Here is a 71,536-nt window from a genome sequence, read left to right on the forward strand (position 1 = left end):
TCACCCTCATAATGCTCAATTTCCCCTGTTTTCCCCTTTGGTCAACCTGATTATTTCTGTCTTTGTAGAAAGCTGACTCTCAGAGCAGCCATCTCACTGCCATGGGCTGTCACAGGGGCTGGGGACGAGGCCCCGAGAGGCCACTAGCCTGGGTTGGTGGGGACGGGAGGCTCAGGTGGCAGTAGGGAGGGCTCCGCGGCCTGGGCCGCCCGCCACCCCTGCACCCTACTTCCAGCTCTGGGGACCAGCTCCGGGAGCTCCCACTGCCCTAAGAACTGACTTCTTGGGATCTGTCACCCACTCTCGGAGAAAGCCTTTTGATCAAGATCAAAATGGATTTTTCTGAAAAAATGAACTGGAAACTCGCTGGAAAAGGATGGGGGTGGGAGGAAGCCAAGGGATATTCTGGTACTTGGGGGATTTTTCTCATGAAAAGTTTGGTGGGTTAAAAAGGCTTGTGAGGGCTACAGGCAGAGTGTGCTTGGAACCTGCGTGACACGGGTCGAGGCAGGAGCACGCGGAGAAGAGCGGGACACCCAGCGAGGTTCGGTCTCCTGCTTCTGTGTGTGCCACGTGCAGACAAATTCACCCGTTTGCTGACGGATTCGCCTTGAATTGGGTGTCATTTTAAGGATAAAAAGCATCCTGGTGTCTTGGGCCTGGAGCTCAGGCTTCTGGCCTGGAGCCACCTCTCCCCAGCACTTCCTGGCCCCCACCCTGGCCATGCTCAGAGGCAGCAGGGCCATTCTGTGGGGCTGGTACCCTGGCTTCTCTCTGGCTCAGGAAATCAGGAGCCTGTGCATCTGGCCAAGCTCTACTTTTCAGGCCCGTGCAGCAAAGCCAGACTAGCCTGCCAGGCCCCACGAGCCAGAGCTGGGTGCCCATCACCTCTCCACCCTTCTCCATCAAGGCTATGACTTCGGAGCAAGAAAGGGCTTCCAAGGGCATCCCAGAACATCATGACCTAGGGAAAAAGAAGGAGCTGATGTGTGCAGTTCAGGGAAAAGCTGGGACTGCGACCCAGAACTTTTCTCCCGGGCATGGGCACAGGAGACACCGACAGCTGGCATGGCACGTGTCTGTCTGGAGTAAAAGAAATGCTAAAGCCCAAGGAAGAGCCCTTGGGTGGGGCTTGGAATAACAGTGCCAGCAGCGGGGTGGCCAATAGATGCCTGTGTCCCTTTTCCCTGACTCTCTCCATGACTCGCCAGTCCTTACCAGGGCCCTTCTCTGGCTCCCAGAGCTCACGTTGACACCTCAAGGGAGAGGCCGGAAACACCACGAAATTAAACCCCTGGAGCAGCCCTCCAGGACCGACTTGGGGATTTGGTGTATACATACCCCAGCTCCCTCGCAATTCATGTCAGCTAACTCTAGGGTGCATCTCCTACATGAGGAGGAGGGAACCCAGGGAACCCAGAGGTAGCTGCCTTGCTGCTGTACCTTTGGTGGTGTCTACCTTTGGCACCTCATGTCCCCTCTCCCCTGCCTTAACCTTATGTTCAAGTTCTTGGCACAGGGTCCTCTTCTGAGGGGATCCCAAAACTAAGACAGTCACCCTATCTGAAGGCTTCCTGTGTGTCAGGCTCTTTGTATGCATCTCTCCTCTCAAATGAGCCTCAAAACAAGTGCTTTTATTACTCCATTGCCAATGATGTGACCAGAGGATGGAAAATCAAGTCCTTGTTCAGGGTCACAGAGCCAACTAGAGTCAGGGACTCCCAAATCTGTGTATCCAACCATTTCACTGAACATTTTAAGTCCAGAGTCATAGCACTTGAAGGTGGTGGACCCCATTGCCGGGGGGGAGGGCGTGGCATCTGAGCTCAGCAACTGGACTGCTCAAGGCAGTACCCAGGGGTCAACCCACAGCGGGCATGCGCGGCCGCCCTCCACACCCAGATGCGGGGATGACTACCAGAGCACCTGCATTTCCTTAGGAACTCTCTTCCTACTACTTTCTACAAAAGCCTTTGACCAAGTTTAAAATAGATTTCTCCTTATGAATTGGCCGTCTGAGGAATTCTCCTCCAGTGGTTAATTCAATCTTAATAGAAGCTGATTTTTTTCTCCCAGAAGAAAAAGGAACAATACATCTTTAGAACGGGTTTATAAGTGTCATGATTTTTCTACTAATTTACGCTGCATTCTCTGCTTTAAAATGTGAAATTACCTCATTGTGTCTCTGAATATCCTCCGTGCTTGGACCCGAAATTAAGCTCGCTGTAGAGAAGCCTAAATGACCACAATTTGCTGTGTGAAATGCCCTGATTGCAAGTGCAATCCCCAGCAATCCCGCGCCCCTGCACAGCCCGGCTCACTCTCGCTGATTGGCCTGCCCCAGCGGCTTTGCCAGTACACCTGGCGCTACCTGCCACGTAGGAGAGGGGCCGGGACGGAGTCACGCACCAGCCAGATCACCCATCACCCGAGAGCAGACGCTGCCCCCCACCCAGCCACCTCCCAGGAACCAGAGAGCATAGGGTCCTGGCTCGGCCCCCAAAACTTGAGTTGGGTAAATAGGGTGGGCCTGCAATAAACACAGCCCTTTGGATCACCAGGTACTTCTGTAGAACCGACACCGTACAGCCAGGATGAGCTTGTCAAACCTTCGATGACATCATGATTGCCCCCCACTCTTCCTGGGTCGCTGTGTGATCGCCAGCTCCTAGCCTTCTCATGAGGAGATTGCCACTAGGGGGGCCAGTCCTCTGAGGGACCCACCCCTGGGCACTGTGGGGTCAGTGCCCTGCAAGGTCAATCCAAGCAGTACCACTTACTGTCTATGTGACTTGGGTAAGTCATGTCCCTTCCTTGTGTCTCAGTTGTCCTCACCTGGAACACGGAGGAACAGAGTTGTCGACAGGACCGATGGAACTCAGTTAACAAACCGTCTGGTGGTGCTGGGTGCTCCGTGAATATTCACGGGTCTGTATTCCAGACCACACACTCAGCTGTGCAGCAATTTTAACTTTATTTTTCTATAATGCACCCGATTATCTACCTCAAGTGGGCTTGAATTACCGTGTAAAATTTTTTTTGACTTATCATTTGGGAGAAAAACAAATTGACCCCTGGGGGGACCTGAATTTGAACCTTCGCACCCACTTTGTCCCGAATGTCCAGAGTAGAGACCCCCCTACTCCCTGTTTCATGTTTCCAGGTGGGGATTCCAGGCCCCTCATCCAGAGACTTAGAGGACCCTAAACTCAGCATCAGACCTCTGCTTGGGCTCCTACACTTGCAAGGAAAGTAGCCCTTCCTTCTCCCCACTCTTTCCGAAGGACAAGCAGCATTTCCTGGACTCCTGAGCCTTTCTAATCATTTTGGTTTCAGGGACAAAGAGAGCCAGTGGCGTCAGCCCCAAGGCAGGTGTCCCTGTCCTCGCTGCTACCCAAGGCTGAATCCTAGTACTATAGACTCAGAGAACATCAGAGCGAGAGAGGCTTTCGCTAAGGTGTTCGTTTTCTAGAACCGTTATAGCAAAGTATCACAAACTAAGTGGCTCACACAGCTATACGCCAATAAATTAGGCAATCTAGAAGAAATGGACGCATTCCTGGAAAGCCACAAACTACCAAAACTGGAACAGGAAGAAATAGAAAACCTGAACAGGCCAATAACCAGGGAGGAAATTGAAGCAGTCATCAAAAACCTCCCAAGACATAAGAGTCCAGGGCCAGATGGCTTCCCAGGGGAATTTTATCAAACGTTTAAAGAAGAAACCATACCTATTCTCCTAAAGCTGTTTGGAAAGATAGAAAGAGATGGAGTACTTCCAAATTCATTCTATGAGGCCAGCATCACCTTAATTCCAAAACCAGACAAAGACCTCACCAAAAAGGAGAATTACAGACCAATATCCCTGATGAACATGGATGCAAAAATTCTCAACAAGATACTGGCCAATAGGATCCAACAGTACATTAAAAAAATTATTCACCATGACCAAGTAGGATTTATCCCTGGGACACAAGGCTGGTTCAACACCCGTAAAACAATCAATGTGATTCATCATATCAGCAAGAGAAAAACCAAGAACCATATGATCCTCTCATTGGATGCAGAGAAAGCATTTGACAACAGAAATTTGTTGTCACAGTTCTAGAGTCTGAAGTCCAAGATTTCCAGCTCTGTTGGTGCCTTCTGAGGGCCGTTGAGGAAGGATCTGGTCCATGCCCCTCTCCTGGCTTCTGGTGGTCTGCTGGCAATATTTGGTGCTCCTTTGATACCGCACCCCAATCTCTGCCTTCGTCATCACATGGTGTCCTCCCTGTGTGCATGTCTGTGTCCAAAGTTCTCCTTATTATAAGGACACCAGGACACCAGGTGACCAGGACAACACATGAGGACTCACTCTGATGACCTTATTTTAACTTGATTCCCTCTATAAAGTCGCTACTTCCAAATGAGATCATGTTCTGAAATACTGGTAGGTCTAGGATGTCAATATGCAAATTTAGGGGAACATAATTCAACCTATGACAGCCAGCCACCCCTCCCACACACACACCTTATTTCATAAATGTGGATGCTGACAGCCAAGAGGAAAGGATTGGCCAAGCAGAGTCAGCGGCTGGGTGTCAGGGATGACGTTCCAACTCCAGACTCTATCTCTCACCCATTGACAGCATCAGCCCAGGGGAGGTTTGAGAGGCACAAAGGAAAAGACCTGGCCATGACCCAATAGGACTGACAGTGACAACATCTCCAACGGGTCCCATCCAGACCCAGAAGCTGGGCCCACACATCCCAGCTCCAAGCTACTTGTTCCTAATGGTCAATCAGGCTGCACCAAAGAGCTTTTTAGGAAACATCATTCATCCTTTTCCAATGCCAGCAATGGGACTGGCTCACACATGAGGAACACAAACCCTAAATGCAGCATTAAAATGATTTTAATGCTCACCATCGAGCGCCAAAGCCTGTGCCCCCGTCTCCACAGCAGCCCATCTTGACATGGGAGTTGGGATCCTGAAAGGCAATTTTGTTAATGCTACTGGGAGGAGCTTGAAGGTCTGGAAACTCATCCATCATCTTAACGCGCTTTGGGATGGACTGGGAAGATAAAGCTTTCATCTCCTCTGCCAGGCGGAGCCTCTTCAATTAGGCAGGGAGGGATGCAGGAGAGGGCGGGAGTAAGGCCGGTGCCCTGAGCGGGGAGGGAAGGGAAGGAAGGAGATGCAAATCCCTCCCAGGAGGAGAGCCTGGATATTAGGACAGTGGCCCAGCCCCTCCATTCTGTAAAAGAAGGAAGCACAATATGGAAAACAAGGGTGGGGTCTGGCCCAGCTCTGCCTTCAGAATAGAGGAGACAAGAAATGGTGACAGTGGGGAAAAGTGTCTGTCTTCAAAGCACCCAGAGGTCACCGGCACCCTTTCCCCACTGGAAGTTGATGGGGAGGAAAGCCCCTGGCCCCTGCCCTTGTCCCTCAGAGTTGTCCCTAGTGCCAGGGAAGAGCTCTAGAGGGACAGCTCAGAGTCTCTGCCAAGGGGATACCTTGCTGCTTGGACCCTGGATTGGGGGCCAGTGGATGAAGGCACCAGGGTTCAGCGGCTTCCAAGGACCCCTGGCCCCTCTGTGGTTCTTTCTCAGCACACAGACCTGCAGGAGAAGCCTTGATCCTCACAGTTCCTATACATGCAGGAAGTCAGTCCGGACTCCCAGAGCACCTGCCCCCAAATCTGTTCCCCTTACCCGCCCCTATAGAGTCAGCAGGACTGAGCAAACACCTTCTTTCTCTCCTTCTCTCTACAACCCTTCTTGCTCCTCTTGAGGGGTAGCCCTCCCCTCCAGGACATGGACAAGGGGAGGACAGGGCTGTGCCACAAAGAGAGGCCACCAGAATCAGCAGCTACCAGGGGTAGGCTGCAGGTGGGCCAGGGGGACATCCCCGGAGGATGGGTTAAACAAAAAGCAAAGTTTGCCTGACCTGCCACTTATGTCTTCATCCTGACACATTGTCACCTGCCACGGCTTGACTCCCCCAGAGTCGATTGATTATTGATCAAGCTGCCAATAAGTCAACTAGGGATTTACCAAGCAGTATCCACTAGGAGTTTAATGGACCTCGCCCTCTGCCAGTCAGCCAAGAAACATTTATTGAAACTCTCCAGCAATCCTAATAACAAAAATAAAAAATAATCATAATGGCAGAGACGATTTACTGAGCACTTACTACGTGGTCTAAATGCTTTGCATAAAAATTAAATAAATAAATAAATAAATAAATAAATAAATAAATAAATAAATGCTTTGCATGTTCTAATTCATGGCCTTTCTGGCCAGCCCCATCCCCCAGCTCTCCCTGCTTCCTGTTTTAAGCTCCAGTCATACCTACCGGCCTGCATCTTGTTTCATATCTCATGCTGCTCCTCTGTGGCTGACCACCCTCTCCACATCCTATGGATGTCAGGTCAAGGGCATCTCCCCAGGACGCCCAAAGGAGCCCCAGCCCAAGCCCAAGCCCATGGTTCCTCCTACACATTCCCAAATGCACCCACCTGAGGAGGCAAAAGGAGTTTTGGCATCTGTGTGGCTTCGCCCATGACAGACATCACTAACGGATCACGACACCATTGACCCCGGGCTCAGTGGGAAGTGCCCGCCACGAGGGCACAGTGTTGGTGATTAAAGAGTGTGGATCATGGATGTGCAGAGCTCAGCCTAATATCTGGCTCCTAGTAGCACATTCAACACTGTTGCATTATCATGGCCCCAACCCCGAAGGCCCAGCCCTGCCCCGTGGTCCACGCCTGTCACCTTCTCGGGGTGTGGGGGGGGTGGGGAGGAACTAACAGGTATAGGACAGAACAAGAAGACAGGGACCATTTCTAGAGAAGAATGTGAGCTGGTAAATGCAGGGGAACAAATGGACCATACATCCTGGCGGCCACTGTGCGGGGTCAGAGCAAGACGTGGGTGTGGGAGGGTAGGAGAGGCACCCCCCCACCGGGCAGCGTGCAGTTGAGTATTTCTGTTCCCAGAACCTCGGCAATGTTGCCACCGCTCACAGATCTTTACCCCCTACCCAGCACGGTGCCAGGTGCTTCTGTGCCCGACCCTCCCTTTCCTCAACCACTCTCCAGGGAATTGATGTTATGAGCCCCCATCACACCAGTGGGGAAACTGAGGCCCCAAAAGAGTCATTTGTCAAACATGGCACTGAGATTCAACTCTGGGGACTTTCAGGGGCACCCGGGTGGCTCGGTGGTTGAGTGTCTGCCTTCGGCTCAGGGCGTGATCCTGAGGTCCTGGGATGGAGTCCCACATCAGGGATTTTATTAAATGAATAAAATTTTAAAAAAAATAAAACATATGGGGATTTCTGGAGTCCAAAGCCTCTCCTCTTCCCCACAGCACACCCTGCCTTTCTGATCCCTGAGCGCTAGTCTTTGAAATACAAACTGGATGGTGCTGGGGGGTGAGGGGGGATGAAAACGCAGGCCCTACAGTTGCCCAAGGACGTATGGAGATAAGAAACGAAATGGTTCTAAAAAAGGAACAAATGAATAAATGCAGACGAAGTCGCACCTGCCTGTCCAACGTCCCATTTCTTTTCCGGTCAAGCTGATGTCACCCTCCCTGCCCCCATGCGGGCCCGCCTGCCCGAATCACCTAGAAAGCCAGAGGGAGGGCAGGAGGCGCGCTAATCTCAGGATCCACCCCGTCTAGGTGACCGGGACTCTCCTCTTTTCTGAAGACAGAGGCAGTTCCCTTGTGTTCTATGTAAATGAGCTGTTTGTGAATGTGCATCCGTAATGGGGGAGCTGTCAGGTGGGGCTGGGGATTGGCTGGGATGGAGGAGGACAATAGATTCGGGGCTCCGGGGTCAGGCCTGCGGGGAGGGGACCGGGGCGCGCAGAAGGCCAGGGGGGGAGAAGGAGCCAGACGCTGGGTGGACCTGAGCCCGGTCGGCAGAGGGGATAAGGAGGCCCAAGCCAGAGCCTTGCTGAGACCTGGAGCCTCAGGCACAGAGGTGACAGGGAGCAGGGAGCCTGTGGTGACAGCTGGGGGGGTGGGGGTGGGATACGCCAGGGTGAGGAGGAGAGGCCCCGGGCTCTGGGGCAGCTGGGGCACCCCCTGGGTGCCAGGAAAAGACCTCAGGGCAGCCTCAGAGCAGCTTCATTGGAGATTGGCAGGGAAGACTCTCCCCACGGAGGGCTGTGTGCTAACCAGGGTGCTGCACGGGCCCCGTGGCAGCAAGTGGCCTGCTTGGGTCCCACGAGGCACCTTAAGGTTTAGCACAGCTCCAGATGCACAGAGGAATGCTCAATAAATGGCAGCACTGATATTTAAGGCTTTAATTGCAAATAAAAATAAAATCTACTCCTGTTAAGCAGAAAGGAGGGATGTATTATAAGGTCCTGGGGGTGTCTCCAGACCCCAAGGTGAGATAGACTCAGCACCCGCCTCTCTCCATTCTCTATAGGGCTCCTGGAGCCCCCTCTCTGCGCACCGGCTCCTCCAGCTTGTTTGGTGCTTGGTGGAAGGTGTCCCCCCACCCCACACCCCGCCCCAGCCCATGAATTCCTGCCCCTTGTAGGACCTCACCAGCTCTCAAGCCCAATTTCAAATTATCTGGAGAGGAAAGCTGATAGGGCCACCTGGGATCTGGGGTTTCTTATGGTCTATCAGTCATGGTTGGGGGACGGAGATCACATAGCCGTCGTTGGCTTACTTATTCATTCAATCAACAAAGGATTTATGGTGTACCCGCCCTGTGCCAAGCTCCATGGCAGGTATGGGGGGCAACAGAAAAAGCCTTGCCCTCATGGGGTGTAGCCTCTAGTTCAGAGAAGACAGACCAGAACCAGCCCACTAAATGTGTAAGACGTCAGGACAACCCAGGGTGAAGGGAAAGGGCACTGGGGTGAGGTCAGAGAACAAAGTCCTCTTTCCTAGAAGGTGGTCGGACACTTCACAGTCCAAGTGACATCTGTTGAGAGACACAAGGTGGGGATCGAGGAGACAGGATGTCAGGTAGGTGAGGGAAGCAGAGAAAAAGCATTGACCAAGGAGGGAGGGCTTGGTGGGCTTGAGGACAAACAGGGAGCCCAGGGCTGCTGCAGCAAATAAGCCACTCGGGGAGTAGAAGAAGTGGGTGGAGGTCAGGTTGGTAGGTTCTGGGACTACTGGGAGGTGGGGAGTGGTGCTGGTTCTGAGCCGGGGAACGGCATGACCTGATTTTGTCTCTCAGGGTGCCTCAGACCTCCTGTGAGTGGCCTCAGATCCTCTTGGCCTGGCCGTCTTTAGCGTCCTTGACTTCTGGCTTTGCCCCAAAGGCCACCGCATGGCTTGCTTCTCCCGGTGGGCAGTGCCCCAGTGCATCCCCAGGGACGGGCAGTTCTGCAGCCAGAGGGGTCCTCCGGGGCCTCTGGTCCCACAGAGCATGATGAGGCTTGGCGCAGCACCCAATGTATATGGTGGTGCTCAATACACGGTAGGGCTCCAGGATCCTCTGGGTCCTCCTGCCACTTCTGCGTCCAGAGGAGAACCACACCAAAAGGCATGGCTTCTAATTTCCTCAGGGTCACTGAAGGGGTGGGTGACACCATCCAGCAGTGCAAGAGACCTGCCTTCCCATGGGGCAATCTCTGAGGTGGGCGGAAGCCCAAGAAGTTCCCTCTCTCAGCTCAGACATGAGCAGTACATTTGGAGAGCATGTGCAGTCCTGCACACACCGGGGTGACCTGGCCACCGAGGTGTGCAGGGCTCACTCCTGCACTTCTTTGTGTCGCTCTGCCTCTCTCCTGGCCTTACCCTCCCCTTCCTTCACCCTTGCTACCCTGGGACTGCACTTGCCATTAGTGGGGTCAGAAAAGCTTTCATCTTGGGCTCTGTTTCCTGGGCCCCAGAGCTCAGGCAGTTGGTACCAGGTGTGGTCCTAGAAAGCAGACCTTCAAGTGGGGTTGAGCAGTTGGACCGCCTGTCCATCGAAGACAGCGGGGACCCAAGTGCTAATGTGAAGTAGAGTGGAGAACTCTGGTAGGCCGGGCTTCTCAAATACCTGCGGTTACAGGGAAGGTGAGGCACTGGGTGGCTTTGGGGCTTGATCAGTCTGGAGGAAATGACAATCATCGGGGTTGTGGTGAGGGTGGCTTGAAAGCCTTGCAAAAAATACAATGGCAGACCCAGGGAAGCTATGTGACAACTTAAGGTATGCTTTGAAAGCCACAGGGTCCCATGGCATCCTCAAAGGACACTCCTCTCCCGCTGCCACCAGGATGGAAACTGGACCCAGGATTTGATCGAGTAGCTTTGATTGGTCATTAAGAAGGACACATGCCAAAGCAGAGTTTTGCAGATGTCCTTAAAGTCTGTGACAGATAAAGAGGAGGACTGTGACGTACGGGATGAGGATATGGGATGAGGATATTCGTGGAGACAAGCCTAAAAGCCTAGAACCTCAAACTCCCCCTGCACCTTCTGTGCCAAAGCAGCAGCCCCCTCCCCACCCCACCACCTTTTGCCAGCGGAGGGCAGCCTCCTCTCACCTCGGACCACGTGGTGACACCACCCAAAGCGCAGGGAGCTCCAGAGGTAAGATGGTGTTCAAAAAGAAGGCTGAGAATCCAAGATCTATAAAGAACTTACCAAACTCAACACTCAAGAAACAATCCAGTCATGAAATGGGCAGAGTCGTGAACAGACATTTCTCCAAAGAAGACCTCCATATGGCCAACAAGCACGTGAGAAAATGCTCCACATCACCCAACGTCAGGGGAATGCACATCAAAACCAGAATGAGATCCTACCTCACACCCGCGAGAATGGCGGAAATGAACAAGACAGGAAACGACAAATGTTGGAGAGGATGTGAAGAAAGGGGGACCCTCTTGCACTGTTGGTGGGAATGTGAACTGGTGCAGCCACTCTGGAAAAAGGTGTAGAGTTAAAAGAGTTAAAAGAGTCAAAGAGTTAAAAATAGAACTACCGTACGACCCAGCCATTGCACTGCTGGGGATTTACCCCAAAGATACTGATGTAGTGAAACGCCGGGGCACCTGCACCCCAATGTTCACAGTAGCAATGTCCACAAGAGCCAACCTGTGGGAGGAGCCACGATGTTCTTCAACAGATGATGGATAAAGAAGATGCGGTCTATGTGTACAGTGGGATATGGCTCAGCCATCAGAAGAGACAAATACCCCCCATTTGCTTCGACGTGGATGGAATTGGAAGGTATCATGCTGAGTGAAGTAAGTCAGTTGGAGAAGGACAAACATCATATGGTTTCATTCATTCAGGGAATATAAGAAATAGTGAAAGGGACCATGAGGGAAGGAGGGAAAGTGAGTGGGGAAGAATCAGACAGGAAGACAAACCATGAGAGACTCCTGACCCTGGGAAACCAACAAAGGGTTGTGGAAGAGGAAGTGGGTGGGGGGGGCGGGGGGACTGGGTGACGGGCACTAAGGAGGGCACATGATGGGATGAACACTGGGTGTTATTCTCTATGTTGGCAAATTGAATTTAAATAAAAAAAATTTTTTTTAAAAAAGGAGGCTAAAAAAAGGAGGCTGAGATTTCACTGAGATTTTTGGAGGGGAACACAATGTTATTAAAATCAGTACTAAAAATAAAAAATAAATAAATAAAAAATAAAAGTCAGTACTAAGATATGACCATGAGGCTGAAAGAGATAAGATGGAGAAAGGGGGTGAGGGATGTGAGAAGAAAGGCTGTTAGTAGGATCCTCTCTATGGAGTTTGAAACCGCCAAGAACTGTGATTGGGCTGTGTTGGAGAAAAGTAGGTCAGAATTTTTAAATCTACAAGGATGGGAGTGGGGGTGACCAGGGGCCCACTGGTGGCCGCCACAAGGAGGACTATCAGAGGCAGATGGTTTGGTGGCATGGAGATTAGATGATACGGGCTAATTGGGGATTTTTGTGGTGACTAATATAAAAAAAACATGGGGAAAGGATAAAAGGATCATGTCGATGAGTCTGGGTAGTTCCCGGGCAGATGATGTGGTGAAGGTGGGATGTAGGGGAAGGAAGGGAAGAGGACCGTCAGGAACATGGGGCCCTGGGGTCTCTTCTTTACTCTCGTCAAATACACACTGACCTGGATGCTGGGGCCCAAGCCTAAGAATAAGAAGGAAGAGGAGACAGATCCTAAAGGAAGTTGGGTGGTTAGTACCTGGTGGGACCTGGGTTCAAATCCTCACTCTGCCTTAGCTGGGTGATCCGGACAAGTCCCCAAACATCTCTGAGCCTGTTTCCTCATCTATGACGTGGACATGCAATACTTCCCTCGTGGGGTTGTTGTGAGGATTCTTTGAAATGGGACAGGCGGAGAGCTGAACACACAGTCTCAGAATGAGGTGGGTTTTTTTTTAAGATTTGATTTATCTATTCACAAGAGACACACACAGAGAGAGAGAGAGGCAGAGACACAGGCAGAGGGAGAAGCAGGCTCCACGCAGGTAGCCCAACGTGTGACTCGATCCCAGGACCCCGGGGTCACGCCCTGAGCCGAGGGCAGATGTCCTCTTTCTATATATATATATTCTATGAAAAGAAATTGCTAGGATGTCCCAACACATGTGACCCTTTCTGGGCCTTTACTCAGGAAAGGAGGAATGATGGGGCCACTGAGCCTGAGACCTCTCCAAAGGACCCTGAACGCTGGGTACCTGGCTGACCCTGCGAGGGAAGACACTTCCCCATCCCATGGGCCCCCAACTATCCACTTATTCATTCATTCAACACCTATTCACTGTGTGCTCCCTGGAATAAAGCCTTATATTCTAATGAGAAGAGGAAACAAATAAGCAAAATAAATCAGTAGAGTACGGGAGGTCAGATGTTATTAAACTCTCTGGGGACAGAAAAATGGAGAAGGGGGAGAGAGTGCTATCTTAAATGGGGTAGTTAGGGAATGCCTCATTGAGGAGGTGACAAATATTTGAGCAAAGTCATAAAGGAGATAAAGAGGGCAGCCATTCAGCTCTACGGAGGAGGAATATCTCAGACAGAAGTACAAGGTAGGAGTTCCCCGTTGCTGCTGTAAAAAAGAAGAAGAAGAAAAAAAAAAAAAAAGCCACAAACACAGTGGCTTTAAACAACAGAAATTCATTCTCTTGTAGGTCTGGAGACCAGAAGTCTGACATGGGTCTTTCAGAGCTAAAATCAAGGTGTCAAAAGACAGGTTCCTTCTGGCAGCTCCAGCATTTTCTCTTCCAGCTCCTGGTAGCTGCCAGCAGGCCTTGGCGTCCCTTGGCTCGTGGCCACATCGTTGCAGGCTCTGCTTCCATCACCAAGCGCCCTCTCCTCTCCTCTAGTGAAATCTCCCTCTACTCCTGTCTTTTTTTTTTTTAATTTTTATTTATTTATGATAGTCACACAAAGAGAGAGAGAGAGAGAAGCAGAGATACAGGCAGAGGGAGAAGCAGGCTCCATGCACCGGGACCCCGACGTGGGACTCGATCCCAGGTCTCCAGGATCGCGCCCTGGGCCAAAGGCAGGCGCCGAACCGCTGCGCCACCCAGGGATCCCTACTTCCGTCTTTTTTTAAAAAGGTTTTATTTATCTATTTACTTATTTGAGAGAGAAAGAGAGCATGGGGGTGGGGAGAGCAGAGGGAGGAGCAGACTCCCAGCTCCATCCCAAGACTCCAGGATCACGACCTGAGCTGAAGGCAGACGCTTAAGCCACTGAGCCACTCAGGTGCCCCTTCTACGTCCCTCTTGTAAGAACACATGTGACGACACTGGACCCACTTGGGATGATCCAGGATAATCTCTCTGTTTCGACTGAATCATATCAGCAAAGTCCCGTCTGCTGTGTAAGGGGACATTCACAGGCTCCATGGATGTCCTTTAAGGGACCGTTATCCAGCTTCTCACAAACAGCAAGTGCCAAGGCCCCGAGGCAGGAGCAAGTGTGGCTAGGACAGAGAGAATTCAGGGGAAGACAGCAGGTGATGAGGTCAGAGGTGTAGCACAGGACAAAATAATCAGAATAATCAGTAAATCAGAATAATTAGAGCCTTGATATGTGTCAGAGTCAACACTAGCTGCTCCAGAATCTCAAAGGTTACCAGAAGTAAGATGTCCCTCTTCTCAGGTCCCAGCCTGACGTAGACTCAACTCATCTTTCTAGTGATTTCAGATCCTCCAAGACTCGGAGTGCTCAGAATAAGGTCTTCTACATCCTGCTGGCGATGGGAGGAGAGAAACAGTGGAAATCTTCTGGAGAGCTGAGGCCCCCAAGACAAGCAGTGGCAGATGTCGCTTCTTCCCATTCTCCAGTGGTCACACTAGTCCTAGGGCCCACATTTTCACACAGACAGTAAGAAACCGTGGCCTTCTTGGTGCCCAGGGAGAGAATGAAAGTTCTGGTAAACACACAGCCTTTGCTCACGCACTCTTGGGCGTTTTAAGAATTTTGACTTTGACTTAAGGGGATAGGAACCCTTAGAAAATGTTAAGTGGCATGGTCCAACTGTAATTTCTTTTTAAGATTTATTTATTCATTTTAGAGAGGGGAAGAGCGGGGTGGGGAGGGAGAGAGAAACCCAAGCAGACTCTGCCCTGAGTGCGGAGCCGATGAGGGGTTCGGTCTCACGACCCTGAGATCACCACATGAGCTGAAGCCAAGAGTCGGACACTCCATGGCCTAAGCCACCCCAAGCTCCCCTAACTGAAATTTTTTTTTTAAAACACACACTCACAAACATTAAATAAATAAATCATATAAATTAAAAATTTAAAAAATAAAAACACACACTCACAAGAGATGTTCCATGTCCTGATTGTAGTGGCGGTGAACTTTAAATTTGTCAAAAACTCATTGGATTGTATGCTTCAGATTAGTGAGTTTTATTGTATGTAAATTATACCTGAGTTTTAAGAAAAGGATCATATGGACTGACTAGTATTTTGAGAATAAAGTATGGTGGGAGATGCAAGAATAAAATCCGCAAGACCGGCTGGCGGGCTACTGCAGTAGTCCTGGCCCAGGGAAGTAGCTGTGGAACGACAAGAAGTTGGGTTTGGGGAGTGGTTTTTAGGCAGAAACAACAGGATTTGTTGCCATAACAGATAAAGCAAAGGGGATTAAGAAGCAGGCTTTAGACTCAGGCTTCTTAGGGCCACATGGTAGCTTGGCTACCTGATGGTGATCTTGGACAAGTATCTTAATTATCTCTTAACCTTAGTCTCTCAGTCTGCAAAATGGGAGTAATAATCATAGAAATGACAACAGAGGTTTAATTGGCTAAAATGAGGATATTTGAAAATTCCTAAGCGTAGGGCCTGGCATAAAGGGAGCACTGGGTACATTTCAATAGAGACAGTAGCCACCCTGGATTGGGTGCTCACCAGGTAATAGATAATGCTTTATAGTCCTTATCGGGTAGTGCGATGGCCAAAGGGCTGGTCCCCATGTTTAGCTGGCATGGCTGGAATCTAGGGCCAGAGTTCCCAAAGCAGACCCCAGAGATTCAGACTCCGTGATGAGGGCATAATCCAGACCAGCCACCCAGCAATGAGAGTCAGAGCACTTCCTTATAGGACAAGTAAAATTTTACCAAAACTTTAAAAATATATATATATATTTTTTTTTAACAGATCCTATAGGAGACAGTGGGAATGTGTCACGTCAAGTACCAGGACAAGACCTTCTTTGTTTCTCAGCAATCCCTAGATTTTCCAGAAACAGCAGCAGTTAACATTCCCAGCACCTGCTATGTTCCAGGCCTGAAACAAGGGGCTTCACCAGCACGCAGGGCCTCACATGCCCTGTATGAGATTTGCCATTTTATTTTATTTTTTAAAGATTTTTTTAAATTTATTTTTTATGTTTTAAAATTTTTATTTATTTATTCATGAGAGAGAAAGAAGCAGAGACACAGAGGGAGAAGCAGGCTCCATGCAGGAAGCCCGATGTGGAACTTGATCCCAGGTCTCCAGGATCACACCCCAGGCCAAAGGCAGATGCTCAACCGCTGAGCCACCCAGGGATCCCAAGAGTTGCCATTTTATGAGGAATAGTAACTTATCCCAGGTGATGTAGTAAAAAGCAGGTGGTACAGTGGTTGGGGGCACAGACTCTGAAGTCGCATTGCCTGTGTTTACAGCCGGCTCCACCTCCTACCAGCTGCATGCAGCTGCAGGAGCTACTTAACCTCCCTGTGCCTCAGTAGCCTCATGTGTAAAATGGGAATAATAATAATAATATCAGTACCAACACTAAAAGATTGTTGTGAGCAGTGGAGGAATTGATATCTATAAAGAATTTGGAAAGGTGCCCAGCACACAGGAGGGACTAGGTACGAGTGAACTCGGTATTATTGAATATGGCCAGCCCTGGTGCCTGTGATCAGCCCAGCACACTGACAAAAGGAGCAAGAAGAGAATCATAAGGTTTGTAATTAGAAGAGTCTGAAACAGGGGTTGGCAAATCATGACCTGCACCGGCCCTCCACCTGCTTTAGTGGATAAAGTTTTATTGGAACACAGCCACACTCGTTCCTTTACATACTGTCTCTGGCTGGTTTTGCTCCTCATAGTACAGGTGAGTGGATGGCACAGAGACCATCTGGCCTGCGAAGCCTAAAGTCATTCCTTTCTGATCCTTCCTAGAAAACATTTGCTGACCCACCCAGAAGATAGCTAGTCTAATTCCTTATCTTTGAAATCTTGGAGGTGATGGACCACCTCCAGGAATGGGGCGTTCTCTTCCTCCTGAGGCAGCCCAGGCATTTTTCAGATAACTCGAATGCTTGGAAGGTTCTTCCTCAAGTTGCTGTAGCCGATCTCCCTATAACTTAAAATCATAGAGCATTACAAGGTCCAGTCTCTCACAGGGAGAGCAGAGGCTCGCCCAGAGTACCCAGGACCAGGCAGTAGAGCCAGGATTTCAGCTCACTTCTTCGCGTGTTTTGTCTCTCCTGTTACACTAGAGATTCCTCACATCAGAGCTGAGTCTGGAAACCAGTCTGAGTCACTAAAAGAAAAAAAAAAAATCAAATTACCCTGATTCCCAAGACAGAGAGGTATGCAATATATTTGTGGAAAACTTTCACCCTCCAAACTATTTTACTTTTATAGTTTCCGCGGTCATAGGAGTAAAACGTCTATTGGTAAAACTAACCTCTCAAGAATGACTCATTTAAACAAAGAAAAGAAAAATGGGGATGCCTGGGTGGCTCAGCGATCCAGCATCTGCCCCAGGTCATGATCCCGGGGTCCTGGGATCGAGTCCCACGTCGGGCTCCCTGCGTGGAGCCTGCTTCTCCCTCTGCCTGTGTCTCTGCCTCTCTCTGTGTGTCTCTCATGAATAAATGAATAAATAAAATCTTTTAAAAAACAAATTTAAAAAATTTTAAAAACAAAATAAAATACATTTTCTAAAAAGGTAGAGAGGACAGATAAATGGAGTGATTAAGAGCTAAGGCTGAAGGGTCAGACGGACATGGCTTTCAACCCTGGCTCCATCACACAATAAGCAGGAGCCTGTGGGTAATTATCTTGCGTTGTCATCAGTACTTGGGGACCGCAGAGTGCCCATCTCACAGGATTAACGCCAGTTACGGAATTTATTTTTTTTCTTTTTAAAAAAATTGAATTTTTCAAATATTTTCAAATATTTTGAAAAATATTTGAATTCAGTTTGCCAACATAAAGTATAACACCCAGTGCTCAGCCCACCAGGTGCCCTCCTTAGCCGGTTAAAGAATTGAGCGCAGTCCGGATGCTACGCATCTGCTCAGTATTTGCTGTTAGGATGACCGAAGATGTACTCTCCAGCCCTCTCTCCCCTTCTTTCCCTTCTGCTTTTCTTCCCGTCCCCAAGTTGGCATAAAAATTATTTTCCGTTTCCTCGCCTCCAATTAGATATTGATTAGAGTATCTGATTGAGAATGAGCACTTAATAAAAGTAAATAAGTTCTGACATTTTATTTTTACTCTTGAATAAAAATGCTCACCATCCTCCTGAAAATGAGCCGTCACATTTTATTTAACAGCAGAAAAGATTTGTACATTTGGCCCTGCAGGAGCTGAGGAATCTATTTTCATTATAACAAACATTGATTTTGCATTAAAAAGTCTCATTATTTGAGATAATGACTGCTGGGCTCCTTAGTTATTCTTTTGGTTCCTAAATCATTAAAAGTCTAACATTTAAAGAGCAAGTGGGTCCACAGTGGCTCCCAAATTATCACCGAGGAGTTGTTCCCTCTGTGCCCAAGTCACGACGGACAAGATTCGAGCGCGGGCGGAGAGATGCTGGCCCGCACGTGGCCAACCCAGTTCCACGATGCCAAACTCCAAATCCGACAGGCTTTCTTTTTTTTTTTCTGTAAACAGAAAAATCTGTTTACAAAATAAAAAGAGAAACGAGGAAGAAGAAGAAAAGAAAAAAAAAAAAAAAACAGTCCTCTGGTTTCCATGTTCACATTCAACGGGTTCTTCTTCGAACAAATCTTAATTCTAAAGGAGCTGGAGAGAAGGGAGAGTGGCTTGTCCCCGGGAGTGGGAGCTGGGTGGCACTTGGGGTGGCCACGCTGGTGGCAGAGGTACGTGAGAGGCCTACCTTCCACCAGCCGCAGGATAAATTATTGACTCCAGGACTATTCCCTAGCGGATGCTTTTCTGCAGTTTCACTCCCTGAGTCTGGGCATCTTCTGCTGCCTGAGACCCGGCCGGACAACTCATTGGCAACCCACGTGTGTCATAACTGAGTTTTGCAGAATTTCAACCACATGCACCGATTTGGATAATGTATTCTTTCAGAAGCCAGGGCTGAGATTTAAACAAAGCATAATCCTGCCTGCATATCAATTTCCCCAGGACTGTGAGGAGGGAAAGGAAAAAACCCAGAGCCACGATGCTTTCGGCAGCAGCATTTCCATTTGGGGCTTAGCAGTGGGGACGGGCCGAGCAGCATTCACAGTCTCCAGGTTCATTAACAGCAGCACAAGGAAGGAAGGAGGGGGAAGGGGGGGGCGAATCATAAAATATGAAAGGACTTCCCTGGAAATTGGCATCAATGTGATTTATTCAATCCAGACCCAAGCTCAACTATTTGAAAATAATTGAATAGTTGATACCCACTGCCACTTGCAAGTGATAGGAACATGGGCTGGGGGGCTGGGGGGCGGCCAAGGGGAGGTCCCGGGCAGATTTTGAGAGGTCCCACACTTCAGCCCTCCCCAGCCTTCTGGAAGAGGAGGAACTCTCCCCAGACCCCGCCCTTAACCACCAGTGACTTCTTCTGGAATGTTCCTTCTCATTCCATTCCCATCCCCCCTGCTCCCACAGATGCAGATTTCTGTGGAGTCACGGCCACTGACTGATACCCTACCAATCGTGTACGGCGTTGTGCTGTAAACATTTTCTTTTTGTAGAAATTATTGGGTTTTTACAAATTATATAAGCAATGCATGCCCATGGTAAGAAAGGAGAACAATTCAGGAATACATGATGTAAAAACAGAACATTGTCCCCCACGCATAGACACCCATCATCCTCTGAGATTGACACTATTAACCCCTTGCAGCACGTCCTTCTAGCTATCTTTCTAGATCTACAAACACACGCACGCACACATATACATGTACACTTTAAGACTTCTTTACAAGATATATATATATCTATCCTGTTTTGCAACTCTTTCGCTTAACAATGTTGTGTCCATATTTCCACGTCAGTACATACAGAGACCCGCTTCTATCTTTTTCACAACTATATCCATCCCATTGCTTATTTTACTCATCCCTCCATTGCCAGGCAATTAGGGTATTCCCAATGTTTACTGTGAGTCGTGCTACAGTGCCATCGTACATATATATTCATACATCTGTGCAAATGTTCCTGCAGAATTGATTCGCGGAAGCTAGCGTGCGGGATCTTAGCATGTGACCTAGAATGTTCTCCATGTTGCTCCAGGCATCTCAATCAGCACTTTTAATATCTGTGCAACCACCTTTTTTTTTTTAAGATATTATTTATTTATTCAAGAGAGAGAGAGAGAGGCAGAGACACAGGCAGAGGGAGAAACAGGCTCCATGCGGGGAGCCCGACGTGGGACTCGATCCCGGGACTCCAGGATCACGCCCTGAGCCAAAGGCAGATGCTTAACCACTGAGCCACCCAGGCGTCCCGTGCGACAACCTTTCAAATCCAACTTAGCCAACTCACACAGCAGCAAAAAAAATAAATTAATTAAATAAAATAAAATAAATAATTAAAAAATTAAAAATTGGGCAGCTCCGGTGGTGCAGTGGTTTAGTGCCTCCTGTAGCCTGGAGACCCAGGATTGAGTCCCATGTCCAGCTTCCTGTATGGGGCCCATTTCTCCCTCTACCTGTTTCTCTGCCTCTCTCTCTCTCTGTGTGTGTCTCTATGAATAAATAAACAAAATCTTTAAAAATAAAAATAAAATAAAAAAATAAAAAATCTGTTTAAAGCTATCCTGTCTGCAACTGTCTTCACGCAGAGAAACGAAAAAAAACTTGGGGGAGGAAAAAAGGCCCCACCCCGGGGCACCATCTGGGAAGAGCTGGTAAAGCCAAGACAGAGCGGAAATGTGCGTGGGATTTAGAGTTGCCCGGAGGATCTGGGAGAGAAGGGACGGTATGGGGGGTTCACGGAGGAGAGGAATGCCAGCGGTACAGCAGCGGACTTAGGGTCCCCTCACTTACGGAGGGCCTGGTAGTCAGTGGTACGCAGGCCGAGGAGGTTCAACTACCAGCTGATTTGTTTTCTGATTTCCTGGGTGTAAGTATTCCTACATTGGTGTGAGCTGGGTCCGGGGCACCACTAAGCACCCCACAATTAGCCCATAAACTGATGGAAAAAGTCTGCGCCCCGATCCCCCAACAGCCTTGGGCCAATGGAACTCTGGGGATAGAAGCAAACGGGCAGAGTCCCGCACTATGAAGCCACCAGGTGAGGAGGGTGGCACCGGGTCCATGGGTGGCCTGGGAAACCACCTGCAGTAGACTGAAAGGAAGGTTGTGAAGCACCCCCCGCGGAAACCGTGGGAATCCTTCCGGGACTTGGCTGTGGGAAGGCGGGGAGTTCCCCGGGTTCGCTGTGCAGGAGTGACTCCAGGAGGCTGAGGGCGTGGCGCCTGCTGGTGCCTCCCTGGGGTGACACCCGCTGCCTCAGCTAACACCGTGTGAACGTCTTCGGCGGGTGTCCGAGGCTCTGCACACCGCTCCTCACTCTTGTCCACCGTTACCCCCCTCCTTGCCCCACAGCCTCCGTTCCACTGCCCCACGCTCCTTTCCCAGCCCCACGCACGCTGCACCCCTGATTCGTCCCTCCCACCCAGGCTCATCACAGCCATATCCATCCCTCAAGGCCCGATTCGCATGCTTGCCCCACTACAAGCCTTCACAGGAGGGATGTGTCTCCTCCTTCTTCCCCAGAGCCCCACAACCTTTTATGTAAACTGCTTCCATAGCACGAACCCCCTGGTCTCTCCGCAGGCTGGTGGGCTCCCCGGAAGAGGAGGCTAGGACTTAACCTTAACCATCTCCTGGTCCTCGGCACAGCACAGGGGTCCCCCAATGGGAGCCCTGGGTCACCACCTAAAAAGCCCAGCAGACACTCTGAGCCCTGCTCCAGCCTCTGACAATGTGACAGTCACCCACAAGGTAAAAAAAAGAATTGTCCCCATGGTGCGAGTGGAGAAACTAACCTTGCTCTGGTTCCCAGTGAAGCAAGGGCTCAGGTCTTCCGACTGCATGCCCGGCCACCCTTATACTCATTCACACTGCCAGGCGGAGAGGCCTCTGCAAGCTGATCTGTGCAGGTGCCTCCCCCTGGGGCCTCGGAGCCCCAGGATCTGCAGACTGGTTTCAAGGAGACCTCAGGTCCATGTGCACACAAAGATAGAAGGGAATCCATGCCTCTTTGCTGCTTTTCTTGTTTGCTTTTTGTTTTTTTGTTTGTATGTGCCTACGTGTGTGTTTGTGTTAGAAGAAGCGGTAGAGTCCATCCTCCAACAGGTGAAGACCTGAAACTCAGAGAGAGAGACAAGTACCGGGTCCAAGTCCCAGGGCAGGTGAGGCCTGTGTGCTGCGGCCGCCCAGCGAAGCGTGAACTACACTTCCCAGAATTCCTTTCCTCACGTGGTTCTGGGTGAGGAGCGGCCACCGGGGAAGGTAGGCCCTGCTACTCAGGTCCACTCAGGATGAGGCAGTGGCCCAGCTCACGCACTTGCTGTCTACCTTGTTGAACAACACCAGGCCCGTGTCAACTCCAGGCCCCACGGGGCTTCCCCCCTCGGGCTCCCTGACTCTGGGCCCGGCTGTGAGCAGCACCCTGGGAAGCAGGCCAGTTCTTCTGCAGATCACCCATGGCATCAGCCGGGAGGCTTGGGGGCAGCGGGACACCAGCCAGGTCCCAGGAAGAGGTGCATGTATATCTTAGCGTGTCGCCCCTGCGGGTCCCAAGCCACCCGTCCAGGTCTGACTCCGTCCTTGCTCTTCATGTGCCAGGCCCCCTGACCCGAGGCCTGGAGCGGACCCATGGGCACAGCCTGGGATCACGGCCCGCCGGCTCCCATGATCACAGAGGCCTCATCCCCAGCACGCAGCCCTCAATCGGCGCCTGGTGGGTCCCTCCTCTAGGGCTCCATATGATACCCTGAGCTCGCTGCAGGGCTGAGCACCCCAGGTCCTGGGCCCTGCTCCTGACTCCTTGCCACTCTCAGAAGCCAGAGAGACTGCCTGAGCCTCGGCCGCAGGCCCTGAGATCACTGCCTCCATCCACGCAGCCGGGAGACTTAGAGCTGTTCCCCCAGGCTGCTGGCTGAGGGAAAATCCTGAGTGTAACCCGTCCCCCAGACCATCAATATCATCACTGCCAGGCTCCAGGGACACGTACTCCTCCCTAGTGTCCTCACGGAGCCCTCAGAGGATACAGGGACAGACGTCTTGCCTTGGCCCCACATCCTCCCCCCAGCAGGCCTGGCCCTTTGAAGACTATTTATTTCTCCTAGTCCCCAGACCCATAACCTCAGAGCTGCCTCAGATGCCTCCTGTCCCCAAGGCTCTATTAATCAGACAGTAAAGATGTCACACTACCGACTTGGGCCATTGCCCAAGCAAGCCCTGGGCCGGCCCTGCCTCCCGCACGCTGAGCTGGGACTTATTACCGCTCACCATGTCCAGGACTCCCGCCATCTGTGTCAGGACAGGATTTCTGCTCGCTGTGGCACCAAACAAGGGACTTAAGGATCACTCACCCTGTCCTAGCCTCTTCAGCCCCTTCCTTCCTCTAGAAGGTCCCAGGTAGCCCAGGGGACTCTCCTTTCTGGGCAGCTAATTTTGAGAGAGAAAAGTCATAATGAGGGCAGCTGGGTGGCTCAGTGGGTTAAGCATCAGACTTCGGCTCTGGTCATGATCCCAGGGTCCTGGGATGGAGCCCCGCATCGGGCTCCCTGCTCAGCGGGGAGTCTGCTTCTCCCTCTACCCCTCCCCTGCTCATGCACCAGCGCGCACACGCGCTCTCTCTCTCTCAATAAAGTGATGGAGACGGACAGACCTGGATTCAAGGGTCTCCACTGCCACTCGCTGGCCGTGTGACCTAGGGAAAGTCACGTAACTTCTCTGAGCCTTAGGTGCCTGGCCCATAAAATCAGGATAGCAACCTCGTGGAATCGTGAGGATTAAATGAGGTGCCGTACGGAAGGCACGTAGTCCTGACCGGCACATTACCATGTACTCCGTAGGTGTGAGTCATTATTATTACAACTATCACTATTGCTTTTACCCTCGCAGGTGCTAAACACTCCAGAAGGATGGGAACTGTGTCTGACTTGTTCTCTCCACCACCTGGAAGTGCCGAGCCCAACCAAGCACTCAACACCGATCGGTTGGACAAATGAAAAATAAATGCACGTGTGTTGGTTTGGCACAGGGGCCTGTCACGGACAAAGCGCCTCGGGCGACAGGACGCTTGGAGGCTCCGCCAGGTAAGGTTCTCCTAGAACCGCTTCCATCAAGTTTAGCCACCTGCGTCCTCTTTGAGGCATTTCTTGGACCGCCTGCTGGCTGCTGACCCACAGGCAGCCTGCCTCAGAACCTTCCCCGGGGGTAAGGACTTCCACGCAGGCCAGGGCACGGACCCTAACCCACAGTTAAGGCACTTGGGAGCCACCACCCAGCTCAACTTCACAGCGGAAAGCAGGCAGGGGCCAGGCCAACTAAAAAGCGGATCCTATTATGAGCTTCGACTTCACAGATGAGGAAACTGAGGCACAGAAGGAAGTGAGTAACCTGGGACGCCTGGGTGGCTCAGTAGTTGAGCGCCTGCCTTTGGCTCAGGGCGTGATCCTGGAGTCCCCGGATTGAGTCCCGTGTCGGGCTCCTTGCGTGGAGCCTGCTTCTCCCTCTGCCTCTCTGCCTCTCTATCTCTCATGAATGAATAAATAAATAAAACCAAAAAAAAAAAAAAAAAAAAAAGGAAGCGAGTAGCCTGCCCAACATCCCGTGGCCAGAAAATGCTGAAAAGAGAATTCAAAATTAAAACTCCCCTCGTGCCTCCCCTGTGCTCTGCAGGGCAGATGGTAACATCCGCACACTCCGATAAGGAGGCTGAGGCTCGCAGGGGGCTAATAACTTGCCCAGAGCCGCAGAGCCAGCTAGTATAGGAACTCACATCTCCTATGGGCGTCAGGTTCTAAAACGGGTGCATGGGGCACCCGGGTGGCTGAGCGTCTGCCTTTGGCTCAGGTCATGATCCTGGGATCCCGGGATCGAGTCCCGCATCGGGATCCCCGCAGGGAGCTTGCTTCTCCCTCTGCCTGTGTCTCTGCCTCTGTGTGTGTGTGTCTCTCCTGAATAAATAAATAAAATCTCTTTAAACTTTTTTTTAAAAAAACAGGTGCAAAGGCAAAGGCAGCGGACCTAAGCTGTCCTTGCGATCTCTTCGATTGTCCACATACCTTCCCTTTCGTACATCCTGGTACGTCCCAGCTACACGCGCTCAAGTGTGAGAAGTGATGAGCTAGACTGAAGGAGGGAGGACCAGGAGGAAAGTTTGTGTGAAGGTGCCGGGCCCTCAGACCATGCAGCTGTCCAGCCGGTTAGATGCACCTGCTGGCCGGGGGTCACCATTCAGTGGCACAGCAAAGAGCGCGGCCCAGGCCGGGAGGGCAGGAGCACCTGCCCTGCAAGGTGTGGCATCCCTCGTGGCTGGCAGGGAGGCCCCGGGCTCGAGGGCCAGGCCGGGCGTCAGGATTGATGTCACCCCCTCCCTGCCAGGCGTGTGCCCGCTGCTCCGGATGCGGGCAGGGAGGCGGCCGGGCGCTAATTTACACTTGTTTAACTACAGCTGCCGCCCTCCTGCCATGTGTCTCTCCACCATTTATTGCGCTTTCCAAAGCCCTGCCCAGCACTCAGGGGCATTTCCTGCCTGCGCTAATGGAAGAGAATAGACGCATTATATGTGAATAATGGATTATGATGATACAATTTGGGTCTCTTAGCTCTCACCGAGCCTAGGCTGGCCTTGCATTATTGATAACTTACACACACCTTCCCGAGCGTGTTTATGTAAATATTTAATAGGGAAAGCAAGTTAACCCCTTGGTTTCAGCCACTTCCAGAGCTTTGGCATTAAAGGCTATGAGGGCAGCTAGGGGACCTCCCCCCCCACCCCCGGCAGGAGGAGATGATGAGCCAGACCCCTTTTAGAAAAGCTGGAAAGTTCCCTAGGTGTTCCCTCGGTCACAAGAAGTCTGTGGCCTCAAGCATGGTTGGGCTTTGCAAGACCCGAGATAGAAGAGTAGGTCTGCTTCGCCCTGGAAGACCTGCTTGGGGTCAGGAAGACAAGTGGCACGACAGGGACGTAGCGGGGACAGGCTCAGGTTGCGGGAATGCAGCAGTGGGAGTCTCCCCACTGAACAAATAGGTCTGGTGCTTCCCGTTTCACGAGGCTGACTGCCGGTTTCTCACACAGCTTCACACTCCACTTCCTGTTGGGAGACAAGGCTTCAGGGCTTGCTGGGGCTTCAGCCTGGAGTCTGTGTCCACAGGCTGGACAGAGAGCTACTCAATCTTCCCATGCTCCGGCTGTCACCTCTGTAAAATGGGGAAGTAACGGACTTATCTCAAAGGTACTTGTTGGTTTTGCTGTAAGAATCCGATGAGACAGCGTATCTGAAGGGGCTTGTACAGCGCCCAGCCCACAGCAAGGCCCCGCTACTGCCTTATGGTTCTAGAGCAGCAATTTGTAGATGCATGTTTTTCATGTGGGTCTTAAAATAAACGCCACGGTGTACCTTAATTGGACAGTGTTTCTTAGTAAATAGTTGTGCCTCTTAAACTTTGTTTGAAGGGAATCGTTCTGGCTGCCTGTGGAGCACAGAACACAGGGCGGCAACTTCCGGAGCTTGGACACCTATTCGGACCTTGTTGGGAACATTGAGGCAAGACGAGAGGGCACCTTGCCTTAGGGTCGGAGCAGAGGAGGTGGAGAGAGGGGGTCGTTGGCTTCTCACCTGCACCTGGTGCACCTGCATAATGCACCTGCATAATGGGAGCAGCGGTGAACGGAGGCAGAGAGGGAAGCAGAGCCAATGAAGGAGGCAGAGGAACGACCTGTGGGCTAGCAGGAAAAGTCTTGTGTTGAAATGTCAGCGTATTGGAGTTGTCGCAAGCAATTATAATAAAATATCTACCATTAACTGAGCACGTACTCTGTGTTAGACTTGCACGTATGGTTTCTCCCTTGATACTGAGATTTAGGAAATCTCACCCCCCGTTTTGTGCAAGAAGAAACTGAGGACGGAAAAGTTTAAGCTGAACAGGACTTCATGGCTAGCGATGGCACAGCAGGAAAAATCCCAAGCTTTGGCTTACAACTATTGTTTATGGACCATCGACCAAGCTTAGGTGCATTTATAGACATTATTTTATTGAATATCCCTAACATCCATGTGCTGCAAAGTAGAGGTGATTTCCACTTATTTTACAGATGTGGAGACAGAGGCTTAGAGCCTCATTCAGTGACCTACGCAAAACTACCCACAGAAGAAATGGCTGCTGGGGATTTGGATCCTGATCTCCTGCCTTCCTCTAGACATTTGGGATCCCCCCTCCCCCAAGTCTGCATTTGGAAAACGGAAATGGGTTGAGGGGTTAACTTTGGCTTCTCAGCTTAGAGTCTTAGACTCTTTCCAGGGACCAGATGTCAGGCTGGTGCCACAGGGCCCTCTGCTGAGTCCTCGGCTGGGCGCAGGGAGGGAGGGGCCTTCGTTACCAGAACCCAGCCTGGGTGCTCCCAGGAAGTCTCCTTCCTCCCTGCCTGCCCAGCATCTGCCCTCTGCCAGCCCCTGCCTGGCTGCCAGATGTGCCAGCTGTGGCTCCTCTCCATGGAGAGCCTCCTTTATTAATTAACGTGGACGCCAAGGGGGCAACTTCTCAGGCCCAGCCTCGGAGCAGATCTTGGCACATTTTTCAGACTTTGTTTAATAATTTATCATCTTTTAATCATAAAAATAATTAGCACAAGAGTGATAATCTGCACTCTGCCGAGAGCAGACTAGAGGAGGAGTCTTCCGACCACGCCGGAGCCCAGAGAGCGGAGCCTCGGCAGAGGGGAGAGGGACAGGCTGGCTCAGAGCCCGTCGTCCACTCAAGAGCTGGCCTCTGAGCATCGGGGTGTCAAAGATGCCCCCTGGCTTCGGGAGGAACTCGGGGACCCATGTTGCTTTCCTGAGAATCGGAGGCTCCTGCTCCTGTCTGGCCTGCCTTCCTGGCTAACCTTCTGGGAAATGCCTTCCTTCTCCTCTCCGGTCTTCCTGGATTTTTCCATCTGTAAAATGGGAATTAGATCAGCTGATCCCTTTCGTTCAAGATGCTATGATCCAACAAGGCAGCAAACATAGAAGCCGTTAAAAGAGTAAGCTCGAGAGTCCATGAGAGCCGTGGAGCTCTCTCTGGTTCCCTCAGACACAGGTGTGCTGTCCCTCCTCCGCACCCATGGAGCTGCCCACGGAGCCCGGGAACGGGCACGAGCCGTGTGGTCCAGCCCAAATCCCTCCCCGTCTCTGAGTTTACCCAGGTGCAATGTGGTAGTTGGGTGGTGATCATCCACGTCCCACCGGCCTCCCGGGGCAGATCCATGCGAGGGTGGGACCGGATGACTGACCCCATTCGGCCCTGGGTTTAGCCCCCACTCCCCGCCCAGCCTGCTGGTCCTGGCAGCAGAACAAGGACACCCTCGTCCTTCGTGCCCAATCCCCCCGCAAGAGTGAATGAATAAACCAAGTGCTCTGCTCACCCCTGGGACCCATTCTGGGGGTTGTTCGACCCGTACTGGCTGACACATCCTTCCCCAGGGTGACAGCAGTCTGGTGGCTCTGGAAAAGACCATGGCCATGCACGAAGGCAGTGCTGCCTCTCCTTGTGGGACTCTACACATGCCGTTCAGCCTCCAAGCGCATCAGTGTGTTCATTTGCAAAACGGGCACCCTGTCCGGAGTTTGAGGCGCCCACAAGCAGATCCCGAGGCAGGAGTTCGAGAGCAAGCTATTTATTCCGGAAGAGATCCAGAAGCTCGAGCAGGGGGTCCAGGGATGATGCAGAGAAGGGGAGGTGGCCGTCAGAGATCGGTCAGCAAGCAGGGGACCCCTGGGAGCCACCAAGGGCTCGGTCCTGCTGGAGACTTCTCGGGTGTCAGCAAACTGGAGCCCGCCTGCTGTTTTCATAACTAGAACTTCTAGTTGAAGCCTTAGAGCCCGGCCCATTTGTTTACGTGTTGTCGGCAACTGCTTTTTGGCCACGACAGTTGACTAGTTGTCGCAGAGACCATGTGGCCCTCAAAACCCTAAATAATTACTCTCTGGTCCTTTGCAGAAAAGGTTTGCCAACCCCTGGGCCAGGACATAGTACAGAGCTTGCCTCATGGCTGCCTTCTTGAAGGAGAGGAAGGTGAGTTCTTTATCCACAGAGAGCAGCCCCTTGTGACTGCTCCTGGGATCCTCAAAAGCCACCCCGTCCCCGGTCCCGTCCGACACACGCACACAGTTCTGGGGCAGCACGTTCCTGCAGCCACAGGGACCCCTCCGGCAGAGCCCAGGCTGAGGGGCGACCAAGGCCAAGCACCTAGAGCGTCTGACCCCAACATCTCACTGAGCTGTGACCGGAACTAGGCTCAAGGACACTTGGAGTGCCAAGAACAGGGAACGTCCCCCGATATTAGGTGACTTTGATCATCACTACCAGTCCCCAACCAAAGCCTTTCCTGGCTCATCCCAAAAGGATCAGCCTTTTCCTGCTCCCTGGGCCTTTGCCCGCCTCTCTTGCTGGGGCGCTGCTAGTCTCTGAGCCCACGGGCACGCTGGTCCTGCGGGGAGAATTCTGACCGTCCGGTCAAAGCTCCACCTGCGCTGAGCCCTTGCCAGCTCTGACTCAGGAAACTGCCTTTGCTGCTTCTTCCCCGAGGTCCCCTGTGCCTCCCCCCTCCTCAGACTCCCCAGAGGCCAGGCCCTTGGACTCTATCTTCAGGTCTGGGTCTGGGATCAGCACTGGGTGGGGGATCAGGGCCTAGCCCGGATTCGGGTTCAGGATTCAGTCAAGCAAATCCTGGGGTCAGCGGCGTGGCCGCGCAGGGCCGAGGTCCGGGGGTCTGTGTCACCGTGGGGCCCAGCATAGCCATGTGGCTTGTCTCACAATCCAGCCCAGGCCTCGGTACCTGCCGCCCTGACTTAGCACCAGCACCCTGGCCACCTCCAGGGGCCACCAGCCCATCCCTCCCCACTGGGGCGCCTGCATTCCTGTTCATGTGTACACCCTCCTGCCCAGGCGGCGAGGATCCCCAGGTCCATCTGTCTGCTGAGCTGTCGTGGGAACCGAGCTCAGCAAATGGGCCCGAGCCTGTCTCCCTCCGGAGCCTGCCTCCAGACTGTTGGCGTTCACGGCTCTGCCTCGCAGCCTCCGAGCTGGGCGCACGCTGCCGAGTCCAAACGCCGTCCACTGCTCAGTTCCAGCCAGCCACCAAGCACTCCCCAGATGGGCAGGGACCGCACCATGCCTGCCTGCCTCCTGCCTCAGGCACTGCTCGCTCCCTGCCAGGGGCCCAAGGGAGGTGCCCACTCCCCAGACGCACAGCCCTGGGGGCCAGGCAGGGCCGGGGAAGGGCAGGGAACCCCCAGCTCCAGGGCCCTGAGCATCAACCAACCAGGGATCTCCTCCAGTTCCGACCCTGGCCTGCTGAGACCTGGCTTTTTCTCCCACCAGGTGCCCATTAGCCTTCATCCTCTGACCACGGACCTGCCCAGGGGACTTGGGGGACCCCAGGCGAGTCACGGTCGATATGCTTCCCCAGGGAATCTGAGAAGCTCCAGGAAACATGGAGTTGCAGAATTAATAGACCAGAGTTGGAATCTCAGCAGTGCCATCCCAAGATGTGCAAACTTAAAGAAGTTAGTCTGTGCCTCGGTTTCCTTGCTCATAAATGGGCATAATAACCCCTAGCTTATAGGCTGCATGAGGGTTAATAAAAAGTGTAAAGACCCTGGCATAGGAAAGGAGCCCATGGGGACACCTGCCTTATGGGCCCACGCAGCCCCCTGGCCTGTCCTAGCCAGAGCACCCCCTTCCTATGTTGAGCCAGTCCTTGTCTGGTGGGGCGCCCTTCCTAGCACCTGACCCCCATGGCCAGAGAGTGGGCACAAGCTGTCTCACAGGTAAAAGCAGAGAGAAGCCAAGAGAATGAGTAGAATGAGTGAATGGCAACCCTACTGACATCACAGAACCTCTGGCATCCCTGCGCCAGACCCCACCCTGAGCCAGCAAATGCCCTTTAGCTGAAGCTGCTGGACTTGGGCTTCTGTCCCTAGATACAAGGTTCAGAAATAGAGTAAGTGCATGTTGCGGTCAAGAGCCTTGACCTGAAGCCAAACTCCTGGGGTTCAAATCCCAGCTCGGTTGCATCTCAGTGGTACCTACACCTCAGGTTGCTCCCCTACCCTATGGCGCGTCCGTGTTCTCATCCCTAAAATGGGGATGATACAGGTACCCACCTCAGGGCTGGTGTGACAATTCAATTAGCCCACGGACGTAAAACACTTAGAACAATTCCTGGCACGTGGCAAACACCGTAAGTCCTTGCGAGGATGTCATTAATGCCCTGCCCTGCCCTTCTCTTCCCCAATCCGGAGGACAGAGTAAATACTCAACAAATATTGAGTCTCTACTCTGTGTTCTACTCTGCGACGCACTGAGGAATGCACCTGCTGTGCTCTGTCCCCGGGGGATCACGCCCAGTGAGGGCGGGTGGCCTGCTGCTCAGGCTCTAAGAACCCACCCGTCGCCCCTGAACCTGACATCCCCAGCTCTCACCCAGGACTCCAGAAAACACAGGTCTGTGAACGTGTCAAGGAGGTAACGCCAAGACCTAGGGGATAGGGCCGGTGGGCTGCGGGGATAAGTGGTAGAAGAATCTTGGGTGGACCCCAAAGACAGAAAATGACATTGTCACCAAGATGGAATCAGAAAGAGAGGAGGAAGGAGGGAAACTAATAAGAATCTTGAGTGCCTACGATCAAGCACCCCAACCGAGGCTGTGTCAAGAGAGGGGACTGATGGAGATGTGGCTGGGTGGACAGGAGACCGGGGTCAGGCAGCCAGGGCCTTTCTGGAGAGCCCAGACGTCCCAGCCTAAGCCATCCAGGAGGCAGCTGGGCTCAGCCCGGGGGATGCGGACAGATTGGGCTGGCGGGTTGAGGACACCCTGGAAGCGTCAGGGTCTGTGCACCCCGCCAACTCAGAACGGGCACCGGTCCCCACTTTTGGTTAATTCACCTTTGCCACGTGGCTTTGTGGTGATAACAGTCACTGACGGCTGACGTTTGAGGTGTAGGGAGAGGCCATAGGGCATGATGCTGAAGGGTGAGGGCTCTGCGCTCCGACCACCTGGCTTGACCTCAGGTCCACTAGGCAGGGGTGGGTTCCATCTTGAATAAAGCATTAGGCCTGTGTGCCTCAGTTTCCTCATCAGTAAAAGGAAAATGATGAAGTAATAGCTCCCACCCCCTGGAATGCAGAGAATTACTGGAGTTATTACGCGGAAAGTCCTGGGACGGCACCTGGCCCGTGGACAGCGCTCCACGAAGGTGTGTTACTGATGGTTGAGCGCTTGCTACAACCACTCAGCGCGTCATTTGCATCACGTACCTTAATCCTCACAATAACCTGGGAGGCAGGTGCTTTAATAGCCTCATTTTGCTAATGAGAGGACTGAGGCACAGTGCAAGCAATTTTGCCTGAATTCCCATGGCTCCTAAGGGGCTGAGCAGGAATTCTGGGAGGAATCCCACAGTTGAAACTCCCACTCAGGGGGGTCAAAAGCACTAATGGGACCACCCAGAGAACAAGGAATCAGACTGGGTGGATACAGGGCACCCATGGGGGGTGGGGTGGTGAGGTGCAGCTCTCATGCCCCATCTAGAGGGAGCGGCCCACTCAGCTCCCCTCAGGGACTCAAAGGCTAGAGTGGCAGCCTTGCCCCAAGTCCCCTGGCAACAAACCTGGAGCCAACCAACCTCAGGGAGACCAGAGAGGCCCACTTTCTGTGCCCAGGACCTGTGGCCAGGGTCACAGCGTGAGCCCCCGGGCCACCACTAGTCTTCGTGACACCTGACACCTCATAATGCTCCTTGCTCCTGCTCTGCTCTCCCACCCGGGCCCCAGACTGGTGGTGTTGACCAACCAGAGAAGCTTCTCCAGGCATCCTCCGCCTCCTGCCTGAAAGGAAACCAGGCTGTCTCTTGAGGACACCTCTTCTTCCCTCGCGACTGACTCCCTCCAGAGGTTGCCGGTTGCACTCTCATACCCCGGGTCTAGGACAGGGTCCTATCTTGCTCTAGGTCCTATCCTCGTGTGTCCATCCTGCTCTCCAATGCTAGTCAAGGCTACTGCTCCTCTTCTCGTATTTAAAAACCACATCTTGGGGCACCTGGGTGGCTCAGTGCTGGAGCTCTCCTCTGCCTGTGTCTCTGCCTCTCTCTCTCTCTGTGTCTCTCATCAAGAAATAAATAAAAATTAAATTAAATTTAAAAACACGCCTCTTGGAGGACCACCTTCTCCCTTCACCTTATATTGACTGATGCATCGCCGCCGACGTCCTGACCAGCCTCCACAGGCACCGGAGACTTTGATACCTAGCTCAAGTCTCCCTACTCTAAGCTGTGCCTTTATCTTGGGTGAATACAACAGCCGCAGGAAATACCCACCCAACACCCAGGCTTGCTCAGGGCCTTGATCTCCTTTCCAATGACATTTCCTCCCACTTCCCCCAGCCGCTCATTCCCACGCCTTCCCACCAGCCTTGCCATTACCTCAACGGTTCTCCCACCAGCACCACTAACTCAAGCATCCCATTCTCTGACTAGACCCTCCCCTCTCCTTTGCGCCCTTCATCACGATCCTTCTCCAGCTTCATCCAGCCTCCGACCTCTTTAGCTTTCTCCCAGTCCGCCAGCCCTCTCTTTCTTCACTTCCCCCATGCTCCAGCAGAGATACCATCCTTTTACTGACTCTCCCAGTACCCCAAACTCGCTTCCCCACCGTCTTTTCTCTACCTGTCAATCAAAATGCCAAGTTTCAGGTGGACCCCAAACCACTGCTCTCACTGGGCTGCCCACAAACCTACAAAGGCATGGTCACCAGCTTTCCGTGACTCTTCAGCTTATCTCCATCAGCTTCCTCTTCTGCTCTTCATGACTGTATCAAACTTTCCCTGATCTCCTCAAACCTTTGTGATGCTTTACTCCTCCCTCCCTTCCCTCCCTCTTTACAGAGGAAATGGAGACCCTCCCCAAGGAATTCCACCAACAAACCTATCTCCATCAGTCCCCCTTCTCCCCAGTCCTGTGTTAGAAGGGGCCTTCCTCCTAGCTCTCCCTGTGTTCTGGAACCCATTCTCTCCCACCTTCTCAGGAGCCTGCCTTATCCATGATTTCTTCTCTCTCTTCTGTACCCATCACTTCCTCTTAAGAGTATGTTCTCCACACATTTAAAATTTAAATCTCCCCATCTAAACATGAACTCTCTATTGGCTACACGTCCCCCTCTGGTTACAGATCTCTCTCTCTCTCTCTCTCTCTGTCTCTCCCCTCTCCTCTCCTCTCCTTCACAGAAACTGCTTAAAAGAGTTTTCTTTAAGTAATTCCTTTGATATAAGTTAATGGTTAGGAGTATGGGTTGAAATTCCAGCTCCATCCCTTTCCTGCTGTGTGACCTCAGGCAAATTGCCTAACCTCTCTAACCCCAGTTACCTCATCTGTAACATGGAAATGAATGTACCCACTTCAAAATGTTGATGAGGACGAAATGTGTTCATACACATAGAGTGCTCAGAAGAATACCTACCCATAGTGGACACCCATGGTAGGTATTCACTTCCTATTCACCACCATTCACTATTAGTATTTGCTGTTTGCTCACCTCCTGCTCATCCCTCCACCTGATGGTCTGATGTCTCTGCTCCTTCACTCCACCCCCAACAGTTCTGTCCAAAGAAACTAATGACCTCTTTGTCTCTAAATCCAAAGGGCACCTTCCAGCCTTCACCTTCCTTGACCTCTCAATAAGCTGGCATCCTTTCCTACTTGAAACCTTCTTTTTCTTCCACCTCTCAGAGAATTCTTTTCCCATTTCCTTTGAAGTTTCTTCTTCCTGTCCCAGACGCAGGCTTGGATGACATTGCCATGGGTCACTCATTACCCCCATGAACTTGTGTTTCCCCAGTTTATTCCTCCAATCCAAGGCTCTCCCCTGACCTTCTAGTCCATGAATTATTCCACATTTCCACTTCGATTTCTCAACCACCCTGAAATCCAATAAATAAGCAAAATAAACTTGTGGTCCTCTGCTCACCCCATTCCACCACAGCCAACCCAGTCCTCTTTCAAATGTCACCACCATCTATGCAGCTTTGCAAGCCAGAAACTTGGCAGCCATCCTTCCTCCTCCTCTCTTCTCCATCCCCACCAGTCACTCTCCACGTGTATATCACCTCCTAAACAGCCGTCACCACCTCCACTGCCTTCTCTCTAATCCAAGCAACCCTCGTGGTTTTTCAATACTTGCTTATCAACTGGTCTCCACACTGGACCCCTCTACCAACTCCAATTTTCATACAGCACAGAGAGTGGTCTTCTCAAAAGACAAATCGTATTTCTCTCCACCTCTGAGCCCTGATATCTTCCATGTTGACTTTTTCTTGGGCGCCAGTTGGTAACAGAGTGGCTGCCACAGCTCCAAGCCGCACATCCTCTGCCTTTCAGTTCACTTGTCTCTTATCCAGAACTCCTTGCAAAGCTCCATAGCATCTCAATAGCTCTAATCTGACCACTTTCCTATCCTGAAACCCAACTATGCTATCCAGGGAGGATGCAACGTCATGAGTGGCTTATCGTGGGTTATGTGCCCACTCTTGGAGTTGAGGAATAGGCCCCAAATAAACCACACGTGCTTTAAGAAGTTGAGGAAGGGGGGCTCTCCAAATGGCTGTTTCTACGGGCAGAACCAATGGCTGCAGTAACAGACAGTGTCCGCTGTAGTCACCAGTACAAACATCAGTCGTGGTGTATCAGTATTTCCCAGAGTGTGTTCAGTTGAATATTAACTTCTCAATATCCTCTGGGATAAGGGCTAGGGGAGAAAAGATATTCATGGGTAAATAAGGTTGGGAAAAATTGAATTCTATCCCTGCTGGCTTTAGAGATGCACTGTGCACGTTAGCATATTAAGGGTACGGAAATCTCCTACAGCCAAGGAACCACTCTGGCTTTCCTTTACCCAGGCTTTCCGAAATATATTTGGGTGCGCACCTCTTTCCCCCACACTATACTATAAAATTAACTTCGAAAAACCTCACTGCATTGAGTTCCTTTGTCTGCTCTTAGAGTTTTTCTCTCTTCCCTCACTTTCAGCTGTGATTGCCTGCTGCTTTTGGCGCTTTTGCTTCTAGAATCCACTCTGCACCTGTTCATTCTGCTTCTAAATCCTCTACGGGCTGAACAAACAATAAGAGGCACCATCAAGACTACTGGTAAAGTAAGAGAAAGGAGCTCCAAGCAAGGTTCTGGTACATCTTCCTGTGGATAACGTGCGTTTTGTCTTTGTGGTCCTGATTATTTTAGCCGTTGAGTTTTGACTATGTTCGGGGAAGATGGGCTGCCTCAGAGCTGAGTTCTAGATCCAAGACCGCTATTCTACACTGGCCACTCTTTGTAATACAGTGGCAGGACCCAAGCCAGGAGAATGTTGCAGGGCAGGGAGACAGCAGAGCAACCTGAATACCTACCATGGAACACGCAGCTGGTGGCCAGAACAGAACAGGATCCCCAGGCAGGGGACCTGCCTCGAAATGCTGAAAATGCAATAGCAAGCCCAGTTTCAGGAGAGATTTAACTGGAAAAGGGACAGAGCAATCAACAGGAGGAACAATTGTAAGGCGGAGGCCAAGAGAGAGCCTGGAGCTCTGTGTGTGCGTGTGCGTGTGTGTGTGGTGTGCACAACTACACAAGCACGTATGTGCACACAGGAAAGGTGCCTTTGGAGGAGCACATGGGCACATAGGGGGAGGTCTGTGTGCATGTAAGAGAGGCAGAAAGAGACTTGGCCCAGCCTGCCTGGAGGAAGGGCACGCCGATAAACCCAAGGCGTCGAGCCGCAGTGCTGGCGTTTCCTGAATCCCCAATCAGGAGCCGTGGCCCTCTCTGTGGTCTGACATGTGGCTTTCTCCCCGGTCTGTCTTGCGATCCTACTCACGATCTGATACATAATCGGACCCCCGGACCGGCCTGTGGTCTGACTTGTGGTCTGCCGCCGCGGCCTGTCACACCTGCACCACGACATCGACTGTCCAAAATCGGGCCTGCCGCGGGACACACGGGTGGCGGGGCTGGGAGGCGCAGTCCTCCCGCAGCCCGTCCAGGCCCCCTTTCGGGAGAGAGGCATCGACGGCCCCCGTGAGTTATGACTTTTATTATGCAGAAAACAGGCACATTAACTTCAGGTCCTTTGAAAAATGTGGTCCTGTAATCAGAGGCTGTGTCTGTCCTGATGCACAGTGGCACCGGGCCAGAGGAGTGCAGGCATGAAATAAACATTTGGAAAGACAACTGCATTTGCAGATCTAAGAATTGAGTTATATTCATTTCTGACAGCTTCCTGAATCACAGCCCACGTCTCCGCCCGGCAAAACTGGGACCTGGCCCTTTAACTAGACTCCATTTCACATAATTAAAGACTCACAAAATTAAATGGCCTGCATGGAAAGTGGCTTTCAGTGGACTAAATGCCGGGAGCAATCTCCTCGCCAGAGTGGAAAAGTGACACTAGCTTGCAGATCAATATCATCTCTGTTATTAATATCAAAAGCACATTACTTTGTTTTTGCCTGGCTCCCCTCCAAGCCTCCGGCCCTGCCGCGGAGCAGCCATTTGCTCGGGCCATAATTTACTTTGGTGAGTTTTTAAGGTATTGTTTTGTCAGGACCAATCACCGTGACGTTATAAATGGCTGGGAGGACTTGCGCTCCCCCTCAGTGGCATATGCAGCGAAATTAATTTTTAAAAGTTTCACGTCAATTACTCCTGTCCTTGAGTTATGCAAGGGGACAAAGGAGCAGAGACGTAAGGACGTGAGTGATCTCAAGCAGATGAGGTAACGACACACAGAAGCCGGGGCTGCAGACCAGAGCAGACATTACACTATCTTTAATTGATGCATTGAATTAAACAATGCTAAAGCCAAATAAATATTGACCACTTAGCAAAAGAACCATTGATTTTTATGATGGACAACAATGCCATGCTCCACTTTGCCGGTTGAGGGTCTCGAGCTGGGGTCCCGTCGGTTCCCTAAGAGCCACTTGGCTGGGCTACCCAGCAAGGAAGGGATGCTTTGGCCCTGGGGTGGGACGTCGGGTACAAATGCTGTCGCTTCTTCTTGCTTCGTCTGACTTATGTTCCCTCGCTCGGGTCTACGCAGGTCACCCTTCTGTGGCTTGCTCCAAGGAGCCCCCAGGCTGGGCCCTGCCCCCCTGGGCCTAGGATGCACCAGGCAGACCTTCCCCCCCGACAGCCCCAGGCATTTTCTGTCCTCCTCTTACACTGCCCAGCAGGCTGTCCCTGAACCCAAAGAAGTGGCTCACCTACCAGGGATTTTCAAGGCAGCAAAAAGGTTCCATACTGATATTATAATGACGGATACATACACATTTGTCCAAACCCATAGGGCCTGCACCAGCAAGGGTGAACCCCACGGTAAACCACGGACAAGGATGCTTCGGTGTAGGTTCATCAGTGGTAACAAATGTACCAGCCCTGAGGGAGGCTGTGTATGTGTAGGGCCGGGGGTGTTGGGAAATCTCTGTGCCTTCCTCTTAATTTTGCTCTGAACCTAAAATTGCTCCCCCCCCCCCAAAAAAATAGGTCTTTTACAAAAGAAGAAATGTCTCACCTTCGGCCCTGAACACAAAAAAGCCTCTCTTGTGTCTTGTCCTACCTGAAAATCAGGGCAGTGATGGGGAGACACAGGCAGAGGGACACCAGAAGACCTGTGTCTGGACAAAGAGGGGGGATGTCCAACTTACAGAGCACCCCGGATGCACCTGGGGCCATACCAGACACCGCACAGAGCTGTGTTCACCGACTCCCAGAGACTTGAAAGGTTGGCATTGCGGGGTCAGACTTAAAGGTGGACATTCACTTTCAGGAGTGGGCATCCCAAAACTCTGGGCCTCAGGATTGAGCACCTACAGACCTCACCGACCTCAGCAGCCTGTGTGTCTCCACCCCAAAACCTCTACCCTTCTCCACTGGGAGGCAGGCTTCAGGAGGGTGGGGACGTGTCCGTCCCCTTCTGCTCTGTTCCCAGGGCCAGCGCGGAGCTTGCTCATGGCAGGTGCCTCGTGACTGTTTGTGAACCAAATCAATGTCCCAAGAGAGGCAGTAAGAGGTAAAGTTGAGCATCATCATTAGAGAGGGACAGGTCACCGTCTGGCACCCAGTCCCATAGAGCCGCCTGCCAGGCTGCCTTCATCTTGGAGGAGTGAAGGGAGGACCAAGTCAGGTAGCAGCGGCGCTCAAGCCAGATATACACTCCGGTTAAGACCTACAGACTCTGGTCTGGCTGGAAACCTCCTCTCACTGGGCTCTGAGATGTCTGAGCGAAGCAGTCACGGGATCTAACCCGAGTTGGGACAGGTCCCTTTTCTTGTTTCCCTACACTCAGATATCAGAGGCCAAGACAGGCTGAAGGTGGCAGTCAGCATCCCCGGGCTTTGGGGAGCACCTTCCACGTATTATAATCCCCATTTCACACCAAAGGAAACCAAGGCTCGAGAAAGCTGCCTACCTTGTTCAGGGACTTGGCACCTCCACCCCATAGTCGAGTGAGGACTGCACATTTCAATTTTCCTCTTTTTTTTTTTAAGATTTTATTTATATATTCATGACCGACACAGAGAGAGAGAGAGAGGCAGAGACACAGGCAGAGGGAGAAGCAGGCTCCACGCAGAGAGCCCGACGTAGGACTCGATCCCAGGTCTCCAGGATCAGGCCCTGGGCTGAAGGCGGTGCTAAACCGCTGAGCGACCCGGGCTGCCCTGCAATTTCAATTTTCAAATTGTTTCCCCACGTCTCGAAGCTGAGCATCACAAGGGTGGAGAATACAGATCCTGGGACACGGCCTTCAGCTTTGCCCCAGAGGCTGCCAAGTGTGGCACACGTGGCCCGGTCATGCCTCACCCATAGCGCTTCCCTCGGCAGGCACTTCCTGGAGACTGCGGGTGCGCAAGCAGCTGGGCGCCCGGGGTGCCTGGGGTGAGCTAGGGGCCGCTTCCAGGGAAATCCACGGGCCCCAGTGCAGGCCACGCTCTCTGTGCGCTGGCGGGAGAGGCAGCTGAGTGTGGCAGGGGTGGGGGGTGGGGGCTCTGGCCTGGGAGCACCGAAGGCTCACCCCTCACCCCCCAGCAAGCACCCGAATCCTGCGCTGCCCTAGGGTCACTTCAGCAAATGAGACTCCCATGTCTTCGCCCTCTCGCCCAGCTCATGGTTGGAGGAGAATGAGACACTGAGTTGTTTCAAAATTCTCTAGCTTTTATTTGCATGAACCTCAAACAAGGGAGACAGCTTTTAAATTACGTTCCTAGCTTAGTAAGGAAATGTAGAGACCTCTATGTCGTAGAGACCCTCTATGTCGTAGAGACCCTCTATGTCGTAGAGACCCTCTATGTCGGTAGGTTAATTAGAACCAAGGTTGGGGGCCTATGTGACATTCGGTGACAAACTCGGGTTTACAACCAAGTATTTACACCAAAGCATCCAAATAAATGCGTTCTTTTGAACCCAAGTATTTACAAGAAGTATTTTAACAAACATATTCTTTAACCAACATTCATGGGCCCGAGGTAGCAAGGGAGCAGTCCTTGCTATTCATATTTGACTACAGCAGACGATTCCTGCTTTTAGTAAATATTCAGAAACTTGACCTCCAGGTGCCAAAAATCCTCGTAAGTACAGATTTAATGTAAACGTTACGGCGGACAGAGTACGACCACACTTGTAACCTTGTTATCTAGTTAAACGGGGGGTGCTCGCTCATCTAGCGCTTTTGTCAACGACTTGGGTGCCCAAAGAGCTCCTGCCAACCAGAAAGCGTTTGTCAGGCACCCACCCGGGCCGGGCTGCATGTGGGGCCCCGGCTCTCAGAGCTAAGACAGCCGCTGTCCTGGGGCTCGGGGCGGCCTGGGCCAGTGCAGAGAGAGGGGAACGGGCCTCAGGAAGCACAGGGAGGACATGAACTTACAGCTATGGGGGCAGGGGCAGGAGTCACGGGGAGGGTGTCCGGGAGCTGAGTCCCGATGAATGAGTCGGGGTGCTCTGGGAAGCACGGGGAAAGGCGTCCTTGGCAGAAGGATTTGTGGGTGCAAAGGCCTAGACTAGGTCCAACGGCGTGCAGTCCACCTGGAAAAGAGTGTGGCGTGGTCAGCGCAGAAGGGAGAGAGAGCCCCTACGGCCGGCCAAACACTGGATGATGTTTCTCCCCTGAACCAGCCCTCCTTGGGCTTCCCATTGCACTTAGGACAGAAAAATAATAATAATAATCTGAATTCTGACCATGGCCGCCAAGCTTCTGCACAATCTGACCCCTGCCCATCTTTTCCCCTGGTTGCTCACCACCCTGCCCCTCACTCCCCGAGCTCCAGCCCCATTTCTGTTCCTTGAGTTAGTGTGGTTCATTCCGACCTCTGGGCCTTTGCACACCTTACTCCCTGCATCTGTATGGGCTGTTCTTCCTCGAGCGCTTCCTTCAGTCGGCTTCTTCTCATTCCAATCTTGGTTCAAAGGTCCTTACGTACCACCCAGAGCGGAGCACACGTGTGCCCACACGTGCACACGCACACACACACCGACCCCATGACCTCGATCACTTCCCACTGCACCAGCTCGCCTTCCTGACATCAAGGCACGTGTCACTATCTAAGGTCATCTGGTTTATCCGTTTGTTCATGGTCACCCCTCGGCCTAGGACAACAGCCTGGTCTCTGTTCACTGCTTTGTTTCCAGCCCCTGGAACAGTACCTGGAACATATTAGGCTCTCAAAATGTATTTGTTGAATGAATAAATGAATGAATGAGTAAAGAAGCCTCCTGGAGGAGGCTTGTGCTCTAACTCTCGGGATATCTGAGAGGTCCAGAAAGCGGAAGAGGCAGCTCCTTCATCTCCACGCCCGGCTGTGGGAAGGAAGGAGAAAGTCCCCAAAGATAGAGGGAAGGGAAAGTCCCCAAAGACAGAGGAAGGGAAAGTCCCCAAAGACAGAGGCAGGTTTGAGAGCGCTGGGCCAGACCCCAGTGGGCCCGATGCACCCCCCCACAGACCAGCAGGTAGCTGCCGCTTCCCAGGAGGGAGGGAGCGTGACCCCAAGAGAGAGAGAGAGAATGTGGGCAAAGGCGATGGGGACCTGGGGCTCCTCCCTGACCTTGAACATCCCTGCAGCCCAGGGAGGTGGAGTCAGGACTGAGTGCCTCTGATGCCAGAGAGAGTCCAGGCCTGCCCCTGGCTGGACTGAAACATCCACGTCCTCCGACGGGCCTTGCCTTTTCCTGCCACCGTGCTGTCCCCGCTTCCAGGACCGTGTTTCCTGGCAAATCCCTACTCATCCTCCGGATGTCAGCTGAGAAGTCAGCTCCTCCAGGAAGCCTTCCCTGATTCTCCTCTGCCCCCTGTCAGGCCGGGTTTGGAGATCTTCCCCATCAGAACAGCTGTCACCCTGGATTGCCATCGCCCGCCTCCGGGGTCACACACACCCGGGCTCACACTTCAGCTCAGCCGATTGCTGCTCAATCTCTTTGTGCCTCAGTTTCCATGTTTATAAAATGGGAGCCATAATATGTATTTTGCAAGTGTGTGGGGAGGATCGCTTGGCATGATATCTGTAGCCAGCAAATGATAGGTGTTTAATAAATATTAGACGTGATAATAATGAGAAAGAAAATTTTCCAAATCTATCCCAAGTACCCAATGGGTTGTGGTAATAAATAAATAAATAAAACAAAACAAAACCAAGAAAACAAACATCCACAGGACTTGGAATCCAAAACCCTGGCTCTATAAATAAATAAATAAATAAATAAATAAATAAATAAATAAATAAATAAAATAAAATAAAATAAAATAAAATAAAATAAAATAAAATAAAATAAACCCTGGCTCTGCCACCATCAGTGTGAGCCGAGTAGGTGTGGAACTCCTTTGTAGCTTCCCATTCCTCCTCTGCAAGAGAGAATTTCTAATGCCTTCCTCATGGGATCGTTGTAAGGTGTAGGCTTATTGGGTCATTTTTTTCAAATATGTAGGGAGCACCTATTGTGTGCCTGGCACTGGGCTCAGTACTAGAGTTAGATGCAAGGTGAACAGAGCCTGACCCTCGTACTCGTGGAGGCGCTGGGACCATTACGCAATGACAAGGCTAGAGCTCATGCACGCTTACATCCAGCGGTATTTATTGAGCACCTACTGCATACAAACTGGGAACAAAGCTATCAGATAAGGCTCCTGCCCTAATAGGATTAAAAATAATAGCTACTATGCATGGAGCATTTAGTGTGTGACCTGATGCGTAAGCTCTTTAAGCTCTTCTAAAGCACAGAAATAACTCACAGCTACCTCGTAGGCCGGCAGGGAGGGGTGTATGAATTAATGCACGTGAAGCTCGGAGCAGAGGTCCCGGTAGCTCCCAAGTGGTCAGTAAATGGGAGCCGTGATTCTATTTAGTAGCTCACTAGGTAGCAGCCTTAGGTTCAGAGCTTTCCATGTTTTGCCCCATTTAATCATTTAATCTGGGGTGATAAGTACCATCATACAACACATGAAATCGCCTATAAACTTAAAAGCCTTTGCACCGGTGAGTGTCCGTTACCAGTTCAGGGGGGGCCAGCAGAGGACGAAAGATGGGACGGGGTGGCCGTTGGGAGGTGAGGTCAGCTGCGGGAAGGTGAGCCTGGGGTGGGTGTGGAGTGGGGTGGGGGGTGACAGAGGCCTGAGCCTCAGAGAGGGGGGCACAGGGTGGGGGTGCCAGCCTCTTTCCTGCAAGCCAGGCCGGGCCGCCAGGGCGTTTCTGCTGGTGCAGAAGGCCGGCATCAAACAGGGCAATTTAAAAACATGTAAAAGGCATAAAGCGAGTGCAGCTGTGCACAGCTGCCGCCGAACGCTCCATGGCTGCCTCGCCGTGGACTCTAAATGACAATAAACCTTCCACCCCTTATAAATTAAGCAGACTTTCAAAAAAACCATATCTCCTCCTGCAACTTTTTATGGCTGTTTGGCAACTTTAATCATTTTGCAAAATGCAATTCCTGGCCATAAATTCTCTCCCAAGTACAGATTTAGGGAGATCTAGAGGCCTGCGGCGGGTTGATAGGTAAGTTTTAATCTGACAAGGCCAAAAAGTCTATTCGATTTATAGGGAGGCAGCAGATACCCTGTAATTACACCAGGCCCGACCTCCGGGGAATCTCGAGTGCGAGGGGGTGGGGGGCAGGGGGGAGAGCAGGGAGGCAGCTGCCGGGGTGGGGGGCAGGGGGGTCAGCGGCGAGGGCAACTAGAGCCCCCTCCGGGTGCCAGCCCCTAACCCCGGCCCAGGGGTCCCAGGCCAGGGCGATTTCCTGAAAAGGTTCCAAGACCTTGGGTTCCAAGTCACCGAAGGCCCTGATTGATGCGTATGCGTGCACACACACACACACACACACACACTTCTAACACACGCATCGAGCCTGTGGCCGTGGCTGGTGCCTGTCAAGGGAAGCTGAGCTCTTTGGAAGGGGCTCGTATATCCCAGAACGGGAGACGGAGCTGGATTTTGTTCTGATACTTAGTTCATGCACCGTAGGAGGCGCTGGGGACAGGACCACGGACACTGTGCTGCCTCTAGCGCGGCCCAGGGACCTGGCAAGAGACCCCAGGGGGGGCCGTCCTCTGCCCCCCAGCTTGGAGGCACTGCCCCCCACCCCCACAGCCTGGATCTGATCAGGACGTGCTCAGAGGCGAACAGGACCCCAGGGAGCGCCCGGCGGTCTGCAGGCTGAACTTGCCACTGAAGGTAATGCTTGGCCAGCGGGGGATTTTAAAAGTCTTGAATTTGAAATGAGTTTTCTTTGGCCACAGCGCCACCACTTCTTCTCTTACCCCCAGAGGACTCCCCTACATTAGCTCTGGGACCCTCAGGGCATGAGTTCCACGACACCCCGGGAAGTGGATGACGATGGAGAAGTAAAGGAAGCCGCAGGAGCACCAGTCACAGCCCAGACCCCCTGTGGAGGTGTGGTGGGCGGGAGAATGGCCCCGGAGGTAACCCTGTCTGTCTTCGCCTGTTTGGGTTGCTGTAACAGGACATCCGAGGTGGAGGGGCTTAAACAACAGAAATTTATTTCTCAGGTCTAGAGACTGGAAATCCAAGATGAGGGTGCTGGCGGCTTTGGGTGTCTGGTGAGAGTGCACCTCCCAGCTCGTGGACGGCCGTCTTCTCGCTGTGTCTTCACGTGGTGGACCGGGTCTCTTAGGAGGGCACTAATCCCATTCATGAGTGCCCCACCCTCATGACCTCATCTAATCCTAACCGGCCCCCAAAGGTCCTACCTCCTAACACCATCACACTGAGAGGGGAGGCAGGGTCTCAAAAGGTGACTCTAGGAGGGACATAAACATCCCGTGGATAACAATGTCCTAACACCTGAAGCTCTGTCCACATGTGATGTCATGTGGCGAGTGGGAAACCAAGGTCGCAGGTAGAAATAAGGTTGCCAGTCAGCTGACTCTGAGGCAGGGAGATTATCCTGGATTACCTGGGTGGTGGGCCCAGTATCAACGAGAGGCAGAAGAAGAGTCCAGCGAGAAGGATGCGATGTGAGGAAGTCTCCACTGGCCATTCCAGGCTTTGACAGTGACGGAAGGGGCCGTGAGCCAAGGAGTGCAGGTGCCTCTAGAACCTGGCATAGGTGAGATAAAACAAAGCAAACCCAAAACCAAACCGAAACAAAACATATTCTCCCCCAGACCCTTTAGAAGGAAACAGAGACCTGCCGACACCATGACTTTGACCCAGTGAGACCCACCCAGGACTTCTCACCCCCAGGGCTGTGAAAAAATAAATCTGTGCTTATTACCACTGAGTTTATGGTGATTTGTTACAGCAGCCATAGGAAACAAGTGACTTTTAAGCCGAGGCCTAAGAGATCAATAGATTTGGCCTGGGAGCGTTTCTGCTGAAAGAAACACAGCCACCCTGTCATTCCTGCGTCTCCCAGTCTTGCTCTCTGTGCCTGCTTCTCCTGCGCACATGAGGCATTGGTGGATGTGGCCTCCACTGGGGGAAGGGTGCCAGCGGAGCCTGCCAAGGGAGGACAAGCCATGGACAAGTCAGCCATTCGGGGGTAACACTTTTTAGGCCTCATACTAGGATATCTTACGTGGATTATCTGCACAAGCAATGCTGGGTGACTGGGAGCCTGGGGCCTGGGACCGATTCCCATGCAAACTCTATCCGCCACTCACTGGAGAGTTGGCACTTAACCTCTGTGCTGCCGTCCCCTAGTTAGTACAGGGGTGGTCCTGACACGACGTCATGGGGTTGTGGGAGGTCAAATGAGATGGTCCCTGCGAAGGACTTGCAACAGTGTCTGGCGCTAAGTGTTTCCAGGCAGCGAAGGTCCTTCTTGGTGGAAGGTGACCCCCATCTCCTGGTGTTCACGCCGCAGGCAGCCCCCTCCCACGAGGGCGGGCTGTGCCTGGGACCTGCTTCTTTTTTTTTTTTTTAATATTTTATTTATTTATTCATGAGAGACAGAGAGAGAGAGAGAGAGAGGCAGAGACACAGGCAGAGGGAGAAGCAGGCTCCACACAGGGAGCCTGATGTGGGACTCGATCCCAGGTCTCCAGGATCACGCCCTGGGCTGAAGACGGCGCCAAACCGCTGAGCCACCGGGGCTGCCCCTGGGACCTGCTTCTAACCAACAGGACGTGGCTTAGGCGATGCCATCTCACGCACTGCACGAGCCGCGCTGCATCATATTCCCGACCGTGCTCAGACTCCCGACCCACTGAAACTATAAGAAACGCATGTCGTTTAAAGCCACTAAGTTTGTGGCAATTTGTTAGCATTTGTGCAGAAGCAGACCTGGGTTAAGTGTTACTGTTTTCCCCCTTGTAAGGTGAGGACCGGGGAGGTGAGGATCTTGCTCAAAGTCACAAAGCAGCTGAGACACAGCCAGGGCTCAAGGCCGGGACGCTCTACATCCAGAACCCTTGCCTTCCATCCAACTCCCTGCCTCTGGGGTGGCCACTGGCTGGGCATGGGCTCCTCCCTCCACTCCCTACCTTTCCTGTTCTCCCTTCTCTCCTCCATCCTCCCCCAATCTCATCTTTCTCCCTCACCTTCCCCATTGGGGGAGCGCTCTCTGCCTTCCCAAACCCCTCCCTGCAGAGAGCCCTCAGGCACATCCTAACAGAAACAGTGGGCCATCTAGGGCAGCCTCTCCTGACCAGGACCCAGATGCCCACCCCACTCTCCTCTGACCCCTGCAGAGAGCCTGAACTCTTCTTCCAAAGAGCCAGAGGCAGGCCTCCCCGAGGCGGGGCTCCGAGGCCCAGGGACAGCCCACCCCACACGCCCCCAGCCCAGGCCTGCGACACTGGGTGCAGGACAGGCCAGTGCCCCTCTGCTCCAGCCCATCTGCGGGTCCCCGGCCCCACCTCCCTTGGCAGAAGAGAGAGAGGGACTTCTTTAAAGATGGAACAGAATAAAATATAGATAAGCATTAGTCAAATGAAATTAATGCTTTCAATATTGTTTTAGGCTTGCTCATATGCATCAAGCGTTTATGAAATTGCAGTTTATCACGTGGGGATATTGCAGTTATATATTAGCTGACTGTCTGGTGGCCACTCTAACAGCTCTCCCTGGACCCCGGGTCGCCCTTCACAGGCAAAGTCAGCCTTGCTAACATCCATCTCCTTCCTCCGCCGACGCATCCCCAGATGCTGATAAAAGGCCTTGCCCCCAACAACATATGAATATTTAAATGACAGTTAATTATTCAGCATATAATGATATTATTAGCATCCACTTCATTGCTGGCTGTGGGCCCAGCTTAGCCTTGTCCCACACTAACGGGAGTCGGGGAAAAGTCAAAACCCAGGCGAGCCCCGTGTCCGCTGCATCTGCAGGGGCCTGTTATCGTTTGAGGGAGGTGTCCATTCACAAAAATCACCGCCAGGATCTCCCCGACCTGCTCCATGTCAAGTCATGTGCTGGGTCTCAGAGAAGAGATTTACCCAACGTAATCTCTTCACAAAGTGCCTACAGCCCGTGGGAATTCACGGTCACCCTGCCTCGCACCAGACACGAGCATTGGTGAATTCGTAGAACAACCTTATGGAGCCAGGACCACTACTATCTCCCTTTTCTTATAAATGGGAAAACCAAAGCTAAGATGCCTAGGGTGGCATGAGTGAGGTCCGAGAGCCGGTGATGGAGCCAGGGTACAAAGCTGGGCAGCTCACTCCAGGGCCCTCACGCTGCCAGTCAGCAGCCAAGCTCCATTCCCAGACAACAGGAAGGACGTCTGACAGATGCACAAGCGAAAGGTTCTGCGATCTGGAAGTGAGGTTGAATTTCAGGTGCAGATAAAGTGGAAAGGCTTCTAGAGAAAGGTGGCACTAGAGATGGATCTTTTTTTCTTTTTAAAAGATTTCATTTATTTATTCACGACAGACACAGAAAGGGAGGTGGAGGCACAGGCAGAGGGAGAAGCAGGCTCCATGCAGGGAGCCCGATGTAGGACTCGATCCCGGGCTCCAGGATCACGCCCTGAGCCGAAGGCAAACGCTCAACCACTGGGCCACCCGGGCTTCCCTGGAGCTGGATCTGGATGAATGGATAGGCCTGGGGCTGGGGGTGAGGCAGGGACTGGAGAGAAGACATCCCAGAGGGATCAGCACATGCAAAGGCCTGGAAACTAGTGAGATTCTGGAATAAGCACAAGGCAAGATTGCACGGGGCACGTAATGGGAAGGCAACGTGGGAGCAGATGACAGAGGGCACAGAAGGCGAGGTAAGGAGTCTAGGCTTTATTCTGAGAACACTGGGGATCACATAAGGTTATGCAGACTATGACAATGGACATTAACTGTCCCTTCCCATAAAGAGGTAGAATCGGTTGCTTTACCCCAGCCCCCAGGTACCTCTGGGCTCAGCCACAGAACTTGCTTTGATGAGCAGGACTTCAGCAAAGGTGACCCAAGTAGAGCTTTGTAAAATGCTCACATATCGGGGCTCGCCCTCCTGCTGTTCTTGGAACCCCAGAAGCCACCATGGAAACAAACCCAAGGAGTCACATGCGGAAGAAGTGAGGTGTCCCAGAAGAGCCCAGCCCAAGCTGCTGAGAGCCTGCCAACAGGCTGACATAGGAGACCATCCTGAATCGTAGAACCACGGCCGCCAACTGCCAGCAGACCCGTGAGAGAGCCCAGGTCAGCGGGCCAACCCAGACCAAGACAACCACCCAGTGGACCAAGACAATCATAAGCTAAATAAAATGGTGTTGGCTTTAAGCCCCTATGTGTTGGGGTAGTTTGTCAGGCAGCGACGGTTAACAGACACAAGGGTTCCAACAGGGACGCACCGACCAGAAGTTGTTTCATGAAGGTTAAGTGTAGCCACAATGTGGAGGACAGGTTAGAAGTGGTAAAACAGGAAGGTGGAGACCCTCCAGGAGGCTGACATCAGAGTCTGACTGAGAAGATGGTCCCATCAAGGCAATGGGGATAAACAGAACGAGACTCGTCCCACGGTCTCCCAGGGAGACATGATGATGTCAGGAGAGCATTCTTTGAGGCTACTCCCTACAGACACAGATACAGACATACACACCCAACGTCCTTGGCTACCTTGGGGGTCCCACACCCAGAGAGAGGCCCCACATCCAACCTCCTGATGGTGTTTTCTCTCTGCCTACCTCTGCCTCCATCATCCCACCTCCTCACCCCTCTACTTACTCTTCCAAGCCAGACCCTTATCCACCCCAAGACAGGATCACATACATAATGGAGGCAACAGAGTGGAAGCTGCAAAGAGCACTGTACAAGGAGTCCAGAATCTCACCTCTACTCCATTCTCAGCTGTGTCTCCTACCGGCTGTCTGACCTGAAGCAAGCTTTTGCTCCTCTTTGAGCCTTGGTTTCCCCAAATGCCTTCTGCTTAGACTCTAGGTTTGTGACCTGGTACTCTGGATTCCCAGGATTATGAGGCCTCCTCAGGCCTCACTCCCACCTTATTCCATCCGTGCTTGAATTCTTAGGAGAGGCAGAAGACGTGCCACTTACCCACTCTTCCCCACTGACCAAAACATCCTCCTTCCTCCAAGGCCCATCCCAGCATCCAGCCCCTCAGAGTCATTGTTCAAGGCCTTCTGGGAACATGAGCTCACTGTACACACCCAGTACAACTGAATCTGGGCAGCAGACTGGTTTATCCATTGGAGGAATGGAATCCTGAAGGTGAGGGACCCAGGATGGGGGGGAGGGGCAGCATGGTTGGGGAGACAGAGCTCAGGACTTTCTAGGGACAGGACTTTTAAGTGTGGTGTTAACTCTGCCATTCCATTGAATTTATGACCATAGACAAGCCCACTTAACTTCCAGAACTGCTTCCTGCATAAAGTGGGCATCATAGCATACGTGGAAATACCCAGCTCCATGCCTGGCACCCAAAAGTTACTTAGCAAATATGTGTTTCTTTCCCCCACCACTGCCACCTCTGAGCCTCAGTTCTTCTACAATAAAATAAGGATGTCAATCTCCTTGCCTCAAAATTATTTTATGAGTCCAGATAAAATAACCCTGCAAAGTTCTTGGCATATAATACGCAATCATTAAGGCACACTTCATTCTTTTAAGGTGAACTTCAAGAAAATCCCAAAGAAACTAGGATGCATTGCTTTCGTATGGCAATATCAAGTGTACCTGGTACGTATACTTGTGAGCAATGTTTAATTTGAATCTAATTAAGCATCTAGAACTAAGTTTCTGTTTCCAGGATAAACCAGGGGAGGAAGAACAAGTTAAATGACACCAGACGGAAACAATCAGGTAGATTTGGCATCTAGAATCTTCTATAAGAAAAACTGGCCTCCATTCTTCAAAAAGTTAATGTGATAAAAAAAAAAAAAGCTAAGAGATTATTGTAAATTTTGAAAGACCAAATGTAAAACATACTTTGATTGGATTCTAGTTCAAAAAAATTTTTTTAAATAGCTATATAGAGCATTTTAGGACAACGGGGAAACATGAATATGAACGAGAAATTGCCTGATGTTCTGAAATTACTGTTAATTTTCTCATGAGCAATAATGGCACTGTGGATATGAAGAAGAATATCCTTATTCTTAGGTAAAGCATGAAGTGTATTTAAGGATGAGGTGTTATGTCTACAGAACATTGTCCAATAGCATATCAAAAAGAGAGATATAGCAAATATGGCAAAACATTAACAGATGCTAAATCAGGAGCATATATGATAATAATTAGACTATTCTTTAAACTTGTCTGTAAGTTTGGAAACTTCCAAAATAAAATGTTGGAGATAGGGGAAGAAAATCAGACAGTGGATCCAGAGCTGGGCAAGCAAACTCAGCCAGCAGCAGAGGCCCTCCTGGCACTGTGTGGCCAGGCCATCAGAGGACAATGTCTGAGTCACTGTTGGAAATGATCCTTCCGGCTCTGGCTCAAGCTGGGAAGGGCAGGAGGGCAAGGGGTTGGGGGACCAGCTGCAGCCCTACATCCTCCACCACCACCCATTTTGGAAAGGTCAGCTTTCCAGCATCAAGGAGGGCCCTGTCCCTGGGGAGGCCGGAGCAAGGAGCATTCTGTGAAGTTCAATGCTCCCTGGCTGGGAGGTGACCATGGTCACCAGCCCCTTGGGACAAACATGCTTTTGTTTTCGTCACTTTGAGCTTTTGGTCCCTGGTGCAAGAACTGCTATTGGTTCCCATTTCCAAATGCTCCTGTAGCAACTTCTCCCCCACCTCCTTATTTCTGCTGGATGATGGGGGAGCCGCTCTCTGGGCCATGAAGTATTTGAGGGATTCAGAGGGATGTTTGAGGATCACAGGGGTTCCTGGACTGCATGGGCTGGACCAGGAAGAACAAAGCTAACAACTTGGGGATGCTCAACTCGGGGGCCTCCAGAAGACAAGACTGAAGAGTGGTTTAGGCCCCTAGCAAGAGGCCTCCAGAAGACAAGACTGAAGAGTGGTTTAGGCCCCTAGCGAGAGGGCAGATGGGGCCTAGATAAGCTCTGAGGAGGGCAGGGATCGTCATGGGCTTTCACCCACCCAAGAGGCTGCTGGAGGCTCCCATACAGCCTGGATCCCTGAGGCTAATATTAGCCATATCTCAGAATCCAGGGGAGGGAGCTGTGGGACCCACTGAGTCTGCGGTAGGGTCTAGCACCCTCATCAACCTGAGTGCAGACACAATAAAGAGATGAGACCAGTGCAGCTGTGAGCACATGGCAGATGAATATTTATTGAGCCCTTCGCAAGTGCCAAGCACTGTGCTAAGCATGGGTTCCATGCATTAACCCTTTCAGTTCTACTAGAAGTCCTGCTTGTGCTCTTTAACTATAATCAGAGGATATGGACCATCCTTCTCCTTTGGCTGGGTATGGACAAATAAACATCAGGGAAATACTAAGTAAAACAGAAATGGTGTCTAGCTTATGAAGCACAGTGAACCAGGACTTGACCCAAATGGATGGTCACTTCTGTTCCTCTGAAAATAGCACCAGCTCCAACCTCACCCATGGACAAATGGGCCATCAAAAATTCAAGTACAGGCCATAGGGGAAGTTTTCCAGAGTGGGTCTGATTGGATGTGTTTCCCTAAAAAGGGGATTCTGGGGTCAAATGGCTTAGAAACACCACAGACCATTTCCCTCTCTTGGAGAGTCACAAGGCACCTTAGCACCTTGTAGGCTCTAGAAAGTCCTAGAGTAAAGAAGCCTCCCAATCCCGTTCAACTCAATGCTTCCCAAAACTATTCGCCCTCCAAATCCTTTTCCTTATATAACACTTTTTAAAGCTCCAGCCATAATGTATTGGAACACCTTCAGAGAGTCCTGCTATGGAGTCATCATTGTAGCCTGTGGGGCAAATCTAGCGTGGAGCACCCTACACACTGAAAGTCCTCCCAACACATGGGACAGACTAAAACTCAGTCAGATGGAGACATGAACTCACCCCAGTCCCTGGGAAGGGCAGATAAAGGGAAAAGAGCCCTTCTGAGCTAGATCCTGAGTTGGGGATAAGGGAGAGGAAGAAGGGTGGTCCAGGGAAATTAGTCAGTCCTGAGACCATTCTCCCCTTTTTAAATCATAACCCATCTGGAACAATAAAAATGATTGTATAAGCCAGAGACTAATAAGGAAAATCAGGAGGGGTACCTGGGCGACTCAATAGGTTGAGTATCCACTCTTGATTTTGGCTCAGGTCACGATCTCAGGGTCATGTGGTGGGATGAGCATTGGGCTCCACACTCACTGGGGAGTCTACATGTTCCTCTCCCTTTGTTCCTCCCCCTTCTCTCTCTCTCTCTCTCTCTCTCTCTCTCTCTTTCTCTCTCACTTTTACTATCTCTCTCCCAAATAGATAAATTAAGTCTTTTTTTAAAAAAGAATTTATAGGAATTTAATGCCAAGAATTGGTTTACATGGATGATAGAAAAGCTGAAACACAACCAGGTGGCAGGGAGGTGATGAGAGGTTAACAGGAAGCCACCGTCACCTCTAGATTGGAAAGACAAAGAAGGAGGAGTGGTGTCTCTGGAGCTCAGAGGTCAGGGCCACCAGCAGAACTGGAACCACAAAATGTGGAGGAGTTGGAGCCGTGGAAGAGAAGTGACCTCTGCCAGAGAAGCCACCGAAGCAGAAAGGGAAGAAGACGGGCATCCTGGATTCTCCACCATCCAGTCTTTTGACAATGCCTCTTACTGGTCCAATCCAGAGGTTCTGGGAAATAAATGCAGCCTGCAGGGGGTCATCTTCCCAGCACACAGAGCCCAGACATCTTGGGATCCCAGGACCCAATCAATATTCCACATGAACTCTTGAGCTTCATTTTTTCATCCCAAAGGCCCCCACAAGGAAGTGGATGTTGGGGATCCTTCAGCCCCAACTTGACTACCCTAGGTGCAGACAGGTCCCTCCTCTGAGCACAGGCCGAAACACCAAAGTGTACCTGCACAAGAGTCGCCACGCCACTTGGAAAGCCTTACCTGCTTGCAATCCAGAGCTCTGAGCTCAGTGAAAGTTGTGGGTTGGGTTTAAAACCCAGCAAGGCCCAGGCAGAGGGCCCCTGAACCACCCTCAATCCCTACCTCTTAGCTCGCGAGCACCAGCCAGGCCATGGCAAACTTTCTTCAGTATGAAATACAGTCCCAAATGTGCACCAAAATCATCCAAACAGCAAAATGCTGAAAAGGGCCAAGGTGGCTGATATAAGTCGGGTTCCCCAGAAAAAGACTCTAGGATGGGGAGTCTATGAGGAATCTAGCACTTATTGGGAGTGAGGAGAGTAGAACTGAGCAGAAGCAGAATTCGAACCAGGACATGGCCTCCCCCAAACCACAACCCATAGAAGTGGGCAGGAGAGCCTGAGTGACCCCACTTAAGCATCCCAATCCAGGACTTCCCCCTCCTCCCACTAATTTGGTGATACCTGGAAATTCATCTTGTTATGTAAGGAAACGAGGTGTCCTGATATTGGGATTTATAAGCCAGTAATATATCGGAAGTATTCTACCCCTAAAGGGGGATGTGAGTTTTACAGCTGCCATCCAGAAACCCTGCTTTTAAACAGTAATTAGCCATCAAAGCCAGCTTATCAAAGATGCTCCTGGTTTGTTAAAATAAAGTCATGTCAGTGGCATCTAGGAAACTGCTGCTCTTTTCCTTTGGAGGTGAGAGGACAGGCACCCTGCCGCCTAGAAACTGGAGCAAGCATTTTGATAGAAATTAGCATAATGAGTGGAGTGGGTCAGAACTTACTGCTCGAGCCCTGATCAGTCAAGAGACTGATCCTGCCACCCTCCCCTCTTCACGTGTAGCAAAAACTGGTCAGGCTTGACCCAGCGCAATGGTTGTATATGAAGACTTCAGACCATGGCCTTAAGAACATGCAATTCTTCCCAAAAGGATGTTTTTCAGGCCAGATGGTATCTGGAAATGACACTGTCCTGTGAAAACCTGAGCAGGTTGTGGTTCTGCAAGCCACACTCTCCCCCCCAGCAGCCCAGTCAGGCCAGCCACAATTCAACCATGAGAAAGGCATTTGTATATAAACTAAACCCCCAGGGAAACAGAGATTGCTCCCCCCCCCACCCCCAGGTAAACAGGCCGCTGGCCACATGGATGAGGAAAATCACCTCATTAGAAATAGTTGGCCTCAGTGCTATTTTTGAAATTTGAACTTTTCGGATCAAGTCCGGGAATTCTCTGCCGTTAGCATTTAAAAGAAGTGACCCTCCTGGTGCCAGGGTGTGAGACTTGATTGTCAGCAACACAGAGAGAGACACCACAGAAGGAAAGGACTGGGCCTAATTCAACCATCTAGTTACTGAGAACCTACCAGTGTGCTGAGCGCTCAGAATGCAACGGTGAGCAGCGACGTGGCCCTTCTCTCCTGGAGCACACAGCTCAGGTAACATAGACTGGAAAACTAACATACCAAACAAGAGTAGAAAGGCAACTGTAGTAAGCGCTCTGGGAAGGCACACCAGGGGCTCAGAACCAGCAACAGCAGCCTGGCCCAGCCTGGGGAGTCAGAGCCCAAGGCAGAGACACTCCACTTAGCTAAGGGGTCTCCCATATATCTTCCTGTTGACATGCATCATATATGTTTCTGTATGTATTCATATAAATACCGCAACGTACACTATGCATAGACGTGGGAGTTAAGCATTTAGTAACCTGTGCGTTGCTCTTATTCCAGAACAGACTGTGCTGGCCTCAATTAATCCTGTGGTTGACTCTATACATGACAACCCCCTTCAGATATTGCTTCCGACATCATCGGTGTCCAGAGTGAGCATAGCAGGTAAGGGCCTTCACCCAGAACAGGACTTTAGCCAAGGAGCATCCTGTCCAGAGACACCATATGTTATACCCGCTTTGGGGAGTGTGTATGAATTTGGACAGGGATGTGCCTACAAGCCTGTAAGGGAGGCATAAGGCATGCAAGGATCTCTGCATGCCTCACTCTGTGAGGGTGTGTGTATGCGTGTGTGTGCGTACACATACGTGTGCATATTTATGTCATGTGGGCTTGTGTGTGTGTGTGTGTGTGTGTGTGTGTGTGTGTGTGTGTGTGAATGCTCTGTGTTCTGCCAAGGAGGGGGTGGAGGGGAGCACCTCATTTTCCTGGGTCGGCAGTTCCATGGCTCAGTGCCTCTGGGGGTCGGGCGCTCACTGCACGTCCTGGTGTTCCTTACAGCCATTTTGCCTGCAGCAGTCACACAGTTGAAAAATCGGAGTCCGTGAGCTTGCTCAGAGACTCTGCAAAGGCAAACAAGTAGAATTCGTGGCCATTTTGCAATTCCTGCTCATTAGACATGTCTGGGGCCTTGCGAGTGAGCTCTGAGGATAAATAAGTATAAATATTATATTTGCCTCCAGGTTATCTTTAAAAATGTATTTCCCTCTCCCTCTACCTGCCCCCCAGCCCCCACCAACAACTGTCAGTGCCTTCTGAAAACTCATGGGTATCAGAAGGGCTATAGTGAGAGTCTGGGGTCTTCTTAAGTTGTTTTCTTCCCTGGGTTGCCGCCCCCCCCATCGCCCAGTCTATAGGGTGGCCAGAGGCAGCAGGACACCCTATGGGCTTCTTAATGCTCCCCTAGGTGGAGAGGAGGCGCGTGAATGTCCCCTATGTGGTGAAAGTCTGAGCCACCAAGTAGCATCACACACAGAGCTTGTCAGGGATTTCTTCCTCACCAGCAGTGCCTAGCCAACATGGCCAGGGTCAAAAAGGAATTAGGGGCCGAGCCAAGGCCTACATGTGTCAACCCTCAGCTGGCACAATGTCACCCCCTAGAAGGGACTAAGGCCCCCACGTCAGGGCAGAAGAAGTCCAGGCACCTCCAACGTGTGGGTCATTAGATTTTAAGAAAGCAAAATCTACTCCAATAATTCAAGGGAAAGGGGATTTGAAGGAAGCATATGGGGATTCTATGCTCACCCCCTGAGATCTCCTGAATCAGTAGTGTTTTCGTGGGTGGGATTTGGGAAGTGATATTTTTAGAAATCTCTCATGTGATTCTGGTGTTCAGCCAGAGTTGAAAGCCACTGGTGTGAAGTGAGAAGAAAACGGAGGGCAGAGCCCCACTCGTCAAGCTTTGGATGGCTGCGAGCATCCGAATCTGCATTGTGGCAGAAAGCCTTCTGTGGTTCCCTCCCTCCTCTCCAGGATTACAGCAAAGTGTCTGCTCTCTGCCTGTGACAGCCTTTCAGTGGTCTAAAGAGACAAGGAGTCCCCAGCATGGATCCTCTCCCAACCGAGCTGCCTTGGCCCTGCCTAATGGGACAGTATTTCCCGTCGTCCCAATGACTCCAGTTCCCCGACAGTGTCCTCCAAGTGAGCCCACATGCCACTGTCACCTAAAATATGAGACACAGTGGGATCTGCTCAGTGTCCAGCCAGAAGAGCAGGTCATGGTCGGCTCCAGCCATTTTAGGAGAGTGTCCTCCCTCCCTCCTGCCTGCCCAGGACTCAGGCGAAGAGATCTTCTTGGACTCTGTATTTGGGAAGGGTTTGTGACACTGTTACAACAGGAAAAAATGTCCCCTCCTCCTTGCATAGCAATAACAGCTGCCATTGGGTTAATACTCCCTGTGCACCAGGTATTCAGCTGATTGCTTTACATGCATGATCTTATTTAATCTTTACTATAACAAAGGTAGCATTGTTAGCATTTTGCAGATGAGGAAACTGAGGCCCAGAGTGGTTGGATAACTATCCTAGGGTTACCCTGCTGGCAAGAAGTAAAAATGGGCTTTGAATCCAGATCTTTCCCTCGACCACAATTCTATACAGCCCATAGAATCCTCCTAAAGCAACAATCAGTTGCCTATGGGGACCCCTCTAAGTGGCACTGTGGGGATAGGAATTTCAGACCTCCAGTTGGAGACTAGGCTTCTCTGGAATCCTGGGAAGAGACAAAGCATCTCCACGTATAGGAACAGGACTGATCTACACCTAGTGCCTAAACCCAAGGTCATGTCATTTGACCGTTTGAACATCGCTGGGATCCCTAGGGTGTGACCAGAGACCATGGCCACACCAAGTCTAAAAACAGAATTTGAGTAGTAAGATGAGAAGAAGGTCAACAGGGAAAGAAATCACCTGATCCAACCCCCCCTTATTACACACGGGGAAACCTAAACTTAGAAAGGAGGCTCTTCAGGTCCACCAAGCCACTTAGAGGAACAGTGGTGATGGGTTTCATTTCATACACCAGCTCTTACCAGGTGGCTGGCTTTGAGCATTGTGCCAAGAATTCTGAAGCCACATCTAGGTTCAGTGGGAACGGGTGTTCTAGTTAACTGTCAGTGACCTCCACAGTTTCAGGAAGAAGTTGTGGCAGCAAGCATGTCAGGTAACATCAGCCCTGCATGAAAGCCGTGATTAAGTCTCAGGTCTCCTGATTGCAAGGGCAACACCCATCAGGCACAAGCATACTAGTCCATTAGGAAATAGTCTAGAAAACTGTGAAACAAGGTGTCTCAGAATGTCTCAGTGGTTGTCTTAGTGGCTGGCAAAACTGGAAACGTTCTCAAGTTAGCTTAAGTGCAGGAGAATTGGTTGTCAGGATATAACAGGAGATCTCATAGACTCTCCAGGACAGGAAACAGTGCATCCAGCCCACCAGAGCCCCAGAGGTAGAACCATAACCTCAGGGACAGAGGCCATTCTCTTTGCTTCTTAAAAATACATATGGCAGAAACTATTGGCTGCCCTATCCAATAGCTAAGCCCCCACCTTCTTCCTTGCCAGCAGAACACAGACTTTGTCCCCAAAATTAGGTTGTATTGAGTCCTGCCCAAGGAATGTATCACGACTCATCTAAAACAGTCTTTTTTAAATTTATTTTTATTATTGAGGTATAGGTGGCATACAATATTATCTTAGTTTCAGGTGTACAGCAGAATGGTTCAACAATCCTATACATTTCTCAACGCTCACTGTGACAAGTGTGGTCACCATCTGTCACCATACAACGTTATCACAATATTATTGACTCTATTTCCTACGCTGTATTTTTCATCTTGGTTACTTATTTTGTTTATTTTTACTTTTTACTTTTTAAATGAATTGTCATTGATATATAATATTCAATTCGTTTCAGGTATACAACACAGTGATTCGGCAATTATATACATTGTAAAATGCTCGCCACCCTAAATATATTACATTATGAACTAAATTCTGTAAGCTGTACTTTTTAATCCCTGTGATTTATTTTATGGCTAGAAGTTTGTACCTCTTAATTCCCCTTACCCATTCACCTGCTCCCCAACCCTTTGGCAAACACCAGTGTGTTCTCTATGTTTATGAGTCTTTTTCTGTTTTTCATGTTGTTTAACCAGTCTGAATAATCATATTCCCCTTTGCCAGTGGTTGGTTTATTCCAGTTCTGGGAATGATAAGGAAGGAAAAGTCCGCAGGTAGCTCAATGAAAAAAAAAAAAAAAAAACCCACAAGGATAAGCTAATCCTTTCCTTCTTAACTTAGATGGAGCCACGTGAGATTGTTGCCATGTGATTGGTCTAGATTGGTCAGGTGTTTACCCCTGATCCAATCATCAGTGAGCACACGTGGGTTAGCTGCCATAGCCACCTCGCCAACACTAGAAGAGACGTTAATTGCTGCTCAGCATCAATGGCTGGCCAATATGTGCATCATCTTGGACATCCAGCTCAGGTGAGTTTTGAAATAAGACCAGTCCTAAAAAAAAAAACACTCCTAGCCAAGATTAGAACATCTTGAGATACCAAGATACCCCCAATGAGAATCACCTAGCCAAGTCTAGTCAACCCACAAAACCATGATAGATAATAATAAACTGTTTTAAGGCACTAAGTTTTGGGCTGTCTTGTTACATTAAGTAACTAAGACATTATTAATATAATTATAATATAATTATTATTCTCTCTTTCTATGTACTTCTCTTTAACTCCAACTTGCATGTGAAAGGAGTGTATCCAAGAGCAAATGGACAAGCTGGGACATCCATCTTTAGCCCCAACTCCACATGGCTTTTTGGTTCTAGTGCCCAAGTAGTGCCATCTTACTAATTCTAGTCTCTGTGTCTGTGTCTTGGTTCCAAATGCCTAGGAGAAAGAATCTGATTGGTCATATTAAGTTAGGTGTTCACCCCTGATAAAAACTATTTCTAATGAAGAATAACGGTCACATGCTGCATAATACTGTTGGGAGTGGGGTGCAGAACTCCCTAAGAAAGGTTGTGGGTACGGAGGAAATAATTGGCATCTCTTGCAAGGTATCTCTCAGCTCACTTCTATGTTGCTTTTTCCCTCAAGCTCCACATGGTGCTAAGATAACTGCAGCAGCTCCAGCCACTACATCCTCTTGAATTCAAGTGCAGTGAAAGAGAACCAGACTCTGATAGCTCCTCCAAAAGTCCTAAGCCAGTCTGCAATCAAGGACAAGACATGATCTGATTGGATAGGCCTGGATCATAGACTCCACCTGTGGAATCTTAAACTGTTTCCAAAAGAAAGGTAAATGGATATTGATGTGTGTGTGTGTGTTTGGGGCTTCAAGGGGATAAATAATAACTCTATACTCACCAAATACCAGATTTGAATATTCCAGGAACCTCAAGAGGATGAGGGGACTGTTCTCAGCAATGGGTGGTGTGTGCTGGTCCCTGGAAGGCATAGCCCCTTTGTAAGCAAGAGCTGGTCACCTCTTTCACCTCTTGGTCTTAGGCAGTTTCCACCAGTCTCAGTCTTGTCTTCTCCAGACTCTAAACTCTGGCTGCTTCTACCCTACTTCATGGATCTCTGTCATACCACAGCATGATTGCCAGACCAATGTCCTGCTCCTACAAGGGGCAGCCACCAGCTGTACTGCCCAGATGCCTCTTCAGTACAAATTACAGCGACAATAATAACTTCTCTAGAAATCCACACCATCCTGTCAGAGTCATTGGGATAGGTAGGAGGGTGGGGGAGGGCAAGCCTCTACTTCCCCAATACCTACATTATCCTGGGTACTTCTAGCTGTTTCTCTTCCCCTCAAGGTCCCCCCTTTCTATTTGACATTCCCATTGAGAACTTGTTGTAACTCCCCCCCCCCCACCAATGAGATCAGTTGGAAGACCTGACTTCATAAGACTGACAATTATGCTGCATGAAATAAACAGACATCCTCAGCCCCAGGATGGCTCTGGCTGGTGTGGGGAGTAGCCAGCCTAGAGGGAGTGAGGAGAAATAGGCATCGGAAACCCAAAATCCTATATTGGCTTCAAAACCATTCATCAGAAGCTGATACTTCCTTCATTGTTGGCCCAGGGCCAGGAGAGTGAGTGGCTCATTTTTGTTGCATTACAGCTTGAGTCCACATGCAAACCAGAGGGCTGTGTCTATAAATAAGATATTATAGTTAAATCAATATTGATTATTAGGAGTTAGTGTTATATTTAAGGCCATAAAACTGAATAAATATTATGGTAAAAGTGTCCATAATCTCATGGGCAAAACCATTGAGACATAGGCCTTGGACTGATGGAACCATGACCCCATTCCCCGATTCCCTAAAAGGGGCTGTCAAGCAGATGGCTATCTTTAATGGGGGCAAGGGAAAGTCAAAATATGGGCCAATGTGACATCCTCCAATCCATTTTTCAGCCACATTCTTAACTTTGTTCAGACCTTGCTACGTGTTACTCAGTATTTGCTCAGCCAATTCTCATGACTGGTAGTAAAAGGGTAGCTTGTTCACAATAATTGACAATTGTACTTAACAACTTTATTTTTCTAAGAAAGGCATTTTTCTGATTTAAATAGTATTTCTTGTTAATTACAGGAGCCATAGAAAAGGCGAGATAAGCAAAAAGAAGATATTAAAATCCACCCAGAATCTTACTATCCTTTGATAATCACTGTTAGCATTTTGGTATATATCTTTCCAGTCATTTTTCTCTGCATGTGTGTGTGTGTGTGTGTGTGTGTGTGTCTACATTTTTTAATAGGGTAGGAATACATAGGCTATTTTGCAATGGGGGCAGATTATATTCTATTGTGTGTACTGAAATTTATTTACTCAGTTCCTTATTACCGTATATTTAGATTGTTTCCAATGCTAATTAAATTACTTTTCAGTTTTGTTCATTTGTTTACAAGTTGAACTAAAAAGTCCTAACTTGAGAAAATAAGCCTTTATTTTTCCTGTTGACTAAGAGGAATGAAGCCTGAGGCAAGAACAAAGTGCTGTGTTCCGCAGAACACAGGAAGTCACTATGCTCCTGCTTGTAGCTTGGAGCAGAGGTAGAAGCACTCAGTAACTGGCACCAGTGGACACTGACATCCGTAAGGCTTCCCCATCAGTCTCTGCCACACATCTCCTCTCCTACGGAACCTGGAGTCCTCTGGAGGCCCTGCAATGTCCCATCAGAGAACTGCTCAGCCTGAAGAATTTGGGGCTGTCTTCCTTCCAGTGAGCATGGGTTGGAGATAATCATTACTGCATACAGTCATGACAGGAAGGAAATGCCTGTGTCCCCTGCCCACTGCTCTTCACCAGCTAAATTATGCACATAAAGACCATCATACCCTTCATCTGTATGAGGGACTTGGGAGGGGGGGAGACATTACCTAAAGTCTGCCAGTAGTCACTGTCTCTCAGGACACTCACTCTTGAGTGCCACAAGGATCACAGGGCACTTTGGGGGTGAATTTCAACAGTGTCAGGAAAAAAAAAAAAAAACAAACATGTCACCAGCAGCCCTTCCCTTTCCCATCTGCTCTTGCTGAGAACCAGTTTCTCAGCTCCTGGCTTCCAGAATCCCAGGCTTCCAGAATCCCAGGCTTCCAGAGCTAACTCACTTCCTACCTTCCTCTGGCCTGGTCTCCCAGCTCCCTCTTGGTTAGTTTTACTGAATTAATTCTGTTGCTTGCACACAAGAATCCTAACTGAAAGCTACTTCATCCCCACTCACTCATCCTTCCAGGGTCAGGTCAAATGTTATCTCCTCCCTGAAGCTTTCTCAGGTACCCTAAACATAATTGATAGTATCTTTCTGCTTCATTGTCACACTCACAGCTTATACCTCTTACGGCCTGGTACGGTAGGTAAGTTTTAACATGACACAGAGCCAGAGTCGTGTCTTACACCATAATCATGGCTGCTCGTTGAATGAATAAACAAACATGCATATCTGTGAGACTAGGAATAACATATTTTGTGTTCAACCATCAACTGATTAACCAATGTTAACAGAGACACTGGTTATTGTTCAGTATTTAGTTCAAATGAAAAGTCACAGTGTTTCCATCTTCTGCAGCTGTGAACAGTGAAGTAGTCCTGGTCAGTAGGGAAAACATGGATGTTGAATTGTAGGTATTTCCTAGTGCATTCAGCCTTAGTTGGTGTACCTGGCTATTATTAGATCCAAGCATGCCTTGGGTCCCTCTGTGCTTCTATATCAAGCATCATGAACTGGCCACCCGCAGGCCAAATGCCTCCCAAAAGCCTTCATAAGCTGCCTGCAGATTTGTTTGGTCCACACTGGTATTTTTTTAATTTAGTAGTTGCCAACATTTAAAAATCAGATTACACAAAAAAAAATTCCAGATTTCGGACTTCTCTTGAAAACTTAGAGGATCTGGCAACACAAGTTTCCGGCCTTACATGTCAACCAACTGCAGGAACTAAGCCCAGCTACCCACCCCAAACTGTGACTCAAGCCTTTTATGGAACATAAACTCTCTGCAGTCCCAACAAAGCCGACTTTGTTCATCACCTTCTTGGCCCCTGAAGACATTACTACTCTTGGTCTCTGTTCACTGTGGTTGGTCATTACAGGTGGAAAGATGGCTGGATAGGGGTATTACAGAAGGGCAGTGTCCTGCTGTTGAGTAGAAGTTTCAAGAGTATCATTCAAGAGTATCATAGTCAGTCATAGGAAAAGTAGATTTTCTCCTTTCCATCTCTACCTTCCCCCCTGGGGGACTCATCTGCTTCTGTGAAGCTAAAACCAAGAGGCACCTGGGTGGCTCAGTCAGTTAAGCATCTGACTTTTTATTTTGGCTCAGGTCATGATCTCAGAGTCATGAAATTGACCCCCCATTTTGAGCTCTGCACTCAGCATGGAGTCTGCTTAAGATTCTCTCTCTCTCCATCTCCCTCTCCCCCACTGTGCTCTCTCTCTCTCTCTCTCTCTTTCAAATAAATAAAATCTTTAAAAAATAAAACCAAGCTCTTCTCTTCTCTGTTAGCCTCCAGAGACACAAGTCTGTCCTTCCCAATAGGCCAGGGAGGGAATTCGGACACCCAGAGTCTCCAAAGTCCAAATAGAACCAGTTGAGGACAGGCCTTCCCATTCTGCCACATTGTGATGTAACCCACAGCCCTGTGGGCACCACTGGACTCCTCAGCCTTCAAGGCCACATAAGGAACACCTCCCACAACTTGCCTAGATAAGACAGGGCAATAGGGGTGAGGGCTGATGGCTCTCCAGCCTGATTGCTCTCAACAAAAGGGCCGTTGAGGGGATGGTGGAAAGATGGAAATAAGCCTAGCTGGGTCCAACCCCTCCTCTTGGCTCAGTCATGATCAGGGTTCACTCAGCTCAGAACTAGGCCAGGCTGCCTCCACACAAAACAAGTTTGATCCTTAGCCCCTCTCTGAGCTAGCATTGTCAGAGCCAGGAAGGGGAGGTGTAGATAGTCAGAACTCTGGCCTGGCCTGACCCTGAGTACAATAGGAGGAGGACCTAGGATGCAACTCCATGCCACTCAAAATCTAACAGAGCAGACAGAGCAGAAGCAGTAAAGGATCCTGAGAAGGAGTGTCTGGAGAGGTAGGAGAAAAGCTGGGAGAGTGTTGCTCGGAAGAAACAGGTCAAGGAGAAGGTAGTTGTCAACAGTTTCAAAGGCAAGAGAGATCTTTAAGATATGGAGTGGAAATACTACCCTTGTAATCTGAGGATCATTGGGAGCCTCCTTAGAGTAGTGGTGGGCTCTGGATCACACCAGACTAGAATGGGTTGAGGAGTGAATAAAAGGGAAATATGCAGAGACAATGATGGAGCAGCAATCCTCTCATCAATCTGGCTTCACAAAGAAGGTCAAAGATACAGTAGTAGCCAGGGAAGACAAAGGGTCACAGAATGACTTTTAATTGGAGGGCACCTGGGTAGCTCAGTAGGTTGAGCATCCAACTCTTGGTCTCAGCTCAGATCTCAAGGTCATGAGCTCAAGCCCCATGTTGGGCTCCATGCTTGGGTATGGAGCCTACTTAAAAAAAAAGACTTTTAATTGGAAGACTGGCATATATGTGGCTCAATCTTTGATCGTATGTGACTCTATAACGTGGTTTAAGTTCTTTTCCAAATTCCACGTACCAAGTTCCTCCATCAACATGAGAAAGTAAAAGGAGCAAATGACTGTGAGAAAGAAGTACTGAGTGATGTTGTGGATAATATAACCACCAATCTCTTAGACGGGTAGAGGGTGTGTGCTGCAGGGCTCTGCTCTAATGGTCTTTGAATTTCCATCCCTGACTCAGATAAACAGAAGCTGAGCCTAACAATGTAATAATAATAAAAAGACACTGCAACAGTTATCTGGATTCTACTTCCAGTTTTATCACCAATTATGTGATCCCTCTTCAGGCCTCAATTTCCCCATTGTCCCATTAAGGACATTGACCTAGATCTTTTCTGAGAACCCACCATCTTTGACACTCATTCTGAAGCCAGTCTGCCTGGATTTAAACCCCAGCTCTGCTATGTTCTATTTGTGTGACTTGGGTGAATTACTTAATTTTTCTGTGCCTTACTTGCTCATTATTAAAACAGAGCTAATAATTGTTCTACCTCCTGGGGTTGTTGTGAAGATGAAATGAAGATTAATATATATAACATCTTTAGGAGAGTGCCCAGGACCTAGAAGAGCACCATACAGGCATTGACTAATGTTATCATTATGGTAGCCACTTGGCCCAAGAGAGACCCCCAATGAGTGAATGAAACATTCTGGTCTCATTAAAAAGGGCAGGAGGATTTGCAATGATATGGATGGAGCTAGAGAGTATAATGTTAAGTGAAATAAGTGAGTCAGAGAAAGACAAATACTGTATGATCTCATTCATAGGTGGAATTTAAGAAACAAAACAAATGAGCAAAGGAAAAGAGAGAAAGAGAGAGAGAGAAACCAACGAACAGACTCTTAACTATAGAAAGCAAACTGATGATTACCAGAGGGAAGTGGGGGGGATGGGTGAAACAGGTGATAGAGATTAAGGAGTGCACTTGTTGTGATGAGCACAGGATGATGAAAATAAAAACTCTCAAAAGGGAGGGAGGTGCAGGAAAAAGGAGAATCTAGAACAGAGGTGGACAAATTTTTTTGTAAAGGACCAGATGGTAAATATTTCAGGTTCTGTGGGGTATCTGGTCTCTATTGCTTTACAACTCAACTCTACTATGTGGTAGAAAACGGCCACAGACATGTTAACGAATAGATGTGACTGCTTTCCAATAAAACTTTATCTACAAAAATAGGCAGTGGGCCCAATTTGCAGACCCCTATTCTCAAACAAGGGACCCTGGGGAAAGGGATGGCGAGTTTTCCTCTCTGGTGGGTAAAACTAAGAAATTTCATGCCTCCAGACCCAGACCAGAGGTCTGACCACTCCTGGCTACAAACTCACCAAGAAAGTAAAGCTTCCAACTCACAGAACAAGCAAATAATAAACGAGTTTTGAAAATAATTAAAATTGAAAATTGATTGTCTGGGCCAGAACAGATTTATGCAAAGGGCCACTGCTCCATGGGGAGTGGAAGGAGGGTTTCTAAGCTCTGTGTTGAACAAGCTAAGCATTTTTTCAGATTATTCCCAGCATAATATGCCAAAGGGAATAGGCTCCATTTATTATTTCCTTAAAAAAATCAATGGGCTGAAACATTCCCTCTAGACCTATAATATTTATTTCAATGTTCTGTCAATAAATATAACAAGGTTAGCTTTCTATCAGTTTAGTTGGAAGAATCATTTGAGGGAAGTTCTATTTGTTAAGCTCGATTACAGAAAGCAATCAATAGGGGAAAATTCCCTGGTCACTATAGCAAGAAATATAGAGCTCAGAGGAGCCATCCCAGAAAGGAGATTGATGCCACTGCCCCATAATCCCTCCCTCCTTCCGCCAGAAGTAGGAGATGTGGGTGCAACATTGAGTTATGGAGTGTCAGGCTGAAGCAGTCCCCATTTGGCACTGATAAAAAAAAAAAACAAAAAACAAAAAACAAAAAAAACAAAACTGAGGCCCAGAGAGAAAAAAGGAATTACTCAGAGTCACTGAGTAACACAATCTGATCTAAAATCCAGATATTCTGATCTCAGATTTCTCCCAGGTCTTGAGTTGTTCAGTTGGCTCGGGTTGAACAGTGGAATACAGAGACCCAAGGGGAAAGAATGTTTTTCTCTTTCATTTGAATTCAGCTTCATTGAATAGAGCTTTCCAAAACACGGTAAAGGTAGGAGGTCTGAGAAGAGTATTGAAAGGACAGAGGAGGGGCGCCCAGGCGGCACAGTTGATTAAATGTCCAATTCTTGGTTTCAGCTTAGCTCATGATCTCAGGGTCATGGGACCGAGCCCCAAGTGGGGCTCTTCACTCAGTGTGGAGTCTGCTTAAAGCTCTCTCTCCTTCTCCCTCTGCTCCTCTCCCCCAATGCTCATGCTAGCTCTTGCTCTCTCTCAAATTAATTAATTAATTAAGAAAAGGAAAGGACAGAGGAGAAATATGTATACCTTCTGTGATTTGGGGATTCCTGGAGATGTGGAGATTTAAGGGAAATATTTCACCATTTTACCCTCACTCTCCAATGCGAATGCACATGCATACACACACACACACACACACACACACAGGCACACACATATGCATCCCAGGTTGGGTTGGGGAGTGTGTCCTCTCTCCTAGAACTTGAGTCTCATCTTTAGGCATTGATTCAGGAATGGGCTGGATGAACTCACCTAACTATACCTAAACCTTGCATGAAATGAGTCATGGGGGACATGGGATTTGGGAAGGGAAGACTTGACAAGGTGGCTCATCTGCACCATATTCTTTGCTAGGTGAAGTCATTTCACCTCTCCAAGATTCTCTGATATGTAAAATGGGAATAACAATGATGATATCTTACTCATAAGACAGAAGGAGTACAAGGAATATATGATATTGCTGGGCAGATTAAAATAATTATGAGTATGCTTCATTGTTTATTATTAATAGCATACACTGAATGCTTTCTGCGTGCCACGCATTGAGCTGATACATGTTTTATCACATTGAGTTTTCACAACAACCTACAAAGAGGATGACATGAATATCTCCATGTTACAAGTATGGGAAATAAGGCTTGGAAGCTAAGTGACTTTCCCAAGGTCAACCTTGGGAACGGTGGTGATATGAACCCAAGGTAACTAACTCCAAAGCCTGTCCTGTAACCACTATAATCAGGATTATAATAGGTCCTGATCCAGAGGAGCAAGTTGCCTTCTTCAGCCTTCCCCCAGGCCTCAGTCGCCACCTCATTCAGAAAAGCTGGGCCCTGGGTACATGTGGGTCTTCATCTCCCACCTCTAGGTCTCCATATCCTTGAACATCCAATAAGTCTTCAGTAATTCAGTTACTTTGTGGACATTACCCAAAACCACACCCCTTCAGTTGGAGACCTTGCATTATAGCTAACTAGTCTCTCACCTAGAGACTAAATTATCTCAAATAGAGAGTAACAATGACAGTCCTGATTATTGCTGAGGTTGGGTGTTGCTGGAGGAATTTGGGGAGAAGAATTTAATGTTGTTGAACATATATTTATTGAGTTCCTGACATGCCAGGCATTATCTTAGACAACAGAAATACAAATATATCCAACAAACTAACATTACTATTTTGGTGTTCCTCCCCATATCTAAAACTAAAATCTATATCCCACCAAATAGTCACCGGAGCCAGAAACCTGGGAAATCATCAGACTGTGCCCCACCTCTTACCTGGTCCAGCATACATTTCCTGCCCCATTTCCTGACAAATACAGTCGCATTACTTTGCTAACTTGAATCTCTCAGCTGACTGATGGCAAGAAATCTGGTCTTTTGAGGAGTTATCTTCCACTCTACTTCCTTGCACCTCCCCTACCAAGTGTTTCTGGGGATCTTAAGGGCTGCCACCATCTTCCCACAAATCCGTCCTGTCTCCTCCTTATTGCAGTGATAATCAGCTAAATACCACACAGCCTTGGGACTCAAGAGTTTTGTAGAGCCACTCAAACAGAACTAGAACTCTGAGCCTTTGCTCTACTAAAGAGAACAGTCTCACTGTGTTAGGTTGAGCTAGAAAGGTCCCACCACAGAGTTCTTGAGCATCACGTCGCTAATATTCAATGATAAATGTCTTTGACTCACATATACAGCCCTTTCCTCCCAGAGGATAACTGCCAACAAGAGATCTCAGCAGGGCTTATCCTGGAGCCACTGACCAATTGTGGAAAGAACAAGGAGTGCACAGAGACTAACAAAGTGCACGCACTAAGACTAACAAAGTGATATGAACCAGATAAGAGAACACTTACTGTCCTATTGATTCTTTTCCCTAAATATCTCAAGTCCATCTACCATTTCTCCATTTCTACCGCCACTATCATGAGTTCAAACCACCACCATCTCTTTAAGACTCTTATAATTGCCTCCTAACTAGATTCTCCAGTCCACTCTGGCCCCTCCGATCCATTCTCCATGCAGCCACTAGAGTCATCTTTGTAAAATGCAAATCTAATCATGTCCTATCCTTGCTTAAAACCCTTCAGTGGGTTTCATTGCACTTAGGACAAAATTTAAAATCCTACTGTCTCCACAAAAGCAGATCCTGAGACATAGACTTGGGTGCAGGAGATAGTCTCAAGGAGCACAAGTAAAGTAGCAAATGGGAACAATTCATAGGAAGTAGAAGTTTTAGACTTATTCCCTGTTGTCCCCATTATGTGGCAGCAACCCTAGCTCCTTTCCTCATATGCTGGTCTATCACAGCATGAAAAATCCAAAATAACTAGCTAGAAATCTTTGTTCCCAGTTCAGTGAAATCTTTGTCATTTTCCCTGGTGGAAGTAATTCACCTCTAGAGACCAGGACCTCTAGTCCCACAGAGCCTCAAGATCCTAGGACAGGAAGCACAGGTTTCCCCAAGTTGGTCCCTGGTGAAAGGGCCCAATCCCATTTTCACCCCTATGATTTTCATCCATATATTCTATTACAACACAACTCCTCTTAATAGCCTTTGGTGTAATGTATATGCTGCATCCTAGAAAACAATCCCAAATTTACAGGGTACCACTTCTCAAGCTGCCACCCTACTGAGTTTTTAAGAGGCCATTACATCTTTCTATCAGGCTGACAGCTTCCTAGTGATATAATATATAATAGGACCAATGAATCCGAACGTTATGTGTCCATTGTCATACCACCTTTGTTGAAAGTGTGTTCCTTGATCTGAGATGGTGTGGAATCCCATATCATAAGTCAAACATATCCAAACTTTGGATAGCAATGTTGGAATAGATAGTTCAGGCAGAGAAGACAAACCCATGTCTAGAACATCATTCTCAGTAAGGACAAATTGCTGCCCCTTGTAGGGGCACTTGTCACCCAGTAGGCAGTCATTCTCCACAAGGATCAGTATTATCCTGAGAGTTCAGTGTTGGTCTCTGCTGCTGAGGGGTCATACTATAACAGCCACATTAGCTAAATCAGCCTTGGTGAGAGAGAGCCCAGGCTATTGGGCTTATGCCCAGGCTCCATCCCCACCACAGTGCTACTTTTGACGTGGGCCCATAGGGTATGTGTGGAATGGCTTGAGACAGACACTGACACTCAATGAATAAGTCTTCTTGTCCCCCAGTTGTTTTATGACTTTTCTACACTGGATACTATCTGATGAGCAATAATGTGAGATACGAAAATCTGAAAAAAATTTTAAAGATTTTATTTATTTATTCATGTGAGACACAGAGCAAGAGGCAGAGACATAGGCAGAGGGAGGAGCAGACTCCCCACAGGGAGCCTGACATGGGACTCGATCCCAGGGCCCTGAGATCATGACCTGAGCCAAAGGCAGATGCCCAACTCCTGAGCCACCCAGGTGCCCCAAAAAACTGAAAATCTTGTGTCCATTTCAACAGAGCCATCCACACCTCTTGTTTCCAGACTTCTAATCTCTTAATATACAATCTTGCTTCCTCTAGGCCTTTGACCAATTAGCCAAGCAATTCATCCTTGCACAATCAGCTATGTGTATGGTCACCTGAGACCACATGACCTTCCATAAAAAGTTGACAACCAATATACATTACCTGAAGCCTCTTTCCTCTAGGACCACCAACATATTGAGCTGACTCACCTGTGAACCAACCCAGGGTTTTTCCCTTCTCCATCAGCTGGTGATGGGAATACTCGCACAAGATGATAGACACAAGCTGAAAGTAGAGTGTTGGTTTAACAGACGTGGATGACATGGGAGCCTAAGCCACCTGACCTGTACTTACTTGTGCCCTCTTGACCTATTCAGATCTGACTCAAATGAGCCATTTCTACATACAATGGGTTGCTGATGCATTTACCCTACTTTATGACTCAGACCTGATAATACCTAGCTCATGATGGGGAGCTCTGGCCATATAGTTACTTGATAGTCC

At 49.9% G+C, this 71,536-nt stretch overlaps 2 long non-coding RNA genes across 4 annotated transcripts; one reads left to right on the plus strand and one right to left on the minus strand.

Moving 5' to 3' along the window:
* The first annotated feature begins 22,115 nt into the window (after positions 1 to 22,115).
* On the plus strand, positions 22,116 to 37,692 carry LOC111098880. 2 transcript variants are annotated; one of them, XR_005369888.1, is made up of 5 exons: positions 22,116 to 22,379; positions 23,749 to 23,942; positions 24,854 to 24,934; positions 25,931 to 26,087; positions 26,309 to 26,603. It is a non-coding gene; the product is annotated as an uncharacterized LOC111098880 (long non-coding RNA). The 2 variants fall into 2 exon arrangements; XR_005369889.1 differs by lacking the exons at positions 24,854 to 24,934; positions 25,931 to 26,087; positions 26,309 to 26,603 and adding exons at positions 28,831 to 28,905; positions 35,913 to 37,692.
* Positions 37,693 to 55,157: 17,465 nt separating this feature from the next.
* On the minus strand, positions 55,158 to 71,387 carry LOC119869323. Of its 2 annotated transcripts, none has more exons than XR_005369891.1 (3): positions 71,242 to 71,387; positions 55,952 to 56,095; positions 55,158 to 55,259 (listed from the first exon to the last, which is right to left on the minus strand). It is a non-coding gene; the product is annotated as an uncharacterized LOC119869323 (long non-coding RNA). The 2 variants fall into 2 exon arrangements; XR_005369890.1 differs by lacking the exon at positions 71,242 to 71,387 and adding an exon at positions 60,410 to 60,883.
* Positions 71,388 to 71,536: the final 149 nt, after the last annotated feature.

The sequence above is a fragment of the Canis lupus genome, chromosome 15 (genome assembly GCF_011100685.1).
Source record: "Canis lupus familiaris isolate Mischka breed German Shepherd chromosome 15, alternate assembly UU_Cfam_GSD_1.0, whole genome shotgun sequence".
Taxonomy (NCBI): domain Eukaryota; kingdom Metazoa; phylum Chordata; class Mammalia; order Carnivora; family Canidae; genus Canis; species Canis lupus.